General features: G+C 47.5%; 2 protein-coding genes across 3 annotated transcripts; both read right to left on the bottom strand.

The window, feature by feature from the left end:
* Nucleotides 1-22,818: 22,818 nt before the first annotated feature.
* LOC125541609 lies at nt 22,819-24,032 on the bottom strand. Its single transcript, XM_048704972.1, has 2 exons — nt 23,364-24,032; nt 22,819-23,219 (listed from the first exon to the last, which is right to left on the bottom strand). The coding sequence occupies exons 1-2, from the start codon at nt 23,751-23,753 to the stop codon at nt 23,070-23,072; spliced, it is 540 nt and encodes a 179-aa protein (XP_048560929.1). The 5' UTR covers nt 23,754-24,032; the 3' UTR covers nt 22,819-23,069.
* A 6,083-nt stretch (nt 24,033-30,115) lies between these two features.
* Nucleotides 30,116-34,305, bottom strand: LOC125537618 (glutamate receptor 3.5-like). Of its 2 annotated transcripts, XM_048700944.1 has the most exons (5): nt 34,176-34,297; nt 33,702-34,014; nt 31,450-33,114; nt 30,961-31,364; nt 30,116-30,883 (listed from the first exon to the last, which is right to left on the bottom strand). In XM_048700944.1, the coding sequence occupies exons 2-5, from the start codon at nt 33,952-33,954 to the stop codon at nt 30,416-30,418; spliced, it is 2,790 nt and encodes a 929-aa protein (XP_048556901.1). In that variant the 5' UTR covers nt 33,955-34,014; nt 34,176-34,297; the 3' UTR covers nt 30,116-30,415. The 2 variants fall into 2 exon arrangements, with proteins under 2 accessions (XP_048556901.1, XP_048556900.1); XM_048700943.1 differs by having other exon boundaries at nt 33,702-34,305.
* Nucleotides 34,306-63,052: the final 28,747 nt, after the last annotated feature.

The raw sequence follows: 63,052 nt of genomic DNA, 5'->3' as shown, positions 1-63,052 counted from the left end.
AATAATCCACAAATTTCATCCACATATATTATATGCTCATCAGGATGTTTTGTTCCATCTCCTAAAAAGGGATTAGCTAGCAGTTTTTCTTTCATACCCGAAGGAATTTCAAAGCAAACATTTTCATTTTCAGTAGGTTCAGTAGGTTGAGGAGCAACTCTTTGCTCTACTGGTCGGGGTGAATATACCCCAAACAAGCCCCTTAGAGGATTACTTTCCATAGTAACAAGTGACAGTAAATTTCAGCACACTATATAAATTTTTCCTTACCAAATTCCACATACCAAAGGCGCTTCACTCCCCGGCAACAGCGCCAGAAAAGAGTCTTGATGACCCACAAGTATAGGGGATCTATCGTAGTCCTTTCGCTAAGTAAGAGTGTCGAACCCAACGAGGAGCAGAAGGAAATGATAAACGGTTTCCAGCAAGGTATTCTCTACAAGTACTGAAACAAGTGGTAACATATAGTTTTGTGATAGGATAATTTGTAACGAGCAACAAGTAACAAAAGTAAATAAGGTGCAGCAAGGTGGACCAATCCTTTTTGTAGCAAAGAACAAGCCTGGACAATTTCTTATATAGAGAAAAGCGCTCCCGAGGACACATGGGAATATCATCAAGCTAGTTTTCATCACGTTCATATGATTCACGTTCGATACTTGGATAATCTGATATGTGTGTGGACCAGTGCTTGGGTACTGTCCTTACTTGGACAAGCATCCCACTTATGATTAACCTCTATTGCAAGCATCCGCAACTACAACAAAAGTATTAAGGTAAACCTAACCATAGCATGAAACATATGGATCCAAATCAGCCCCTTACGAAGCAACGCATAAACTAGGGTTTAAGCTTCTGTCACTCTAGCAACCCATCATTCACTTATTACTCCCCAATGCCTTCCTCTAGGCCCAAATAATGGTGAAGTGTCATGTAGTCGACGTTCACATAACACCACTAGAGGAGAGACAACATACATCTCATCAAAATATCGAACGAATACCAAATTTACATGACTACTAATAGCAAGACTTCTCCCATGTCCTCAGGAACAAACGTAACTACTCAAAAAGCATATGCATGTTCATAATCAGAGGGGTATTAATATGCATATAGGATCTGAACATATGATTCTTCCACCAATTAAACCAACTAGCATCAACTACAAGGAGTAATTAACACTACTAGCAACCTACTAGCACCAATCCCGGACTTGGAGATAAGAATTGGATACAAGAGATGAAATAGGGTTTTGAGAGGAGATGGTGCTGATGAAGATGTTGATGGAGATTGCCCTCTCCCGATAAGAGGAGCGTTGGTGATGACGATGGCGATGATTTCCCCCTCCGGGAGGGAAGTTTCCCCGGCAGAACAGCTCTACCGAAGCCCTAGATTGGATCCGCCAAGGTTCCGCCTCGTGGCGGCGGAGTTTCCTCTGAGAAGATGGCTTCTTATTTTTTCCATCGAAAGACGTCATATAGCAGAAGATGTCCACCGGAGGGCCACCAAGGGGCCCACGAGGTAGGGGGCGCGCCCAGGGGGGTAGGGCGCGGCCCCCACCCTCGTGGGCAAGGTGTGGCCCCCTGGTGAATCTCTTCCGCTGAGTATTTTTTATATATTCTAAAAACGTCTTCCGTGAAGTTTCAGGACTTTTAGAGCTGTGAAGAATAGGTCTCTAATATTTGCTCCTTTTCCAGCCCAGAATCCCAGCTGTCGGTATTCTCCCTCTTCATGTAAACCTTGTAAAATAAGAGAGAATAGGCATAAGTATTGTGACATAATGTGTAATAACAGCCCATAATGCAATAAATATTGGTATAAAAGCATGATGCAAAATGGACGTATCAACCCCGTAGGTTCGGTAAATCATAGACATGAACAAAACCCTGCCGGCAAGCCTCGCTTAATCAAAACAGACGGATCTCGGGTAGGGGGTCCCAAACTGTGTGTCTGAGGTTGATGGTAACAGGAGACAGGGAACACAATGTTTACCCAGGTTCGGGCCCTCTCGATGGAGGTAAAACCCTACGTCCTGCTAGATTAATATTGATGAGTATGGGGGTTACAAGAGTTAATCTACCACGAGATCGTAATGGCTAAAGCCCTATAAGTCTAGCCTATCTGATTATGATTGTCCCTATGAAATAAACCCTCCAGTTTATATAGACACCAGAGGGGACTAGGGTTATACAAAGTCGGTTACATAGAAAGGAAATAGCACATCCGGCCGCCTAGCTTGCCATCCACGCAAAGGAGAGTCCTATACGTACATGGGAGAAAGTCTTCTATCTTGTATCTTCACGACCCAATAGTCTGGCCCATGTCCAACAGGCCGGACGCCCGAGGACCCCTTAGTCCAGGACTCCCTCGGTAGCCCCTGAACCTGCCTTCAATGACGATACTCTGACACAGTCTTCGAACAATGAACGTGTCCGGATCTGCAAACAAGTACCACACACCATCGCTGAGAGTATAATATTTCACGAGTCCTATCTGCTGACAACTTTTTGTAACGTGACATCACGTCACCACCCGGTCATTATTTCGAACCATTTTTTGGCCCGCCGCTTCAAGACGAGGTCTCATTGGCACGTCTTGTCAAAGCAGAGATCGTGTCCCCTTATTGCGGGATTCTCATCAATACGGGAGTGGGTAATCCAACCGCGCCGTTCGCACGGCCCTTGGAAACAGGCGAGTTTCAAGGCGAGTGGGGAGGCGCTTGATATTCACTGCCTTTATAAGGAGATAAGGATCCCCTTCTTTCACCCACGCCGTCTCCTTCTCTTTACCCTCCCATTCTCAAGCCCCAGCGCCCGAGTCCTCATATTTTCCGCCTCAAGGAAGCACTCGACCATGTCCAGATCTAGAGCGCAAGGCAAATGGATGGCCTCCTCCGTCAAGGAGAAGGACATCACCAAGCTTCAGGAGCCCGGGTATCTGGCGAAGGAAATCGCCCATCGGCTTCCAGCCAAGGGCAAATCGTCCCCACCCCGAAGCCCAGTGAGAGGGTGGTGTTTATCCCCCATTTCATCCATGGGTTAGGGTTTCCTCTCCTACCTTTTCGTCCGCGGACTCATGTTTTATTACGGGCTAGATTTCCATGATCTAGCTCCAAACTGTTCCCTCAACATCACGGCATTCATTGTCGTGTGTGAGGCTTTCCTCCGCATTCCACCCCACTTCGGACTATGGCTCAAGATCTTCAACGTGAAGCCGAAGGTGGTGGATGGCCAACACGCAGAGTGCGGAGGCGCCATGGTGAGCAAACTGCGCAATGTCACATGGCCCAAGGGTACTTTTGTGGAGACCGTCAAAGAGTGGCAGAAACTGTGGTTCTATATCACAGAGCCCCGCGATACCACCTGGGCCGCAGCTCTCGAATTCAAGTCCGGAGCTCCAATGCGGCTCACCTCCTGGATAGAGAAGGGCCCGAATTGGTCCTCGTCGGACGAGCTGATCGCGCTACAAACGTGCATCCAAAGCATGGTGGACAAAAATATCAAGCTCGTTAACATGATCCAGGTGATGTTAGTTCATCGAATCCTTCCATGCCAGAGTCGTACTGGCCCTTTGTGGGAATTCGATCCGGAGAAGCACCAGACCTTAGAGAGGCTCTTCGGAACCATGCATGAAGATATCTAGAAGTTGCTCTTCAAGGGCAACGAGACACCACCGGAGACGGACGAGGACCGCAGGCACGATCTGGCCCATCCTGCCAGTGCGGTAAGTCTTTCGTGTTTCAAGGTGTATCCTCTACTTGCTTATTTGAGGAAGATACTTAAACTCCAGTAGTTATTTTTTCAGGTATGGACAGAGAAAGCAAAGCGCATTAAGTGTCCGGCTCCGCTGCCCGAGGAACCAACCATCCCTCTTCTAACGAAGATGCTGGTTCCGGTGCCTTACCAGGCGCCGGAGAAGAAGGCCAAGGGGGCTCGGAGTGGCCTCCGTCGCAAAGGAGCTTCGAACAGGATGTCCGAAGACAACAAGACTCCCTCCTCCGCCGCCGAAGACGACGATGAGGACGAGGAGGAAAGCAGCTTTCCCCCTAAGGGGGGAAAGAAGAAGAGGGCGGCCTCCACAAATCTGGAGGCAGAGGCGTCCAAGAGGGGGAAGAGCTCCCTCGCGGATAACTCCGTGTGGGACATTGACAACAGCCCAGAGCCGCGCCACCGAAACAAGCCCCTGGCCACATCATGAGTACTCAAAAGACTCTGACATATTCATATATTCGGCCTCTTTAGTTCGTAGTTTTAATGCGTTAAATCATGCGCTTGTAGTCCGGCCCACGACAGCTCCCTGCGATCCTCATCAGGAGGTTCGCTGGATTCAAAGGCGATGGCCAGCGAGTCACCACCGTCCGCTCAATCTCCCACAGCCAAGGGCGACGATGAGGTGCTGTCCCAAAGGACCTTCTCGGGCCAGGGAGAGGTTTAGGAAGCTGTCCGAGTGGCGCCAGAGGGTGACCCTTCGGCTACCGGACACCTGGGAGAGAGAACCCCCATGGAGACTCGTGATGGGGGCCGTGCCCAGTTCGGACCCCAGCCGAACATGGTTCCGGACACCTATACGGCTCCGGAATCTGGCAAGCAGCCTCCTTCGAAAGAAGGAGGTGCGTCTATTCCACCGGTGACCTCTGTCCAGCCAGAGGCACCGGATAATCCACTGGAAGTGCTGTGAGGCGCTTCCATTGTGGAGGAACACCGTATCCTTATGGGGACGGTGGTTGAGAGGGTTCAGTCCATCAAGAGCGGACTGACCGAAGCCTGCACCAGCCTGCTGACAGGCTTTGAGGTAAGCGATGCGAAAGAGAAGGTCATAGTATAGACAGTGTAGCCCCTGAGACACTGTCCGGTGTTCGGAAAGAAAAATCGGACAGGGGATCTAGTAATTTTCGCAGGAAACTAACTAAATATGTCTTATGAACACAGGCGTCGCTGCTGGCCGCCACCTCTCATGCCGCTGAGGTCTCCAGATTAAAGCAGAGTCTGGAGTGGGCCGAAGAAGAGCTCGGCCTTGTGAAAAGGCAGTTGGAGGACAAGCAAGGTATGTGGAGACATGCTGTATATTCGGAAATAATAAATGATGTATATTGATTGTAGTGTTGTGATGTTTGTAGGAGCGGCAACTGAGGTTGAAACCCTCAAGAAAGCGTTGGCCGAGGCCGAGGAGAGGGCGGCAAAGGAACAAGCCGTCCGGAAGAAGCATGAGGCCAGGGTTGGGGAGGTCCAACATGAGCTCCAGGACGCTTTGAAGAAATATGAGTCCTTGGAGCGTCAGCATGCGAACCAAGAGTCCGAACTTGAGAAGGCCCGCCAGAGCACGCAAGAGGACCGGATCGAAGCCCAAGGCGCCCTCCAGGAAATCCAGGAGGCCAAAAAGATCGCGGCGAGTAAGGCTTTTATTATGCAAAGCAAGTATGTGAAGACGAGGTATCTCTTACTGACCCAGATTTGGAGTTCTCCTAGGGCGTTTGCAGATCTGCCGCACAGCGTTTCTTACGCTGCTAAATTCTTCCGGGCTGAAGAGGGGAGCTCGACGGAGAAGCTGTTCTGGTTGCAATACCTTGCACCAGAACGTTTGGTGCCCTTTAGCGACGAGCTAAAACAGTTGGTCGAGCTACATAGGATGGCCGGACTAGCCATGAAGGATTTAATAATCCAGCAGTGGCCTGCAGAAGCTATACCCGGCAGCTACTTTGGCATTGTGAAGCGGCTGGTCAATGCGTGCCCTCGGCTTGATGCCATCAAGTGGTCGGTCTACATAGAAGTTGCGTTGATGGCCTTTGCCCGCGTCAAGATACAATGGGCGAAGATGGGTGCCATCAAGCTCGCAACCGAAGGACCGCCCACGGGCAAGGAGCACCACACGCCCGAGCGGTATTTTGAAGATGTTCTGAAGGGATCCCGCATTGTGGCGGAGCAATGTGCTAAGGACATTATTTTGAATGAATACATTCATGTAATCCCGTCCTGTATGACGAAAACAAGGCTTGATATGTAATATAATGCTTTGCTGTTTTGTTTATTTAAAATTTTACCTCCTGTGCGGTCGTTTCATCAAATCTGAGAGTTGGCCAGTCATCGGCTTCAGCCCCTACGTAGGTAGTACGGGGGTGTTCGGGATGAATCTAAACACTCTTTATCCAAGAGTTTGGTCCTTAATGGAGGTGTTTAGCGCAACGAACCAGGCAATCAGACTATGTGGCTTTATTGCCCTCACTTAGCCATAGGAGTTTGACAATGAAAATATAGGTGCAGCCCCTAGTATCCAGACTAGGGTGTTTGTAAACACTTGATCAGATAAGAACGATTTGTCGCATAATGTGGGTAAAATCGCTAAAGATTTGAAACGCCGCATCATGACAGCCAGTTTTCGGCTTTCTCTACTGAGGTGCTCATCCGAATAAACCAGGACACAATCGCAATAGTTCTCCCTTTACTACCCTAGCAGATATAGTGGAACGTAAGGTAGTAAACACAGGAGCCGGGCAACCCAACTATGGACCAAAGACATGATTCGGAGCCAATGCATATAATGCTAAATTCGGGGTGCCGAACTGTACTGTAAAAGTGTTCAGACTTGTTGCCATAGTGTGGGGCGCAATAAAGCCCCTGGCGGATTATGGCGTACCAAGGTGTACAGATGCAAATTAAAATAGCGAAAATAAAAATAAACAAGAAGCTAGTGCCACATATGTTGGGCCACAAACTGTTTCCATTATAATTTTAATTAATACGTCAGAGCGTACTTGAACAAAAAGTGCGAGAAGCAACAGTGGCTATTTAACATGCCAAGACCAAGGAGGAGCTGCGTACGGGTCCTGAAAATAGGTAGAGTGATCGCCAAGAAGGACATCTAGAGATTCCCCCGCACGTCTGTGCTACTTGCCACCTTGGTGTGTCCGTCCTTCGAAAGGACCGATTATGAGGCCGGCGAGAGGGGCCTGCGGAAAGGAAACCTGAAGAGGAAAAAAGAAAAAGTGAAAGTATGTGTGTCTAGGGGAGGTCGAGCCTTATTATGGATCACAATCTAGTTATGCCTCCGTCTATGCCCATGGTATTTTGAGTGCATAATTATGTACGCGCGGCGCGGACGCCGCCACTTGGTGTGGTCTGGGACGGAGGCCGAATTGCTAGTTGAGCTCTTTACGAGCTGGTCTGTCCTGGCGCATGGTAGTCCGGACTCGTTTGACAGTGTCCGGGAGTATGGTTGCCAAATTAAGGTTCTGCTTGTGGAGGCCGCTTTGTACTTCTGCCGCCAGGGCAGCAGTGTGCTCCTCGGTATGGAGGGAGCGCTTCGTATTTCCATTGACTGTTATGACACCGCATGGTCCGGGCATCTTGAGCTTGAGATAAGCATAGTGCGGCACCGCATTGAATCGGGCAAACGCAGTTCGTTCGAGCAGTGCGTGATAGCCACTGCGGAAGGGGACGATATCGAAGATTAACTCCTCGCTTCAGAAGTTATCCAGAGATCTGAAGACGACCTCCAATGTGATTGAGCCCGAGCAGCAAGCCTCTACACCTGGTATAACTCCTTTAAAGGTAGTGTTGGTGGGCTTGATCCTTGATGGATCGATGCCCATTTTGCACACTATATCCTGGTAAAATAGGTAGAGGCTTCTACCTCCATCCATGAGGACTCGTGTGAGGTGAAATCCATCAATTATTGGGCCGAGGACCAGTGCGGCTGACCCGCCATGACGGATACTAGTCGGATGATCCCTACGATCGAAAGTGATCGGGCATGACGACCATGGGTTGAATTTTGGGGCGAATGGCTGTATCGCATAGACGTCCCTGAGCGCGCGTTTGCGCTCCCTCTTGGGGATATGGGTGGCGTATATCATGTTCACCATTTTGATTTGAGGGGGAAACTTCTTCTGTCCCCCTGTGTTTGGTGGACGGGGCTCCTCGTCATCGTTCTCGCTTTGCGACCCCTTCTCCTTGTCTTCGGCATTTAACTTGCCGACCTATTTGAAGATCCAACAACTCCTGTGGGTATGATTGGCTGGTTTATCAGGGGTGCCATGGATCTGACATGGGCGATCGAGTATGCGGTCCTGGCTGGAAGGGCCCTGATTATTTCTTTTATATGGCTTCTTCCACTGACCGGATTTGGAGCCGCTAAATCCGGCGTTGACGGTCGTGTCATCAATATTATCACCATTGCTTCAATGCTTATGTCTGTTGCGTCGGGGCTTGCCGTTGCTATTTCTGTCTTCCGAAGTGCCAGGTTCTCTTGTATTGTTATCACTACGGGCTAGCCAGCTATATTCGCCTATGCAAAAGCGGGTCATGAGTGCCATGAGGGCTGCCATGGACTTCGGCTTTTCTTGGACGAGGTGTCGAGCCAGCCATTCGTCCCGGATGCTATGTTTAAATGCTGCTGGGGCTTCGGCGTCCGGACAGTCGACGATCTGGTTCTTTTTGGTTAAGAATCTAGCCCAGAATTTCCTGGCTGACTCTCCGGGCTGTTGGATTATGTGACTTAAGTCGTCGGCATCCGGAGGTCGAACATATGTACCTTGGAAGTTGTCAAGGAAGGCTTCTTCCAAGTCCTCCCAGCTGGCAATGGAGTTTTCAAGTAGGCTGTTCAGCCAGTGTTGAGCTGGCCCCTTGAATTTTAGGGGGAGGTATTTAATGGCATGAAGATCATCGCCGCGTGCCATGTGAGTATGGAGGATAAAGTCTTCAATCCATACCGCAGGATCTGTGGTTCCATCATATGATTCGATATTCACGGGTTTGAACCCTTCTGGGAATTCATATTCCATTACTTCATCAGTGAAGCAGAGGGGGTGTGCGGCGCCTCTATATCGGGCCAGGTCGCGACGTATTTCGGATGGAGTCCATCTACGATTTTCAGCTAAGACGTAACTATACTTGCCATGTTCGGCTCGATGGCCATCATCACGCGTTGGGGCACGCCCCCGTGATCTATAGATCGATCTGGACGGACCTGCTTTATTATTCAGGCCCTGCCGGAGATCATATGTGTATCTCTGAGCAGTTTTGTCTCTGTCTTTACGGCGAGGTGGTACGGGCTGGTGTTCGGCTTGTGATGTCTCTTTGTCCCGACCATGTGGTGGTTGGTCAGCCGCATTGTGCACTGATGGCACGGCCTCCAACGCCTCATTATCGAATTGAGGTAGTAATTTGCGCTTCGGGTAACTTTTGAGTGCTCGCTTGAGGCCGTACTCCTCAGCTTCCAGGACGTTAGTCCATCTGTCATTGAGCAGATCTTGATCAGCTTGAAGCTGTTGCTGCTTCTTTTTCAGGCTTCTTGCAGTGGCTATTAGCCGGCGCTTGAAGCGCTCCTGCTCGAGAGGTTCCTCGGTCACAATAAAATCCTCGTTGCCGAGGCTCACCTAATCCTCGGAGAGTGGAAGATAATTGTTGTCCTTCGAGTCCTCGTGCGCGGCCTGTTCATCAGGGCTGACTCGCCCATCTTCCCGTTCATCTTGTTCGGAAGTTGCCTCAACGGGGTCTTCATTGTCTTTGCGCCGTCCGGAGTGTTATCTTCTCCTGTGCCGGTGTTGATGTCTTTGCTGCGGCATGATTTAGAGCGGCGCCGCTGACGCCGGCGTTTTGGTTGTATCTCAGGAGGTTTATCCTCAACTGGATCTTCCTTGTCATCGCCACTATTCTCTTTTGGTGCATCTACCATGTATACATCGTATGAGGAGGTGGTCGTCCATCTCTGGTGAATGGTGGGTTTTTGGCCTGCTCCTCTCCAGCATCGTCGTCCCTACCGTCGATGTCTTCGGAGCCATAATCGAGCATGTCGATTAAGTCTTCGATAGTGGCTATTAAGTGGGTGGGGTGGGAAGGGGAATTCTCCGTCGTTAGCCCCCAGTTCAAACCGGATATAATTCGGCTAAGGGTCCCCCCGCTAAGGAGAGTGTTTTTAATGAGTTTAGCACGTCACCTAAAGGCGAGTGTCGAAAGATGCCCGTGGAGCTGAATTCGACGATCGATGTTTGATCAAGCTCGTCGTGCACGGACGCACATGGTTCAGAACTTGTAGCCAGAAACGGGTCCGAGGTTCCGGTGACACGGATCCCACTCGAGGTTGGGTCGGTGTGCGGATCTGACGCCGCTGAGTCTGCGATTTCTGTGGTGGGGTTGAGCTCCTGTCCTCGGATGGCGCAATCTGCTCCAGATCCAGGGCCGGAGCAGTTACAGGCGCTATCCCTTGGGCATGGTCCGATGACCAATTTAAGTCATGTTCATCGTGGTGGTAGGGAGCGGCTGCCATGGTCTCGAACCCGTCGAAGATCAAGTCTCCGCAGATATCCGCGACGTAGTTCAAGCTTCCAAATCTGACCTGACGGCCAGGGGTGTAGCTATCGATCTATTCTAGATGGCCACACGAGTTGGACCGTAGTGCGAAGCCGCGGAATACGAAGATCTGTCTGGGGAGGAAGGTTTCTCCCTGGACAACGTTGTTGTGGATGATTGACGGCGCCATCAAACCTCTTGACGACGACACCGCGGAACTCTCAATGAAAGCACCAATGTCAGTGTCAAAACCGGCGGATCTCGGGTAGGGGGTCCCGAACTATGCGTCTGAGGTTGATGGTAACAGGAGACAGGGAACACAATGTTTACCCAGGTTCGGGCCCTCTCGATGGAGGTAAAACCCTATGTCCTGCTAGATTAATATTGATGAGTATGGGGGTTACAAGAGTTGATCTACCACGAGATCGTAATGGCTAAAACCCTAGAAGTCTAGCCTATTTGATTATGATTGTCCCTATGAAATAAAACCTCCGGTTTATATAGACACCAAAGGGGACTAGGGTTGTACAAAGTCGGTTACATAGAAAGGAAATAGTACATCCAGTCGCCTAGCTGGCCATCCACGCAAAGGAAAGTCCTATCCGGACATGGGAGAAAGTCTTCTATCTAGTATCTTCACGGCCCAATAGTCCGGCCCATGTCCAACAGGCCGGACGCCCAAGGATCCCTTAGTCCAGGACTCCCTCAGAGGGGAGGACTCCCCTCCCCTTGTGTCGGCCAAGTGGGGAAGGAGGAGCGCCCCGCCCCCTACTAGGATTCGACCTCCCCTAAAGGGAAAGGGGGTGTCTTTATGGCCTGTTTATATTTTAATTTATATAAAGGCCTTCTAATAATTACTAGACCCTTTTATATATAATTTAACATCACCGAAAATATTTTTTACCTATACATTAATTATCGAGAATACCCGGTATTGCCCGATAATCTCCGAAACCCTTTCGTTGTCCCCGAGACGCTTCCCTTCCTCTAAAAAATATTTCAAATTTTAATGTAACAATTCCACAAATAAATCCTCGATACTCTCGTCCTACTAACACTCAACAAATCTTGAATATTTTAAGCTTGTGACCCCATAGGTTCGGTAAATCATAGACATGAATAAAACCCCTTTATTCAATGACCAATAGTGGAACCGTGAATGTCCATATCCATCCTGTGATTACCTGAATGACATGCGAGTGAACCATTGGTTATCATGCAATGTTCCCTATGCTTCACGGTACTTTACAACACCTAGGGTGCATCGATATCCTCCTGAGTCATGCACATGCTCACTATACCGTCGATCCCGTTGCCGGTATTGTTCTTCTTTCTTGTTGAGATGTTCCGGCATCCCCGTGAAGTAGTCACATGTGTCTGGCCAGACGATGATGGATGTCGTCTGATACGTCTCCAACGTATCTATAATTTTTGATTGCTCCATGCTATTATATTATGTATTTTGGATGTCAATGAGCTTTATTTTATACTTTTATATAATTTTTGGGACTAACCTACTAACCGGAGGCCCAGCCGAAATTGCTGTTTTTTCCCTATTTTAGGGTTTCGAAGAAAAGGAATATCAAACGGAGTCCAAACGGAATGAAACCTTTGGGAACGTGATTTTCTCAAAAAACGTGATCCAGGAGACTTGGAGTGGCCGTCAAGAAACAACGGAGGAAGCCACGAGGCCGGGGGGCGTGCCTACCCCCCTGGGCGCGCCCTCCACCATCGTGCCCCCCCCCCCCGTTGCTCCACCGACGTACTTCTTCCTCCTATATATATATCCATGTACCCCTAAAACATCCAGGAGCACCACGAAAACCTAATTCCACCACCGGAACCTTCTGTACCCGAGAGATCCCATCTCGGGGCCTTTTCCGGAGCTCCGCCGGAGGGGGCATTGATCACGGAGGGCCTCTACATCAACTCCATGGCCTCTCCGGTGATGTGTGAGTAGTTTAATTCAGACCTTCAGGTCCATAGTTATTAGCTAGATGGCTTCTTCTCTCTCTTTAGATCTCAATACAAAGTTCTCCTCGATCTTCTTGGAGATCTATTCGATGTAATCTTCTTGTGCAGTGTGTTTGTCGAGATCCGATGAATTGTGGGTTTACGATCAAGTTTATCTATGAACAATATTTGATTCTCCTCTGAATTCTTTTATGTATGATTGGTTTATCTTTGCAAGTTTCTTTGAATTATCAGTTTGGTTTGGCCTACTAGATTGATATTTCTTGCAATGGGAGAAGTGCTTAGCTTTGGGTTCAATCTTGTGGTGTCCTTTCCCAGTGACAGCAGGGGCAGCAAGGCACGTATTGTATTGTTGCCATCGAGGATAAAAAGATGGAGTTTATATCATATGCATGAGTTTATCCCTCTACATCATGTCATCTTCCTTAAATCATTACTCTGTTCTTATGAACTTAATACTCTATATGCATGCTGGATAGCGGTCACTGTGTGGAGTAATAGTAGTAGATGCAGAATCGTTTCGGTCTACTTGTCGCGGACGTGATGCCTATATACATGATCATACATAGATATTCTCATAACTATGCTCAATTCTATCAATTGCTCGACAGTAATTCGTTTACCCACCGTAATACTTATGCTCTTGAGAGAAGCCACTAGTGAAACCTATGGCCCCCGGGTCTATCTTCCATCATATTAATCTTCCAACACTTAGTTATTTCCTTTGCCGTTTATTTTACTTTGCATCTTTATTTCTCTTTATCATAAAAATACAAAAAATATTATCTTATCATATCTATCATATCTCACTCTTGTAAGTGACCGTGAAGGGCTTGACAACCCCTTTATCGCGTTGGTTGTGAGGTTCTTATTTGTTTTTGTAGGTGCGTGGGACTTGAGCGTGATCTCCTACTGGATTGATACCTTGGTTCTCAAAAACTGAGGGAAATACTTACGCTACTTTGCTGCATCACCCTTTCCTCTTCAAGGGAAAACCAACGCAGTGCTCAAGAGGTAGCAAGAAAGATTTCTGGCGCCGTTGCCGGGGAGATTCGCGCCAAGTCAAGTCAAGATTTGACTCCCAACAATGAGTCATTTCAGGTGTCGTTGCCAAGTCAAGACATACCAAGTACCCATCACAAACTCTTATCCCTCGCATTACATTATTTGCCATTTGCCTCTCGTTTTCCTCTCCCCCACTTCACCCTTGCCGTTTTATTTGCCCTCTCTTTTCCGTTTGTCACTTTCTTGATTGGCTTGTCGTTATGGCTAGTCCTCTATCTTCTCCGTTGTCTCCCAAGAATGAAGTTCTTAATTTTAAACAAAGGGAGGGAGAAAATCTAAAAGATGCTTGGTATAGAATTTGCAATGCTCAAAATAGATCTATCATGAAGCAATCTACTTCCGTTCTTCTACGCAATTTCTATGTAGGCACTACTCCTTGGTATAGATATATTCTTGATACCATTACCGGAGGGAATTTCTCGGGTAGCCATACTTTTGATACTTATAACGCTATGATAGATTTGTTCGGTTCACCACCTCTTTTGGTTAATGGAACTATCTTAACTTTGGAACATGTGATGCAAAGGCTTGAAATTATTGAGAATAAAGTTGCTACTGTAGAGTTGATTGAGAATTTGTATAAAAAGATCCACAACCAAATTACCCAATGTGGATCTAAGGTGGGAGTTACTCTGAAATTTTTTAAGGAAAAAGAACCCATAGTTAATGAAAGAATAGATCAAGATTCTACTAGAATCGATAAACTTGAGGGAATTATCACCAACTTGGGATCCGCTTTTTCTTCCATTAAAAATACTCCAAATCCTCCTACTAAAATTTCCAAGCTTGTTTATGTTCCTAAAAATAAGGGTGAATCCTCTAGTAAGGAAACTATGGATTTAAAATCAATAAGTGTTCATACCAATCTTTTTGCTATCATTAAGGAACCGTTTGCTACAAATGATTTTCTTGATTTTGTGCCTAGGAGTTTGATAATTAATAAAAAGAAAGAAACTCCTAAGAGTTATAGGTGTCTCATTGAAGAATTACCTACCAAAGATGGCAATACCTAGATCTATCCTTGCTTTTATGCCTAGCTAGGGGCGTTAAACGATAGCGCTTGTTGGGAGGCAACCCAATTTTATTTTTATTCCTTGCCTTTTGATACTGTTTAGAAATAATTAATTTATCTAGCCTATTTTTTGGTTGTGTTTTTTGTGTTTAATTAGTGTTTGTGCCAAGTAGAACCGTTGGGAAGACTTGGGGAAAGTCTTTTTGATCTTGCTGTAAAAAACAGAAACTTTAGCGCTCACGAGAATCGCTGCCATTTTTATTTGGAAGGTTCTATGTATCTAATTCTTTCTGAATATGATTAATAGATAAATTCCTCACATACAGCAATTTATTTTAGATTTTTTGGGGTTCCAGAAGTTTGCTTTAGCTATAGATTACTACAGACTGTTATGTTTTTGACAGATTCTGTTTTTCGTGTGTTGTTTGCATATTTTGATGAATCTATGGCTAGTAAAAGAGTTTATAAACCATAGAGAAGTTGAAATACAGTATTTTTAACACCAATATAAATAAAGAATGAGTTCATTACAGTACCTTGAAGTGGTGTTTTCTTTTCTTTCGCTAACGGAGCTCACGAGATTTTCTATTTTGAGTTTTGTGTTGTGAAGTTTTCAAGTTTTGGGTAAAAATTTGATGGATTATTGAACAAAGAGTGGCAAGAGCCTAAGCTTGGGGATGCCCATGGCACCCCAAGGTAAAATTCAAGGACACCAAAAATCCTAAGCTTGGGGATGCCCCGGAAGGCATCCCCTCTTTCGTCTTCGTCTATCGGTAACTTTACTTGGAGCTATATTTTTATTCACCACATGATATGTGTTTTGCTTGGAGCGTCTTGTATGATTTGAGTCCTTGCTTTTTAGTTTACCACAATAATCCTTGCTGTACACACCTTTTGAGAGAGACTCACATGATTTGAAATTTATTAGAATACTCTATGTGCTTCACTTATATCTTTTGAGCTATATAGTTTTTGCTCTAGTGCTTCACTTATATCTTTTAGAGCACGGTGGTGGATTTGTTTTATAGAAACTATTGTTCTCACATGATTCACTTATATTATTTTGAGAGTCCTTTAGAACAACATGGCAATAATAAAAACTTTCATACAAGTGCATTGAATACTATGAGAAATTTGATACTTGATAATTGTTTTGAGATATGGAGATGGTGATATTAGAGTCATGCTAGTTGAGTAGTTGTGAATTTGAGAAATACTTGTATTGAAGTTTGTGATTCCCGTAGCATGCACGTATGGTGAACCGTTATGTGATGAAGTCGGAGCATGATTTATTTATTTATTGTCTTTCTTATGAGTGACGGTCGGGGACAAGCGATGGCCTTTTCCTACCAATCTATCCCCCTAGGAGCATGCGCGTAATACTTTGTTTCGATAACTAATAGATTTTTTCAATAAGTATGTGAGTTCTTTATGACTAATATTGAGTTCATGGATTATACGCACTCTCACCCTTCCACCATTGCTAGCCTCTCTAGTATCGCGCAACTTTATTGCTCCATGTTAGTAGGGATGCCTGATACGTCTCCAACGTATCTATAATTTTTTATTGCTCCATGTTATTATATTATCTATTTCGGATGTCAATGGGCTTTACTTTACACTTTTATATCATTTTTGGGACTAACCTACTAACCGGAGGCCCGGCTCAAATTGCTGTTTTTTTTCCTATTTTAGGGTTTCGAAGAAAAGGAATATTAAATGGAGTCCAAACGGAATGAAACCTTCGGGAATGTGATTTTCTCAACAAACATGATCCAGGAGACTTGGAGTGGGCGTCAAGAAACAACGAAGGAAGCCACGAGGCAGGGGGCGCGCCTACCCCCCTGGGCGCGCCCTCCACCCTCGTGGGCCCCCCGTTGCTCCACCGACATACTTCTTCCTCCTATATATATCCACGTACCCCCCCCTCCAAACATCCAGGAGCAACACGAAAACCTAATTCCACCACCGCAACCTTCTGTACCTGAGAGATCCCATCTCGGGGCCTTTTCCGGAGCTCCGCTGGAGGGGGCATTGATCATGGAGGGCCTCTACATCAACTCCATGGCCTCTCCGGTGATGTGTGAGTAGTTTAATTCAGACCTTCTGGTCCATAGTTATTAGCTAGATGGCTTCTTCTCTCTCTTTGGATCTCAATACAAAGTTCTCCTCGATCTTCTTGGATATCTATTCGATGTAATCTTCTTTTGCGGTGTGTTTGTCGATATCCGATGAATTGTGGGTTTATGATCAAGTTTATCTATGAACAATATTTGATTCTCCTCTGAATTCTTTTATGTATGATTGGTTTATCTTTGCAAGTTTCTTCGGATTATCAGTTTGGTTTGGCCTACTAGATTGATCTTTCTTGCAATGGGAGAAGTGCTTAGCTTTGGGTTCAATCTTGCGGTGTCCTTTCCCAGTGACAGCAGGGGCAGCAAGGCACGTATTGTATTGTTGCCATCAAGGATAAAAAGATGGGGTTTATATCATATTTCATGAGTTTATCCCTCTACATCATGTCATCTTCCTTAAAGCATTACTCTGTTCTTATGAACTTGATACTCTAGATGCATGCTGGATAGCGGTCGGTGTGTGGACTAATAGTAGTAGATGCAGAATCGTTTCGGTCTACTTGTCGCGGACGTGATGCCTATATACATGATCATACCTAGATATTCTCATAACTATGCTTAATTCTATCAATTGCTCGACAGTAATTCGTTTACCCACCGTAATACTTATGCTCTTGAGAGAAGCCACTAGTGAAACCTATGGCCCCCGGGTCTATCTTCCATCATATTAATCTTCCAACACTTAGTTATTTCCTTTGTCGTTTATTTTACTTTGCATCTTTATTACTCTTTATCATAAAAATACCAAAAATATTATCTTATCATATCTATCATATCTCACTCTCGTAAGTGACCGTGAAGGGCTTGACAACCCCTTTATCGCGTTGGTTGCGAGGTTCTTATTTGTTTGTGTAGGTGCGTGGGACTTGAGCGTGATCTCCTACTGGATTGATACCTTCTCAAAAACTAAGAAAAATACTTACGCTACTTTGCTGCATCACTCTTTCCTCTTCAAGGGAAAACCAATGCAGTGCTCAAGAGGTAGCATCGTCACACCGAGACGGCCCTAAGAATATCTCGCCATCGTCGGAGGAGCAAACCCCACTCTTGAGCTATCTAGTCCTTTGTCAAACCTTCCGGCCTGTAAGTTGTCGTTAATATCACCGTGTTACTGATGACATTTGAGCAACCCCAAAATCCACCGTACGGTAGGAAGTGACTACGATACCCTCATGGTCTAAGAAACGAAAACACATACTAACACTATGTTACAACAACTGATTACAGATGATATTATCTTAAAGTATAACAAACAAGATTGGGTTGATTCAATATGATCGTTATTCTAATGTCATGCTCTCAATGTTATTTCAGGACTATCCTTACATTCAACGATATCCTAAGATCCGAAAAACATGATTATTAATAACACTTGAGCCAGTCTAGAGGCAAGACCGGGAACCTATTCTTTTACCATTTATCATTTCACACTTGCATATGACTTTTCCACTTAATCACATATTCTAGTATCACAGCAGTTATAGCATGAAATATAAACTTTCAATTATGAAAATGGAAATATAATAATACAATATTATTGCCTCTAGGGCATATTTCCAATAGCTTCATATTACAACCCACAAGACTACATATGTGAAGGCCTGGGACCTCGATATGAAGCACGCATGATCGACTAACCACTCTCAGGAGGGAGGTTTCAGCTCCCTCCTCGTCTCATGCCACGTCTTCCCGCCGCCTGCCATGATTTGGAGGCAGCCATTATGGCGACTTTGAATTTGCGTGTTATCACGACAGTGTCTATATCCATATAGAGCACACACTATATATATTTCGGCGATAGCTGATACGGCGAATGGGCTAGAGTTTCTCTACCATATGTACTATAAGGGTTGGGCGTGCTTTGCTGCGCCGTTGATGTTGTTGGGTTTTCTTTTAGAAAAATACTCCCACTATTTCAAAATTTACGGGGATTAGTTTATTGAAAAGTCAAACCTCTTTAAGTTTGGCCAAATATGTAGAGAAATAAACCAATATCCATAATATCAAATCGGTATCATTAGATTTGTTATGAAATGAAGTTTCATATTTTATTTAGTTAGTACGGTGGATGTCGATATTTTCTGGCTTTGAGCTTCCTCAAAGCTAAAAAATTTGACTTTTCAAAAAACTAATACACCTTATACTTTAGAACTGAGTGAATATTTAATTTGGCGAGTGGGGGAGATGATGGAGCATATTTTCTTTTTATTTATAATGGTTTTGATGGGCCTTTCGCGGTGCGATTCTATGTTTTCTGTGCAAAATTTTCTACATATGTGCTATATTGGTTCTATAGTATCAAATGTTGGCGCTTCTTTTTATTACGTGATGAGAGAGTGTGTGAGATTGACATGTTTTTATAGGCCGGTTGCTGCTTATTAATTTAAAAAATTGTTGACCCGGTCAAAATATGAACCAATTCCAATATTGCATACCTCAACCAAATGGTTGAGTTTTAAAATTAGGAAGTATGATGAATTAAAATAATTAAATAGAAAGTCCTTAAGAAATTGTCGAAACAACATCGAATGATCCAATTCTGAATTAAAGACCTTAATATTAACTGTGAGCCTTAAAAATCACTTGATGTTAAGTGTGAGCCTTAAAAATCAGGAAGCATAGCATAGTGTAGCCTTGAATGTCACATGTAGTCAGTCCCTTGAGCCTCGGCGGAGTACCGTGTCTGTGTGAGCTGGTGTGGCATGGACGATGGTGGATGTACATATGATTGCAATTGCATGTTGGCGCAGCACGTGCGCAGGCATTCAATGCATGCATGCGCGCATCATAGGTTTATGTACACGTACACATATATAGGCACACATTCGTATTGCGTACGGTGTGCGTGCGCGGCACTTATTACTTCCTCCATTCTACTCCCTCCGTCTAGACGAAATGTAAGACGTTTTTTATATTATGATAATGTCAAAAAATATCTTATATTTTGGGACGGAGAGGATATAATATAATGCGTTCGTACTTTTTAATATTGAAGTTTAACAGTAAATTTAACCAACAAGACCGATTGCAGCGGGAGCAAAAAATTATATCACTAAATTCATATCGAAAATATGAATTCACTGATATAATTTTTACTCTCGTTGTAGTCGGTCTTATTGGTTAAATTTACGAACAAATTGAATCTCAAAAAACATGGACACACTGTATTGTAAACGGATTTCTTTTCGGAATCAACGCACGACTGAGAGGAGGGTTTGGTTTGGTGGTCCACGACTCCACTTGCCATCGCATCCATGCGTGCATGCATATATATGTACTACTTACTCTCTTCGTTCCTATTTTTTTTATTTTTTAGATATTTTATAAATGAACTATAATATGATTTATTTATTTTGCTTTGTATATAATCATTTGTTGAAATCTCTGAAAAAGAGATATATTTGAGAACGGAGGGAATCAGTATATATGTCTGTCTACGATGAGATGAGCTCCGCTCGCCGGAACACGTATGCACGTACGTACTACGTACGTGTATCTTATATGGATCGTCCATGCAGCTAATGTCTATGCCGACTCCAGACAGATCCAGTACTGTACTAAGAGCATCTTCAATAAGCGTCTAAAAAAAGCTCCGTGTATTAAAATTTTGTTTTTTTGGCGCCGCACAGCTCCAGCAGATGTTGTAGCGTTACAAGTTTTTGGGCGCGCGCTGAAAAACGCTATCGCGTGTAGCATATTTTTGGCTTCGGATTGCGCGCGCTGAAAAACCCTATCGCGCGCAGCATATTTTGGGCTTCGGATTGCACGCGCTTCACAATTTGCACTGTGTGCTTTTTATGCGTGTGTTTTTGGGCATCTGCAAAGCGATATTGGTCCCGACACACTAAAAATGCTAAAGTGACGCGTTATAACTTTTATTGGGCGTCAAATTTTTATGCGGCCGTTGGAGATGCTTTAACCTAGCTATGAGCTACTTATACATTGCATGCTTTGCTTAGCCAGGAGCTACTTCTGTATAGCTATGGCCTATGGCTATGCCCTCATGCATCGTGTATGGATCACGATCAATCTTGCAGCTATCTAGTGCTAGTAATTAGCTTAGCTGCCCTACTTGTCCTTTTGTATGGGCAGCCGCTCAGTACCATGCATCATATGCATAATGTGTGCACCAATAACACAAAACGTACGTACTTCAGTCCCTTATAATGATAATCCTAATCTCTTCAAACCTAGGAATTTTTATATTACCGAGAATTTAGAAACGTACTTCACAGAAATGTATGTACTCCTGAACGACTAGGATGACAATGATCCCACATTCAACCTGCGGGGGTACTTCAAGTCCCGTAGGAGGAAAGGAGGCGGAGACATTATCACTCGCTTCTTCAAACCGACGAGTCTATAAATCAGATCTCCTCAAAATGTTTCTAACAGTAACTGATGAGCCTATAAAACTTCCTTTTACCTCGCAAAAATTAAATTAACCGATGTAAGGTGATCAAGATCGCTTCTGAACGTAACATCATTGATGGAGTCCTGAATTTTCTGCAAAATATATAAAAGTACCCCTGGCCATATTGACGTGTCCAAGTTAGTAGGTGTTGGCATTCCCCACGGTCCACGCGTCTTGGAATCGTTTAGTACGGGTGTCGGGTTGATGCCACGTCCAAACAGCTTTTAGATGTTTCAACACAATACATACGTACGAATCCATATAAAATGTACGGACGCACATCCTACAATGTGAGCATCTCTGAAAGATCGAGCCAACACATCATTTTAAGATTGATAAAGCCGCCATAGACGTCTTTGTATTTAACAAGAACATCTTCTCACACTGAACGTATATCGCCGAAAGGCCTGAAGTCGGTGCAATAGCTTAACTAGTTGCAGTACATTAGAAGACAAACCATGACTCGGGTTGGTTTTGGTCCGGATGTTGCTGTTGAGCTAGCTCTCGCTGATTGTATAAACACTACGATTTGAGTAACACAATTTATCACCTGCAAAAAAGGAAAAGAAACAAATTCAAAAAAATACGGGCATCAGTGTCATGCCTAGGACTTGAATTCTGGTGGGCTGGGGACACCACTGTCCTCCTAACCATCCAACCACTGATTGGTTCATAGCTTTTGCTTGATGAACAAGTTACCAGAAAACATGATTTTATAAGGTTGAATGTGGCATCATTTTCGTACTAGTTGTTCAGGGGGACACCTTAAGGCAACTCCAATGCGAACCATCACATTGTCCGTAAATGTTTGGACCGAACAGTTCAAAGCTTTAAGTCTTCTAATGGGAGTCATCAAATGCCCGGAGACCGATACAGACGTATGAGATCCCCTAAATCAGCATAAATTTTAGAAGAATTGAGAGAATATGAACGTTCGACTGGCCCACCCTTAATTGGACCACATTGATACATCTGGCCCATCGTCGGTCATAGCCTATCATCTAAATTTAATGGCTATAGTTGAATGACCAACACCATGCCCACTGTCCGCAAAACGATCGGACTTGTTCATGAACATTTGGTGCCGCCCGTTTAGTGATCCCCGGTTGAATTGCATAATATGTCTAATGAGCTCGCATTGCCCTGTGGTTGGGTCTGCATAGGCCGATGCTAGAAATTGAATTGAATCTATCATTTTACCAAGTTTAATTTGCTAGCTGTGCAATCAGTTAGCAAGAGATTGTCAGGTAAATCCATCAAACTCTCATCTAGGGTTTCCCTGCCTCTTGTTTAGAGATTCCCTGCCTCTCACCAGTGCCGTCAGCGGTCCGCCTCATCTCCTATTGTCATTGGACCATGGAGGCGCGATGATACCTGCCCTTGCCGGTGAAAGGATTCCGTTTTTAGGTGTTTTTCTAAGTTTTGTTAAGGTTTGTGCCATACTCAAGAAGACGAGTCGGCGGGGGCCTCTTGAAGATGAAATAATGTTCTCCCCGTCTAGTGCCAGTCACGATGATGTTTGAAGCATCGTGAAGACGTGTGGAGGTTTGTCTCCGACAGATCTCGTGCGATCTGGTCGGCGTTTGTCTTTGGTGGATCGTCTAGATCCGGTCTTCTTTCGTCTACATTAGTATGTCTGTAGGTTGGATCATTTCGATCTATCATTTTATTCATCAGTTGTGGTAGCTATTCTGGTGCCTTGGTCCTATGAGATCTTAGCACAATGATTTTTCGACTGTCTACTATAACAATGTTTGCCCGGCTCCAAAGAGGGAGGGGCGATGACGGCGACGCTCCTTCTGCTCGCTCCAGTGCTTGAAGTCATCGCTAGGTGGTCTACGTACCTGGATGTAAATTTTACTTAGTGGTTTCTATACTACCATGACAGTTGATAAATAAATTGAAAGTTTCTTAAAAAAAAGTTTTCATCGACGCTACTCTCTTCGTCTCGTAATATAAGAGCAAACTTTGTCAAACTGGTAGTACAAGCTACAGCAGCAACTATATATAACTATTAGTTATTGGACATGACAACAGGGGTTTTGGGCCCAACGCACGCATGAGATTAGTGTCGCAGAACATGCGGATAAACAATTAAACACGCACTAAGGTAGAAGAAGTACACAATTCAGTGGTGAGCAGTTTGGTCTTTGGTCTGCCCTCGTCCACCAACAGTTTAACAAGGACTAAGCCAACACCTCTTTAATTTCTGCATCCGGCCCCTCCCGAGAAGAATCCCATTGGCGTCTCCTGCAGTACTCAACCCACTGCGGCGCTGCTGGTGCCGCTGACGATGATCTCTGCTCACACTCGCAGCCAGCAATTTGCCAGCCATCCTGCATGCCCATGAAAGCATACTGATGAATATTTGAGAGAGACCATCAACATTGATTTGTTCATGGGAGAGGACACCCTGATCAGTGATCGATTGGATTAACCTAACTTGTGAGTGCAGTGCAGAAATAAATGGAGTAAGCTACCTGCAGGTGAAGTTGACGAGTTGCATAGCTAGCGTTTGCAGGGGAGCAGGCTGTGTCTTGGAGAGGGTCTTCATCAGCTGGTTCCAAACGAGGCATCTTCTTCCTGGTGTTCTCCTCGGTGCCTGCTGCCTTCTTCGCCTTGGCCTTGGTCTTGCTGGCGGTGGACAAGGTGGATGTGGAGGCGCGGGCGCCGTGGGGCTTCTTCGCTGGCACCTCTTGGGAGTTGTGCAACTGCAGGCAGGTGTCGTCGCCGTCGATGAAGTAGGCCGTCCAGCCGCTGTCGTCGGAAGCCACGGCGGTCGCAGACCCGGATGCGCAGCAGTCGACGTCGCCGTCCAAGACTGAAGCTGAAGCACCCGGGGTCCTAGACGAGCTGATGGATTCCTCCATTTGACGAACGTACGTATGTGTGTGTGGACTATGAACTTGAAGCTAAGTTAGCCAGCCAGGTAGCTGCGCGTAAGGTGGCTAGCTAGAAGAAGAAGAAGAAGAAGAAGAAGAAGAAGAAGAAGATTGCAGTGTTGCAGAATGGGTTGGAGTAAGAAATATGGCATGGAGGTCCGCCGGGCCGGGGGAGCGCGGTTGGTGATGGTGTTACATAATGGCGGAGAGAGGAGAGGGTAGGCGCACCGGGACGTGGAGCGGCGGAGGGGTTACAGTGAAGTGTCGTTGACATCAACGCCGGATGGATGATGCGCACATGGGCACTTATTTGCAGGCCGTGCACTCAACTGGACTCAAGACACGCGTACGAGGGGGGGTTCCATCCATGGATGGACGGGATGGGATGGGAGGAAAGATAAGTTAGGCCCTGTTTGGTTCTAAATAAAGGACTCAATTTATAAGTCACCCCAACTTATAAGTCATAAGTTGCTTCACCCCAACTTAAAACTTATAAATCACCCTTTTTGTATGGGTCACATCACCTTTATATAAAAAAACAAGATAGAAAGGTGTGCTCAGGTGACTTATAAGTCAGGTGATAATCAAACAGGCGTGACTTATAAGTCACTGATTTTAAGTCTTGACTTATAAATCAGGTGACTTATTAAAACTAAACAGGCCCTTAAGCAAAAGAGCGGTAACTTTTTTTCCGTGAAACATGTAGCCATGCAGCAGAAAGCCTGTTGGAGTTGGACCCGAATCAAAACCCATGGAGTCATGGAGATATACGGGGTACTAGACAAATGGAAGGAACAAAAATCTGGCACACGTGCATGCTATACTAACTCGTCATCTTCATCTACTAAGCGCCATAGCCAGTAAAGTTTACTAGTTGGAAAACACATAGTTGACAGAAAAAGCTAGGAGTACCAACTAAAAAAAGGCAATGCTTTGCGTCGGTTGACCGACGTAAGGACTCGATCGGTGGCCTTCAGCACCACATGATAGGCCAAAGGTAGCCATCCAATCTCGCCCCGTGCTTCACGCTCGCCATGTACAACACTGTGCTTCGCGGCAGCCTCCATCCCCATCCCCGCCGCCATCGAGCTCAAAGCACCGCATCGCTGAGCTTGTAGCTCCGCCCTCCCCCAACATCCTGATTGCACCACCCGACATCGCTGTCGTAGCATCCTGTCGCGAGTCGTAGCACGCCACGGTGGCTGGTTACAGCTCCTCGTAGCACGCCAGTGGCCGATTGTACCTTCTCGACGCCCTTGTTGTGCCATCAGTCGACGTGGGTCGTAGCACCCCTGGTGGCTGGTTGCAGCTCTGGTGGTGTCAGTCGTAGCACGCTGGTGGCTGGTTGCAGCATTCGGATGTCGTCATCGTAGCATCGTCGGCTAGGGCGCCCATCACCGTCGGGGGGTTGCAACATCCTCGTTGTACGCTTTCAACATCCTCCCTGGGCAGTGCAGTTTCGCCGATGGCCCATTCCAACATGCGACCACCATTGTCATAGCTTCATCGGAGGCCGATTCCACCACGCAGCCACCAAGGTCCTAGTTTCGTAGGTGGTTGATTCCAGCACATCGCGACGCTGGTTACAATACACTGCCATCACTGTTGCAGCTTCGCCGGTGGCGATTCCAACACGTCGTGACGCTGGTTACAACACGCGGCCACCATTGTGGCAGCTTCGTCGGTGACGATGCCAGCACGCAGCCTCCAAGGTCTGAACTTCATTCGTGGCCGATTCCAGCACGCGGCCACCACAGTCATAGCTTTTTGGTGACTGATTCCAGCATGCCATGATGCTGCTTCTAGCACTCCACGGCGCTGCTTCCAGCACACGACCACCACAGTCGTAGTATGCAAAACCCGTTGCCCCGAGATCGCAACGCTCATCAGCCATGTTCATCGAGCTCATATTGTCATGACCGTCACACACCTCAGAGTCACGGCAGCTCATATCCTCTCTTGCAGCGCGGCGGTCGCCGGCAGGCCTCACACGTGGGATCGTCGAGGTTCCCAGCAGCGGCTGCCTTGGCGCGGTGGTATGCAGTGGGCGGTAGCGCGTGAGAGAAAGGGAAAGTTCGCTATGATTCGCGTGTGGATGACGTTCTCCAGCGAAGGGATAAGCGGGGAGAGAATTCCTTATTTGGCCCTTTCTTAAAATTTGCTTCCCTTTTAGACCCAAAAAACTTATTTCTTTCCTTTTTGACACATCAACTTTATTTTGTTCCCTACGTGACACTTTCGTTAGTTTTGGCTAGTAATGGCGTTAAGTCTGGCCTAAAAAGATTATTTTACCCCTAGTGTTGATTGTGACCAGGTTATTAATAAATGAAAAAAAGTTATATGACTACTCAAAAAAATATTGCGGGGGACTAATAATAATATGATGAATGGAACAAGGATGACCCATTCAGCCTCTACTGTAGTGTATAAATTTGTTCAGATTAATCTTATGGATGATTTCCCGTAATTTTTTTATGGTTGATAAATTAGACTGAGCTAAGTTTGCACCTCAATTTGCTGCACACGTTTTATGCCACGTGTGTTTGACGAGAATAGCATTGTGACGTGTGTTACAGAATAACTGATTGCAATTTGCGAGAAGCAGGAGTACAAGTACTTCTGTCTCCATCAAGTCGTTCCAAAACAATGTCTCCATCACTACCCATACACACACACGAATCAATAGGATAGTTACGAGAGTAAAATCGAATCGATCCGATCGATTAAGAGTTAGCTTCTACCGGTCGCGTATGCACTCGTGACGCACCGGCTAGACGTGCGTGCACAGTGCACTGTTCCAGGCAAAATCAACGGAGGTGCTAGCTAGCGTGCTTCTTGTGCTAGCTTTGCAAGTACGTGCGTGAGCAACTGGATGATTTGGTCTAGCGTTTTAAAAGCCAACTGCAGGTCGCAGGCGTGGTGAGGAGCAGAGGAGGAGAAAGAGGCTAGTGTCAGGACTCTGAAACCGGATGCATGTCATGGCGGGCTCCCGCGGATCAAGCTGCAACGCCAAAGGTAAAATTGTCTTTGTACATGCTATTTAACGCTGGATGGAAAAATGAATGAAAGTGTCCCGTAAGAAATAAAATGAAGTTTAAGTGTTAAAAAAAAAGAAAGAAGTTTTTTAGGCCAAAAAGGAAGTAAAATTTAAAAAAGGGCCAAATAAGGCGGGAGGGAGCCGCGTACATGAGACCCACTGGGCATGTGTCCAACACATAGGCCTGCGAAACGCACGATCGTAGTGCGCACACGACCGGCACAGGCCATAGCCGGTTGGTTGATTCACAACCCTCCCCCTCCCTCCCCAAAACGGAAATCATAATTGGTGAATGTCAGCTATCTGGGATTTAGCAGCGATCCTCCCATCTCCCGCCGGATTCGTTTGCATGAATCCCAGTGCATGATCCTAGCCACGTCTGATACCCAAACCTGTTCGCCATAAAGAAAACACGAGTGAACCATATTTCAAAGTACTAAATCCTGGCGCAGGCCTGGGTTCAAATCACAACCTCTCCCTTCCTTTTTTCACCAGATAGCATTTTCTCTAGGAAAAAAAATCAGCATGACAGTTTTATAAACTTTCAAACGATGTCACATGGCATTTTTAATTTATTATGCGAGATGCCATTTTTATTTATTTAAGAGATGCCATTTTTATATTAAGAGATAGCATTTATTATTAAGAGTTGGCATTTTTATATTGCTATAAGAAATGGCATTTTTATATTAAGATATGACATTGTTTTTATTATTATAAGAGATGTCATTTTGTTATTGCGAGATGAAGTTTTTTATTTAAGAGACGACATTTATTATTATTAAGAGATGACATTTTTTATTAAGAGATGGCATTTTTATTATTAGGAGATGGCAATTTTATTATTAAGAATTTTTTTAATTTTTTTAGATGGCATTTTTTGTTTACTAAGAGATGGGAACTTTTTTATCATGGCATTTTTTATTTAGTTAATTCAACTTTTTTAATCATACTCATTTGTATATTTTATAAATTAGAGAGATTGCATTTTTTATAGTAGCCTGATTTTTTTGCATAAGTTAGTTCATGGCAATTTTTGGGTCTTTTTTTTGTTGATGGCATTTTTCTCTGAAAAAAAAAGTTAAACTAGGCCTGTGGCCCAATGGGGTCCGTCCCGGGACCTCCTCCTGGCGTTCTCCTGGCTGAGGGACGCCAGATAATAGGGTTCAAATAGAAAAGGTAGGCTACCAACTTTTTTTGAGGAAAGCGCATCCTGGGTTGTTTTTTTGGGAAAGAAAGCACAGCCTGCCTGCCTCTGGGCTCTGGTTTCCTTTGAAGCGAGTAGAAAGAATCCGTCCGGGCAGTCCGTCCCTGGGTGCAGCCTGGGTGTGCTCACGAGTCCGCCCAACAGTATGCACACACAACACAATTGACGAATGATATTTATCTCTTTTTTTACGAATGATATTACCCTATAAAACTTTGACGAATCATAAAAAAAATGCATATGTCCCTAAAAAATAAGCATAGTTATTTTTCATTGTACTTATTCAACTTCAGTATGTGTGTCAATTGTAATTTTTCATTGTACTTATTCAACTTCTTTTTTTAGGGAATGTACTTATTCAACTTCATCATGTGTCTCAACAACAATCCTTAGGTGTGTCCCAAATCTATCGTCTCAACTCAATCGTGAGTTATTGAAACGATGGAGTTCGGCCTAGTTACTCTAAAAAAATTGGCCTATTTAGTTGTCTGGGCTGCATCTGATTCCTGGCCCGAATGAATCTCAAAGTAACAATGAGTCTGGCTCGCTAGAGTTGTTTTTAAATACACAGTGAATATTTTTAAATACCAGATGATCTTTTTAAAATTGTCAGTGAACTTTTTTTATGTATGATGAATCTTTTTGTAATACATAATGAGCATTTTTTGTAGACACAATAAACATCGTTGAAAATGAATGATAGACTATTTTTTTAATATTCCCAAAACATATTTTTAAATACACAATGAACATTTTCCTTTTTGAACACTATGAAGATTCTTGAAATATGCAATGATCATTTTTTAAACACAACAAACACAAACAAAGAACCATGTACTCCCTCCGGTCCTTTTTAGTTCGCATACAAGATTTGACTAAAGTCAAGCCTCGTAAAGTTTGACCAACTTTATAGAAAAAAGTATCAACATTCACAATCTAAAATCAATACCAATAGATGTGTCATGACTTAAAGTTTTATATTGTATAACTTTAGCATGGCAGATGTTCATATTTTTTCATATAAATACGGTCAAACTTTGTGAAGTTTGACTTCAGAGAATTCTAATATGCAGAATAAAAAGGACCGGAGGGAGTATATGTTAAGAAATAGAAATATATTTATAAGTGATGAACAGGAAAATAAAGTAGAAAAGAAAAATAAATAAGAAAATATTTTAAAAATGAGTTTATATTATGTAAAAGGAAACCACACAAAGGAAAAAGAAAAAAAAGGGCAAATGAAATTAGAGAAAAAGGTGAAAAAAACTCTAGACCCTAAATAGACCGAAAGAAAACAGTAGAAAACGAAAACAATGAGGGGGGTGTTTGTTTCCACAGACTTTTTTGTGTAGGGACTAGAAAAAATCCCTCTTAGAGACTTTTTTACCAAACAGGAGGGACTTTTTAGGGACTAAATTAGGCATTTGGGACTAAATGAAGAAGACTCTAAAGGAGAGTCTTTTTGGGACTTTTTGGGACTTTTCCAACAATGCTCCTCCATGCACCCATTGGCCCGCCACCCCATGGTATTGTTTGATTGTTATTTTTCTATATACTAGAGGCGACATGGTCATTTAATAACCTCTAGGAAGGGATTAGGAACTTTTTAGTCTCTGAAAACAAATAATGAGGGATTTTTTAGGGACTAGGGACTTTTTAGTTGGGACTAGAAAAATCCTAGGACTAGAGAACCAAACACCACCTAAATCGACGAATGAAAATCGCCCATTGTTGGGTCATACACAACACGACCATGGGTGAACATGAGTTAGGACTCGCAATAAGACATACTCCCTCTGTCCCACAATATAACAACGTTTTTAACACTACACTAGTGTCAAAAACGTTCTTATATTTTGGGACGGAAGAAGTATGTATCACTACACTCGTATCTCCTGGCACGACGGAGCGCGCCATCCCTTCTAGTTCTATAAAGATGACCAAGTTTCTTTGTAAAACAAATGCATGCACCATGAGATTCCAGATAATTTTTCACTAGATCAACTTAAATTTTTGTTTGGTTTCAGCACATTACGCTTGAATTCAAGCACTGTTGATCGCCTTTTTTTTACCATTCCTATTGAGTTGCATATTAGAAAGAAAAAAAAACCTTCAACTGTGGCCCTTTTTCTGTATAGAAAAAATGTCTCCCTTCTCCTCCACAAATTAAAGTATTGTAGTAGTAGGAGTTAATCTAATCTACCTATGCCATCTCCAACTTGGTAGTACTGTTGTATGTATATCATCATTTGATCATTGCCTAATTACACTATTACAGTGTCATCTCAGCAGCTGCACCAAGCTTAGCTTACTGTGGAGTGCAGCTTGTCAAATCGACGTCATCGTCAATCGATCTATGCTGTTAGAAATCCATCCATGCATCCGACCAGAGAAGAAAGAAGCTGGCTACACCGTGGATGCGGAGAAGGAGGATGCCCCGGCGGAGCTGGCGATGGACCTGTCCCGGCGGTCGTCGCTCGACTTCCTTTTGATGGCCCTCTTGGCCTCCTCCTCCTTCATGTCCACGAACGTTATCAGATCCCTGATGCTCCTCAGCCGCTCCGGCCGCCGCACCGGGCAGTCCTCCGGCGGCGTTCCACCTTCGTCATCGCCCTGGTTGTACTTGCCGTACTGGCACAGTATCCTGGTGAAGAAGATGACCAATGCAATGAAGCAGGCGACGCCGGAGATGAGGAAGAGTCCCCAGAAGCTGCTGAGGTTGAGCCTGTCGGCCGCCACGTCGCCGCCCTGCGACGAGTCGCACTGCCCCGGGTTGAGCCACTTGTCGTGGATCCGCTGCAGGTCGCCGTTCTCCGACAGCGTCAGGATCGCCGTCGACAGGTCCACCGCCAGAGGCGAGTCCCGCTGGAAAGCCTGATATGATGCATCCATTCAGCAACAAAACAGAGCCATTAATGGGAAGAAATGCAGAATTTTAGTTTGGATCTTACGAATCCCCATCCGCTCTTGGTGAATTCTTGTCCCACGGTCTTGAACTGGCAGTTGGTGGAGAGGAAGAGGTCGACGTAGGGCAGCTCGTCCACGATCGCAGCGACGCCGCCGTTGCGCGGGCCGAGCTGGAGGCTGGCGGCGTAGTCGTCGATGGCAAGTTCCTTGAGCCGGGACTCCGGCACGTTGAGCTCCTGCATCATGTAGCTCTTGGCGAAGGACCCAACCTGGTAGCCGATGGGGTCGGCGCTGGCGAGGAGGCCGTCCAGCCCCTGGATCCCCGTCGACAGCTGCTGCACCGTCAGGATGGACGTCAGGCTCGCCGTGTAGCTCGAGTTGATGATGAGCACCACGAACAGCCAGATGATGAGCACGAAACGACCCAGAGAGCTCACAGTGTTCTCCCCTGCAAATGATTGAACCACCATTGATTTATCCAAGCTTCATCTCTTGGGAAGGAACAAGCACAAGCCAGATAGTATATAGCTTACTGTGCGCGAAGAACATTGTTGAGAAGCTGAACCAGAAAATGGTGACGAGCTGCTCGCGTGGGGATCCGCGGAACTCCGGGTTGAAGCGGTGCTCGAGAATCCAGACGACGGCGCCGACGAAGAGGAAGAAGGCGCCGGTGACGGCCCACATGCCCAGCGTGAAGGGCTTGAGGAAGGCCCACGCGTTGGAGCTCTTCTCCTTGACCGGCGACACGATCACCAGCCCGGACTCCACGTACGGCTGCGTGAAGTCCACCACCCGCGTCCGGTTCGTCACGATGGACACGTCGCCCACCGCCGCGTCGAACACATTGTTGGCCACCTTGTTCACGAGGTCGCTGTAGCTGGGGTTCTTGACGCCGTCGCCGAAGAGGATGAAGGACACGGGGACAGGGTACGGGAGCAGTGCCACGGCGGCCTTGAACACGTCGATGCAGTACCCGCTGGCGCCGTCGGGGCCGCTGTCCTTGGACACGAACTGCTTCTGCGTCGTCCTGTACGGCACGCCGATCCTCAGCGGACGGCCGTTGTTCGGGAACACCCACCCGCGCGGCGGCGATGTCGTCTCCCCAGGCCAGATCACGCTGTACAGCCGCTGCTCCTGCTGCTGCTGGCTGCTGTTAGTTTTGATTCGGAGCGGAGTGGGCGCGGCGACGGACAGATGCGAGTGGTTTGACCAGTAGCCGACCCGCCGGACGCCCGTGCCACCGACGTTGAGGACCTCGTAGGCGGGGTCGGCCAGGCTCCTGCCGTCCGCGGAGAACCGCACGCCGCCGGTGACGCCGGTGAAGTTGGCGAGCATCACCTTCTGCAGCAGCTGCTCCCCCTGGTCGAACACTCTGAGCGTGTCCAGCCGGAGCGTGCTGCTCCCGTTCACCTCCTGCTGCAACCTCGGGTCGACCGAGAAGGTGACGTTCCCCCCGTCCTCCAGGAACTCGTCGATGGCGCGGGCCGCCATCCACACGGCGTCGTACGCGGCGAGCCCGAAGGCGTTCAGGGTGGCGGTCCGGTTCAGCTGGGCGGCGGCGAATCTGGAGGTGAGCGACGTCTTGGCGCCGGAGTCCGGGGTGTGCTGGCGGAGCGTGACCACGCCCTGCACGAGGCTCATCGCCCTGGGATTGGGCGGCCGCGTGGAGTCGAGGGCGGCGGCGAGCCAGTCGGTGGCGATCCAGACGTAGCCGGAGGCCATCATGCCGAGGGAGCGCGCGGCGGCGAAGACGGCGAGGCCGGAGTCCGGGTTGACGTGGACGACGCAGACGCGGGACTCCATCATGGTGACCCGCACGAGCAGGTCGGCGATGGCGGCTTGGTCGGCGTCCGGAGGGAAGGGCGCCTTGAAGGAGACCTTGGCGCGCTGGGCCTCGAGCGCGTCGCCGAGGGCGTCGACGCCGCCGCGGCCGTAGTCGTTGTCGACGTAGATGACGGTGACCTCCCTCCAGCCATAGTAGGTGACGATGTCGGCGACGGCGGCCATCTGGGAGGAGTCGTCGCCGCGGGCTGCGCGGACGAAGTAGGGGTACTGGGCGGAGGCGAGCGCCGGGTCGGTGGCGGCGAAGGAGAGCAGCGGGACGTGGAGCTCGTTGACTACGTGCGACACCACGTGGGCGATCCCCGACGATTGCGGCCCCACCACCGCCACCACCTTCTTCTCCATTAGCTGCAGCGCTGCAGCGCCAACACCAACACCAACACAGGTCAGTGTCAACTCAACTGCTATGCTCTTCTACCATGGTTGATTAATTACAGTACTACTGTACGTAGTCATTTATAACAAGATACTAAAGGCGAAATGGTCTTTAATCCAAAATCAATACACGTTGTCAAGAAAAATGTTCAATGGCGATGGCACGGAACAGGGTATTCTCCGACTAATCCGTTGTCAAGAAAAAACAGATTATGATTATTATTTCAAAAAGATCGTCATGCAAAGTTCATGTGGCAGTAGGCAGGCTCCACCTCCACCTCCACGAGAGTCAACTGAATGAGGAGAGAGAGAGAGAGAAGCAAACCAAATTTCGGAAAAAGAAAGTGGATGCATACAGGCCAACAACAACTCGCGGAGGGATATTAGGAATCTCTAACGACAAAACTAATTGAGGAATCAAAGTTCGTGGTGACGACTAGTATTTGCTAATCTGATCGCAGCAAATATTTTGGGGGTATTAGAACTGTAGGAGGAATTATTATTTTTTGTTTTGGCAAGAAGAAGAAGAAGAAGAAGAAGACGACGACGAGAGTAGCTACTACAGTACCTTGGATGGTGCCGACGAAGCCGCTGCACTTGGTGTCCTGCGCGACTAGGCTGAGGTGCGTCCCCCTGAGGACTCTGGCGTCGCGGTTGACGTCGGCGACGGCGAGGTCGATGGCGGCCCTGGCGGACCTCCCGATGACGGAGTCGAAGGTGAAGAGGGCGCCGATGGAGACGTTGGCCGGCCTGGCCGGGCGAGCGACCGCCACAAGGCTGCAGAGGCAGACGACGCGGAGCAGAGGCAGAGCCCAGCCCATCTCGCCTCGCCTCGCCTCTCGTCCTGAATCTTGATGAGGAACTATGCGTACGGCTATGGCCTGAGAGTGAGAGAGATATCAAGAGAAGGGAGCAAGGCAGCAACTCCACCCCATCGGCCAGCCATACGATGGAACGGATGGAGGGAAGAATTCCAGAGAAACCAGGGCGGAGCAGGGAGGATCGGGGGGGAGCAAGGTGACAAAAACGGCGTGATCCTGACCGGTGAAGAGCAGGAGAAAGATTCGACGGCGAGGAAAAATCAGTGGCGTGGGGAGGCGCAGGGGGGCGGACCGGCCTCGCTCGCCTCTGATTGATTCGTACGTACAATACTCCTGGCGCTGCTTACAAGTACTACTAGTGCTGGGAAAATGCGAGTTGGACGGGGACGACAGAGAGAGAGATACCGATGGAGACGTCGGCCGGCACTGGTGTCCTGTGCCTCTGTTGACTGCTCTGCTTCCGAATAATAATCTCGAGCAAAACGTGTTTGCTCGTGGGATCAAGCAAGCAGAGATGCGGTTGGGCGAATCTATTATCGACTACGTCCCCACTACTGCAAATGGCATTCGGTTCAGGGTTTCACGTCACCCATGCACTGCATTCATACAACTGTTACAGCACAGCACACCTACTACTTTGGGATAAGAAAGTTTTTGCTTGAGTTCAGAACAGTATCGACTTGTCGAGTGGTGCTCAGCGACGTATTCTCATCCACTGTGGCTGTGGCTGTGGCTTGGCATGGAAGCAAGCAGGCAGGCCATCTTCTTTCTCATCAGGGAACAAATGCTAGTGATTAGCGCTTTGGCTTTTCTGATCATTTTTCTTTCTTTCGCTTGGGAGAATAAAGCTGCCCACACCACTTTGTTGAGTGCACAAGCAAGATACTATGCTCATACAAGTACACATGGAGGGAAAGATGCACGTGCTGTCTGCTCTGCTGCCCCCAATGGCTCAAATCGTGCAGGCAGCTGGTTGTTTTTGCTACCCAATGGCTGCTGTTTCGACGCTCTCATGCAAAACCATTTACTACTGACAATACATATGCCGGACTTGTCATCTTGTTATTACATTATTAGGTAGGCTGTAGGTTTGGTAGAAAGACAATCATCAACTTGGTCAATTTGAAGTTAACCAATTAGTGATGATTAAGTAGTGCTAGCTCACAGATGGTACGCCCATCCTAATTACAAGAAATGACAAGTCAACTGGATCAATAGCTGCCTATCTGCAAGTGTGGATTGGATAGATGGGCTATGAAAGCTGGCAGTGGTTGGTTGGTACGACTGTTGCCTGAATACCTAGAGACAAGAATGCATGGGATATTTTTTTTCTTCAGTCGGATATGATATGCCTGTCAAAAATAAATCCAGACGCAGCATATCGCTGTGTCATCATTAATTTGTAGGGTATCGCTGTGTCATGATTAATTTGTAGGGCACCCAGTCTCAGTCTCTCCATCAACAAAGATTTGCTTACTCTAACAGAAGCCATGCAGTATGCCAGGTGGATTTTTTTTTTAAGCTACTCCCTTTGTATCTAAACAATTTTATGTTTCTTTATTAGCGATCTAAATGATCTTATATTTCTTTACGGTGGGAGCACAAATTAATGTAAGCATCCCTGACATGGTGGCCTCACTTGACGGTGACCCTCCCAGCTCACCACCAGCGCCACATCCAACACGTCTCCACAAGCCCAACACGACAGTGGTTGGGCCAGACTGGGTGTAGGCGAGGCTCGGCCCATCGGTTGCCCCTACTTACCCCATCCCCCAGAAGATGGTAAAGGATTGCCTAAAAAACAAGATGGTAAAGGAATCGAGTCACACGGCAACGGCTCAGCTGCTCCTCTCTCACCTACTTCGATTCCACATTTCTGCAGTCCCTGGTTCATACCTGTAACTGAGATATTCAATCCCAAATTTTGCGAGCAAGTGTAATAGATCGGGAGTACTCCATCTGGTACCTCACATATGGTATCAAAGGCTATACACCAACCTTTCCTAGATCGATCTAGCGTAATTCATGGAGACCCGTAGACTGCGGCAATGTCATCTCCAACTCGAGGCGATGGATCGTTCCATCAAGGACTATTTGGACAAGATCACATCCTCCATGAAGGAGTTCTGCGTCGAGCTGCATAGCAACGCCAACGCGATCCGGGCCAACTCCGCCAGGCTCGATGATCTAGTCGCTTGGCGACCGGATCTTGAGAAGTGGGTCGTAAAAATCAGCGAGGCGGTTGTCGTTCCGCAACAAGGGCATGCGTCTGCGGCAACGGCTCGCGGTGTGGCAGCGCTTGGTGACCCATCACCGATCTAAACTTCACAACAACCGGTGGCCTCCTTGATAACTCACAAGTATAGGGGTTCAATTGTGGCTTTTTGGATAAATAAGAGTGTCAAACACAATGAGGAGCTAAAGGTAGAATTCATATTCTCTTCAAGTTCTATCGACCACTGATACAACTCTACGCACACTAGCGTTTGCTTTACCTAGAACAAGTATAGAACTGATTTGCGAGAATAAAACTAGAAGTACTTTGCAAGGTAATAGAAGTTATTTTTTTAGTGAGAGCTTTTGTAGACAATGAGAAAGATTGTCCATAGGCAATTGAATATAACACGATAGATACTTATCATATGCAATGAGGGAGAGGCATATGCTAACATACTTTTCGTATTTGGATCATATGCACTTATGATTGGAACTCTAGCAAACATCAGTAACTACTAAAGTTCATTAAGGTAAACCCAACCATAGCATTAAATAACAAGCCCCTTTACTCCATACACCACAACCCACTTATTCGTGTTTAGACTTATGTCACTCCCGCAACTGACAATAAGCAAATCATGAACATATTGCAACACACTACAACGGGAATCCCACACGTGTGCGTGGCACGGAGGGCACCATAGGACAGTACCATATTAACATACAACTCATCAATCACACTGTACCACAATTAACCCGCAGGACAAAAGAAATCTACTCATACATCATAGGATGGCACCTATGAGGTTCCCACAAGGCAGGTAGGGCATGCCCTGGTGCCTTGTGGGGCCCTCGGGTACCATCTTGCGTTGATTCTTTCTACCAAAAATCACATATATTCCAAAAAACTCACCATAAATTTTTATCGTGTTTGGACTTCATTTGATATGGATTTTCTACGAAATACAAAAGCAAGCACACAAGAAAACAGGAACTGGCACTCGGCACTAGATCAATATGCTAGTTCCAGAAATAATATAAATTATTGCCAAAAGTATGTGAAAGTTATAGGATAATGGCATGAAACAATAAAAAAATTATAGATACGATGGAGACGTATCAACATCCCCAAACTTAATTCCTGCTCGGCCTCGAGTAGGTAAATGATGAAATAAAGATAATTTTTGATGCAGAATGCTACCTAGCACAAGCTTGATCAAAAATATAATCATGGCATGAATATTAGGATTCGAGTAATTCAAGGCAATGGTCTATCAATTTGATATTGAAACAATAATACAAAACATGCATGTAATTCGTCATTACCTTTCATAATAATGAAGCTAAAAAAGGAACCTCTATACACAGAGTTATGATAAGCATGACACGCTCAGTCTTCCTTGCATAGATATATCAAATCAAGAGTACCTCGGTGCCAAACCTGTCGGGGAACGTTGCATGGAAAACAGAAAAAAAAATCTACGCACACGCAAGATCTATCCATGGAGATGCATAGCTACGAGAGGGGGGAGCATCTACATATCCTTGTAGATCACTAAGCGGAAGCGTTTATCAACACGGTTGATGTAGTCGTACAACTTCACGATCTATACGGATCAACTAGCGAACGCACGACACCTCCGTGTTTAGCACACGCTCAACTCGATGACATTCTCACCTTCTCGATCCAGCAAGAGAGGAGAAGTTGTAGATGAGTTCCGGCATAACGACGGTGTGGTGACGGTGGTGGTGAAACTATTCCATAGGGCTTCGCCAAGCACAACGGTTCAGAGCGGAGGACGAACTAGAGGGAGAGGGGGCGCCGACACTCGGCTTGGGAATCATGGTGTGTGGCGCCCCCTCCCCTCCTCTCATATATATAGGTGGAGGGGGAGGTGAAGGAAATATGCCCTAGAGGCAATAATAAAGTTGTTATTTTATATTTCCTTATTTGTGATAAAGGTTTATTATTCATCCTAGAATTGTATTGATCGGAAACCTAAATACATGTGTGAATACATAAACAAATACCATGTCCCTAGTAAGCCTCTACTAGACTAGCTCGTTGATCAAAGATGGTTAAGGTTTCGTAACCATAGACATGTGTTATCATTTGATAATGGGATCACATCATTAGGAGAATGATGTGATGGACAAGACCCATCTGTCAGCTTAGCATATTGATCGTTCAGTTTATTGCTATAATTTCTTCATGTCAAATACATATTCCTTCGACTATGAGATTATGCAACTGCCGGATACCAGAGGAATACCTTGTGTGCTATCGAACGTCACAACGTAACTTGGTGATCATAAAGATGCTCTATAGGTATCTCCGAAGGTGTTTGTTAAGTTGGCATAGATCGAAATTAGGATTTGTCACTCTGAGCATCGAAGAGATATCTCTGGCCCCTCTCGGTAATACACATCATAAGCTTGCAAGCAAATGACTAAGGAGTTAGTCGCGAGGTGATGTCTTACGGAACGAGTAAAGAGACTTGCCGGTAACGAGATTGAACTAGGCATAGAGATACCGATGATTGAATCTCGGGCAAGTAACATACCAGTGGACAAAGGAAATTACGTATGTTGTCATAACGGTTTGACCAATAAAGATCTTCTAAGAATATGTAGGAGCCAATATGGGCATCCAGGTTCCGCTATTGGTTATTGACCGGAGATGTGTCTCGGTCATGTCTACATAGTTCTCGAACCCGTACGGTTCGCACACTTAACATTCGTTGACGATATAGTGTTGTATGAGTTATGTGATTTGGTGACCGAATGTTGTTCGGAGTCCCAGATGAGATCACGGACATGATGACGAGTCTCGAAATGGTCGAGAAGTAAAGGTTGATATATAGGACGATGTTATTCAGACACTGGAAGTGTTTCGAAGGGTACCGGGTACATATCAGGTCACCGGAAAGGAGATTCGGGCACCCCCGGCAAAGATATGGGCCTTATATAGGCCAAGAGAGGGAAAACACCAGCCCACAAGGGGTTGGTGCACCCCTATAGAGGCCGTCCCTATGAGGAGAAGAAGGAGAGAGGGGAGGGAAAGGAAAGTGTCGAGTAGGACTCCCCCTACCTTCCCTCTCCCTCCTCTTTCCTCCCCCCTTCTTCATACAAGGAAAAGGTGAGCGTAGGAGGGCAGGAGCCCTAGGGCCGGTGACCAGCCCCTTGAGGCAATAATAAAGTTAGGGGAAATATGCCCTAGGCTGCCTCCTCTCCCCTCCCACCTGAAGGAAATATGCCCTTGAGGCAACAATAAAGTTGTTATTTATATTTCCTTATATCATGATAAATGTTTATTATTCATGCTAGAATTGTATTAACCGGAAACTTAGTACATGTGTGAATACATAGACAAACAGAGTGTCCCTAGTATGCCTCTACTTGACTAGCTCGTTAATCAAAGATGGTTAAGTTTCCTAACCATAGACATGTGTTGTCATTTGATGAATGGGATCACATCATTAGAGAATGATGTGATGGACAAGACCCATCCATTAGCTTAGCATAACAATCGTTTAGTTTTATTGCTATTGCTTTCTTCATGACTTATACATGTTCCTCTGACTATGACATTATGCAACCCCCGAATACCGGAGGAACACCTTGTGTGTTATCAAACATCACAATGTAACTGGGTGATTGTAAAGATGCTCGACAGGTTTCTCCGATGGTGTTTGTTGAGTTGGCATAGATCGACATTAGGATTTGTCACTCCGTGTATCGGAGAGGTATCTCTGGGCCCTCTCAGTAATGCTCATCACTATAAGCCTTGCAAGCAATTTGACTAATGAGTTAGTTGCGGGATGATGCACTACGGAACGAGTAAAGAGACTTGCCGGTAACGAGATTGAACTAGGTATGAGGATATTGACGATAGTTCAGTGTGCCATGCTTTATGGCTTAGAACCGGGACTTCAACGACGTTTTGAAGTGGGATTGTTGAGTCGTGGGGCAGTGAAACATTGTGGGTGCGAGCCTAGCTGTGGCCTTGCAGATGCCCCCGGCAAGGGTCTTGCCCGGGCCTCGTGGCCGTCCTCGGCAAGGATCTTGCCGGGGGTCTTCATCTGTCCCCGGCAAGGATCTTGCCGGGGATCTTCGTCTTCTGGTCCTTATTTAGGCTTGCAGGCCTTTGGTGCTTCACAAATACTGCATGCCACCACGCGGGCGCCCCCGAGTCTTGGTCTCGACGTTGTCGATGGTGTCGAAACTCTCAGGCTCAAGGGCGGCGGCCTTGCTGGTATTGGGCAAGCCGCCCCGGCAAGGCTCTTGCCGGGGCTATGTAGACCGCCCTGACAAGGGCCTTGCCGGTGGAAGTCTACCTTGTCCTTTTGCTCTTCGCGCTTTTGGCTTGAGTACTGCCTTGGCAGTCTTGTATCTTTCCTTCCTCCGCCCCGCCAAGCATGGCTGCAGGTGTGGCCATGACTGCCCGTGCACAAGTAAAGGGGTACAGAAAGGCCCCTACTTTTGTACACCGACAGGAGCCCCCGGGCCTGGGCCACACATAAGCGCAAAGCGTTGTTGGGCTAGGCCCAGAACGGTGCGAGGGCACGCATGGCAGAGTTTCAACCACGGTAACTCACTCGCCAGTTGCACTTCCCCACGACCCTCATTTGAGTGCGTGACGTGGGGGTCATGCGTGGAACGGTCCCAGCACGCTTGCGTCACCTCGTGGTGAATAGTAAAGAGGCGGCCCACGTCTTCCCCATAAAAAAAGAGGAAACACAGGGGCGCTGCTTATTTACCCTCTGCGCCATTTCCAATCTTGGAACCGTCATCCCCTTCTTCTTCTCCAAGCGTGAACCGGAGCTTTCGCCTCTGCCCGCCGCCACCGCGCCCCATTGCTCTTGATCCCTCAGCCCCTCTCAGCCGCCGCCACCGGCACTGGGGTACCCCTGTTGAAGAAGCGGTCGAGGAGTCGGCCGAAGAGGAGACCGAGGCGGATGACCCCCGGCCCCAGGGAGGAAACGCATCCTGCGGCGGGTTGGCTCCAGCGAGCCGGTCCGGCCAGGCAGGGCCACGTAGCAGCAACAGGCCCAGGCGCAGCCCGTGCGCCAGACGAGGGCTGCGGCAGCAAAGAAAGCCACGGTCACCGCCTCTTCCTCATCCAAGCGGCGCAGGACCCCATCCCCTTCTTCCCCTCTTGCGGACGCTGCCCCGGAGGCCAACTTCGACCTTGGGTCCTTCAGCCCAAAGAGGAAGAGGAGGCCAGCGGAGGAGGATGAGTAAGCATTTTGCCCCTCATCATTTCCTGACCCTTTGCTCGTACCATCTTTTCCTGACTTGATCTTATCTTTGCAGCGACACGGAGACGCTGGCCCAGAAGGCGGCAAAGAGAGCCAAGGCTTCGAGGGGTGTCCAGCCCCCGGCGAGCACTCCGCGCACGCCGGTGTTGGTGGTGATTAGCCCAGACAATAGCCCTCGGTGCAACCCCCGCTTCAGCCCCCACCGTGAGTTCATTATTCTCTCCCCACCGGCGGGCGTTGGGACGTGAATCCTTGGTGCTGACCTTGCCGGGTTTGTAGGAGGAGAGCGGCAACAGGAGGAGCCGCTGAGGGCCGCCCCTAACACGCCGCCCCCGTCGACCACGCCACCCAGAGGGGCGTCCCCGGCAAGGGCACCTACCGCCGAGCCCACGCGCCTGGAGGACGAGGGGGCAAGAATGGGCATTGGTGGCTCCATCCCGGCAACGAACGTTGGCAGGGAAGGAACCACTTCTTCACAACTCGACATAGGTAAGCGGCCTGCCTCCCATCCGTTGCTATCTCTTCCATGCAATGTCCTCTCTTTTCTTTGTTCTGAACTTTGATTTTGGTCCCGCTTCATTCTCCTTTCTGGTTTCCATACACTCCTTCGATGGACCAGGTGGACATCGACGCCATCATTCGAGGAGGTCGCCAAGGATGCCAAAGCTGAGGCCACTAGGATCACGGCTGAGGAAGCCACCAAGTCTGCTGCCGAGGAGGCCGGCAAGGGTGCCATCAAGGAGCCTGCTGGGGAGGCCGAAAGGCCACTACCGAGGAGGCCACCAAGGAGCCTGCCGGGGAGGGGGTGGCCGACTGCCAACCTTCCTCCCCTGCAGCCCCCGCCTCGGGCAAGTACTTGAAGGTGGGTGATGACCTGTTCGTCAGCCTCCCGGGGACGGCAAGCACCAGAGCGCCAACCGAAGGGGAGATTTTTGACGACGAGGCCCTCACCGCGGCGGGCTCTAGGTCATTGACGAACCGAGCGCCAGCAGTGGTGGTTCCCAAGAGGAGCAGCTCCTCCGGACCATGAGCACCAACTTTCAGAAGCTTCAGGCACTCCACCGTGCCCGCTAGGATAAGGTGAACTCCAGGATGGTGGTTGTGGACAAGGCGGAAGCGGATTTTCAGGAGCGCGTCACTCAGACGCAAGTCTGGTTCGGCGAGGCCCGGGAGGAACTGAGGACCTCCCAGGGTGAGCTGGATGAGCGCAAGAGAGAGCTCATCCTGAAGCAGGCCGACATCGAGAAGGCCCAAGAGGCGGCGAAGGAACATGACGCCAAGGACGAAGCTGCCCATCATCCACAGCAAGATCTGCTGGACACCTAGGAGGAAGACCTCATCGCGCGTGAGCAGGTGCTTGCCACCACGCTCTGCGACAAGGACGAGGAAATCAAGAAGATTGTCACGCAGCGGACCCAGGAGCTGGAGCAGAAGCACAAAGACGCACTTGATGCTCTGGCCTTGGACCAAGCCGGCAAGGTGGAGAAGCTGGAGCTGGAGCGGGAGGAGATGAAGAAGGAGATCTCGGGGATGACGGAGGAAAGGGACACGGCCAACCGCACTCTGGCGGAATTGGAGGTCGCCATCTCCTACAAGACCAAGATGCTCTCCGAGGCCAACGGCTCCATTGATGATCTGAAGCTGAAACTGGGCACCTTGGAAGGGACGCTTTCGGAGGTCATGGCCCACGAGGAGACTGTCGGTGTCAAAACCGATGGATCTCGGGTAGGGGGTCCCGAACTGTGCGTCTAAGGAAGATGGTAACAGGAGGCGGGGGACACAATGTTTACCCAGGTTTGGGCCCTCTCGATGGAGGTAATACCCTACGTCCTGCTTGATTGATCTTGATGATATGAGTATTACAAGAGTTTATCTACCACGAGATCGTAGAGGCTAAACCTTAGAAGCTAGCCTATGATTATGATTGTTCTCGTCCTACGGACTAAACCCTCCGGTTTATATACACACCGGAGGGGGCTAGGGTTACACAGAGTCGATTACAAGGGAGGAGATCTACATATCCGAATCGCCAAGCTTGCCTTCCACGCCAAGGAGAGTCCCACCCGGACATGAGACGAAGTCTTCAATCTTGTATCTTCATAGTCTAACAGTCCGGCCAAAGGATATAGTCTGGTTGTCCGAGGACCCCCTAATCCAGGACTCCCTCAGTAGCCCCCGAACCATGTTTCAATGACGACAAGTCCGGTGCGCAGATTGTCTTCGGCATATCAAGGCGGGTTCTTCTCCAAATTCCGAATACCTGTCGAGTAGTGTTCGTCTTCCCATGAATGTTGCACTCCTTGGCTTCTGCGCCTAATAATGGCTATCCTCCACGTGTTGAGAGAATGCGAGAAGTCGGGGCATTTTTACACTTGCCACCCTAACCATGTGAGTAAATCGTCTATTTAAAGAGATAGGGATCCTCAGATCCAGATCACACCATCCTCCCACAGCGAGTATCCATCGGAGCGCGCCCAGAAAAAGTCCATCCCATCATGGCCGGCCATCGCAGCTCTTCCTCTCGCTCCCGTAGCCCTAAGCCAAGCGATTGGAAGAAGTGTTCCGTCCCCCACAGCCAATTAGTAGAGTTACAAACCCAGGGGTTTCTCCCTCCAGCATATATGGTCCCTGTTCGAGCCGGACTTGCCACTTACAATGGTGGGGAGCAGGCGGAGAGCTTTCCCAACCCATCCATGGGGGAGCGGGTATGTCTTGTCCACTACTTATTAAGGGGCTTGGATTTCCAATCCATCCGTTCCTCCACGAGCTCCTGGAGTTCTACGGCCTCCAGCTGCATAACTTTACTCCCGCCTCCATATTACACATCGCTAGCTACGTCGCCTTTTGCGAGCTGTTTTTGGGCTGCGAAGCTCATTTTGAGCTATGGAAGAGGCTATTCTGCCTCGTACCCCATACACAGGAGGGGTCAATATATCAAGTGGGCAGAGCTGAGATATGGCGCATCGCCAGGACCTTGTAGGCTTTAGACCGCCGCACAATGCAACATGCCTTGTTTGGGTCATCAGGGAGTTCTTGCCTAGTTAGGTAGGCCAAGAAGGGTTCTATCCACGGGGCGATGACGGCCATAATCACGTGGGCCGAAGATGTTATTTCGGTGGCAGAGCCTCCGATTACATCAGAGTGTTCGGGGTCTGGTGTTGTGGCCGGATCCGGACTGTATTTGCCGGTCTCCCCTTCCCACACCATGGATGGCTTAAACAACCTTTCCAAGAAGATATTAGGTTGGACAGGGTCGCGCTTAGCGCCGATGTGGGCGAGGATATCCACCGCTTGAGCCGCCATTTTTGGGTCCTTGATGTCAAAGTCCGCATTTATTTGAGATATTGCGAGGTTCGAATCCCCCCGCACCTCTAGGCGTTGAATGCCCATGGAGACTGCCATCCGAAGACCATGCAACAGGGCCTCATATTTTGCTGCATTGTTGGAGTCTGTGTATAATATTTGGAGTATGTATTGGACAGTATCTCCGGTGGGGGATGTCAGAACGATGCCTGCCCCCAGACCAGCCAGCATCTTAGAGCCATCAAAGTGCATGATCCAATTGGAGTACGCACCATACTCTTTAGGGAGTTCGGCTTCCGTCCATTCGGCGACGAAATAAGCCAGTACTTGCGACTTGATGGCTCGCCGTGGTTTATATGTTATGTCGAATGGGAGGAGCTCGAGAGCCCATTTAGCAATCCGGCCCGTGGCATCGCGTTTATTCATTATGTCGTTGAGTGGTACTTTAGAGGCCACCGTAATTGAACACTCTTGGAAGTAGTGTCGTAGTTTCCGGGATGCCATGAAGACAGCGTATGCTATCTTTTGATAATGTGGGTACCGTGATTTGCATGGAGTGAGGATGGTGGATACGTAGTATACCGGCTTTTGAAGCGGGAACTTATGTCCGTCCGTCTCTCGTTCGATGACGAGCACTGCGCTTACAACTTGGTGTGTTACCACTATATGTAACAACATATGTTCGCCGACATTTGGCACGGCAAAGATTGGGTTGGTGGCCAATATGGCTTTTATTTCTTCCAATCCGGCCGTGGCCGCATCCGTCCACTCGAAGTGTTTGGTGCGTCGAAGAAGGCGATAAAGAGGTAGTGCCTTTTCTCCTAATCCGGAGATAAAGTGGCTTAAGGCAGCCACACATCCAGTTAAGTTCTGGATTTGCTTGAGGTCTGTTGGGATAGCCAACTGTGGAAAAGCTTGGATTTTAGCCGGATTTGCTTCAATTCCTCTATTGGAGACGATGAAGCCCAAGAGCTTTTCGGCGGGCATGCCGAAAACGCATTTTTCCGGATTGAGCTTGATGTCATATGTTCGGAGAATGTCGAATGTGAGCCTCAAGTCGTCTATTAAGGATTCGACGTGTCTTGTTTTAATGACCACATCGTCTACGTATGCCTCCACTGTTTTGCCGATTTGTGTTTCTAGGCATGTCTGAATCATGCCTTGATAGGTTGCGCCAGCGTTTTTGAGCCCGAAAGGCATGGTATTAAAATAGAAGGGGCCTTATGGAGTGATGAATGCTGTTGCGGCTTGATCGGGCTCCGCCATCTTAATTTGATGGTATCCAGAGTATGCGTCGAGGAAGCACAATGAGTCGTGTCCTATGGTAGCATCGATAATTTGATCGATGCGGGGGAGGGGGAAGGGATCCTTGGGGCAAGCCTTGTTAAGGTCCTTGAAATCGACACATAGGCACCAGGATTTGTCCTTCTTTGGTACCATCACCAGGTTTGCTACCCAGTCCGGATGTTTTATTTCTCTAATGAATCTGGCCTCGAGTAACTTGGCTAGCTCTTCTCCCATGGCTTGTCGCTTAGGCTCAGAAAACGCCGAAGAGTCTGCTTGACCGGCTTGAACCCTTTTAGAATGTTAAGGCTGTGCTCGGCCAGCCTGCGTGGGATTCCCGGCATGTCTGTAGGATGCTAGGCGAAGATGTCCCAATTCTCGCGCAAGAACTCCCGCAGTGCGGCGTCTGTTGTGGGGTTCAGCTGTGCCCCGATGGATGCTGTTTTTGTAGGGCCCGTTGGGTGGACCTGGAATTTGACTATTTCGTCCGCTGGTTTAAAAGAGGTGGACTTGGGTCTTTTGTCGAGTATCACGTCGTCCCTGTCCACCGTGGAGCACAGCGCAGTTAGTTCTTCGGCCACAAGGGCTTCGGATAACGCGTCGAGGGCTAGTGCGGCGGTTTTATTTTTGGCGCGGAGTGCTATGTCCGGATCACTAGCCAGAGTGATGATTCCATTGGGCCCGGGCATTTTGAGCTTCATGTACCCGTAATGGGGTATAGCTTGGAAGATCGTGAATGCCTCCCGCCCTAAAAGGGCGTGGTATCCGCTGCTGAATGGGGCCACTTGGAATGTGATTTCTTTGGACCTATAAGTCTCCGCGTGCCGAATACCACATCTAGTGTGATTTTTCCCGCACATCGTGCCTCCCGACTAGGGATGATTCCTCTGAATGTCGTGCTGCTTTGCTCAATGCGGCTCTTGTCTATTTCCATTTTGCTAAGAGTTTCCTCGTAGATGAGGTTTAATCCGCTGCCACCGTCCATGAGCACTTTAGTAAGCCGGAAGCCGTCCACAATTGGACTAAGGACCAAAGCAGCTGGTGCTCGGGCTGTTCGGAATTGAGGTTCGTCACTGGCATTGAAGGTTATGGCCGTGTCGTTCCATGGATTTATTGCTGCAACGTGGAAGACTTCGGCAAGGCTGTGGAGTGTTCGCTTGCGCCTATTATTTGAGGCGAAGGTCTCGAAGACTGTCAATACTGTATTGTTATTTTCCACGGGATGGTGCTCTGTTGTATTGTTTATGAGGATATCCTCGCCGCTCTTGGCCACCGGCCGGAGTATCCAACATGCTCTAAGGCTGTGTGTTGGCATGGTATCTGCTATACTGTGAATTTTGCATGGCCCATTGAGCCATCCCTCCAATACAGTTCTACACCCTGTAGTGGGATTTTGTTTCTTTGTAATTGGATCGGGTGACTTACGGGAGTACACCCTTTTAGTTCGGACGGGGGGGGGGGGGGGGGTTGGGGGGGGGGGGGGGGGGGGGGTTTAGTGAGAGCCGGAGGGTGCCAAAATTTTGTTTGGGTTTTCCAGGTGCTTTCCATCGCATAGTACTTCCGTACTATGGCCGCTAAGTCAGCAAAGTGTGCTATGTCATGGCGACTTATGGCCTTGAGGATTCCCTTGTCCGTGCAATTTTTGCAAAAGAATGAAATTGCGTCTTCCTCGCAACAGTCCTTGACCTTGCTCATTACAAGGAGGAATCTGGCCCAATAGTGATGTACTGTCTCTTGGGGCTCTTGTCTAATGTGGGAAAGATCACTTGAGTCTGGGTGGGTGGGTAGATTTAGGTCCAAACCCTGACCCGATCTGAGACCCAGGGGCGGAGGAGTTTCCGAGCTTGGCGGTTCGGACTCCGGGATGTTGCCCAATAGTTCTGGCCCGCTGCATGATTCTAGGTTCGAAGCTTGGGCCATGTCCTCCCGTGGACGGGTATCCGGCTCGGAGAGCTCGGGAATCCGGACATAGTTTGTCCTCAAAAATAGAGGAAGAATTGCTACATTGCTCCTCCACCACCACTATCTGATGGGTGACCGGCGAAGAGTTAATCTCCCTTTGGTCGGGTTTAAGCCCGATCCGATCATAGTCCGTTGCGACTCCTAGGGCGGTGGTTTGATCCAAGAGCTCATTCAGGGAAGAGAGCTCTATTGGATCCATCTGCTCGGCGAATCCTGAGCCGACGTGGAGGCTGTTTTTGATGACCCGAGAAGTCATCGTCGGCGCGACGGCCGAACGGGCGGTCATGACGAAGCCGCCTAGTCGGAGAGTTTGTCCTACAACTAGGGCTCGCCCCGAGGTAATGTTGTCCTTGACAACAAGACGAGCCATCAAGCCTTATCATGGCGACACAGTGGAACTCTCAATGAAAGCACCAATGTCGATGTCAAAACCGGCGGATCTCGGGTAGGGGGTCCTGAACTGTGCGTCTAAGGCGGATGGTAACAGGAGGCGGGGGACACAATGTTTACCCAGGTTCGGGCCCTCTCGATGGAGGTAATACCCTACGTCCTGCTTGATTGATCTTGATGATATGAGTATTACAAGAGTTGATCTACCACGAGATCGTAGAGGGTAAACCCTAGAAGCTAGCCTATGATTATGATTGTTCTCGTCCTACGGACTAAACCCTCCGGTTTATATAGACACCGGAGGGGGCTAGGGTTACACAGAGTTGGTTATAAGGGAGGAGATCTACATATCCGAATCGCCAAGCTTGCCTTCCATGCCAAGGAGAGTCCCACCCGGACACGGGACGAAGTCTTCAATCTTGTATCTTCATAGTCCAACAGTCCGGCCAAATGAGATATAGTCCGGCTGTCCGAGGAACCCCTAATCCAGGACTCCCTCAGAGACCCTGACCAAGGCCCTCGAGAGTGAGAGGCAGCTGTGGAAGGATGACGCCGCTACCCACAAGGACTATGCGGGCAGTGTAAATCGCTGGATCGGCCGTCTCATCGACGTTGCAGAGAAGTTCACCACACAACTAGCCATCATAGGCATGCCAGACGTCAGGTTCTCCCAGGAGGGGAACACAAGCCCCAATGCCAGGATGACCTTGTTCTTTGAGCGCGTCCTCGACGCCCTGGAGTAGCTCCGCTCCAATCGAGCGACCTATCTGGCCAATGAGTCCCGGAGGCTTTGCCGGGGTGCCCTGACCAAGGTGCTCACCAAGGTGGCATTCTGGAACCCCATCGTTGACTTCGCCAATGCACTTGAGAGCTTGCCGGAGAGCGTATCGAGCCCATCATCAACTGCGTTGATGGAGTCAAGAGGGTGGAGGGCCAGCGCCGGGACTAGCCACCCCGTTTCTCATTGCCGCTGTGAGTTCATGACCAAGACAATTTTATCTTAGGTTAGAACCGCGGCAACCATTGATGTAATATAACTTTGCAGTATTTTGAAATAGCGCGTGCTATCTTCCTGTTTGATCTTTCTTTGTATGTACACACCCTACGCTTAGCTGGATAGGTTCGTCGGCACGTAAACCCGTGCTGTGGCGCTTTGAGGAACAGATCCTTAGCAGCCTGCCGGGGGGTGCTTGCTGCCGGGCAAGCCACCTTGCCATTCTCGGTGCAGCCGCTTGAACTGTTGAGCGGACTCGAAATAGAACAAGGGCGTTTCCAATAGCGGAAGGGTTCCCTTGCGTGCAGGTTTTCCATACAAGGAGCAGGATCTTTCGAGGAAGATAACCTTATAAAAAGGAAAATTGCGCAGGGTTTTCCATGACTTAGCTTTTCGTCGCCACGCAGATGGTTGTTGCGGCTACAAATGACACCACTCGCCTGGCTGATGGCGCCAGAGAGATGGAGATGACTTTGACCTCCTCCGCCGTCAGTGTCTGCCCTGTCGCCTGCCTGCACTTGCATGGACAGATCGGCTCCAGACGAGCCGACCGCTGGGGCCGCCCTCTTCTTTCGAGCCATGGTGATGAAGAAGTCGAAGCGCTAACTTTTAGACCTGACTTTCACAGCTTGCGCCCCCCTACCTGGCGCACCAAGGATGTTGGGGGAAAACGACACCTATGGGATCCCGAGGAATCCCTTTCTACGGTTGGTGGGTGTGGAGCTACGCAAAGAGCAAGTCTAAGAGATCAGCGCGAGGGGATTTTTACCCAGGTTCGGGCCGCAAACGATGCGTAAAACCCTAGTCCTGCTTTTGTGTATATTTGGTGTTCTTGAGTTCTTGAACTATTTTTGGTGCATGCCCAGTCCAAAGAAGTCCGAATCCTTCCACAATACGCCTCGGGCCTCCTTTTATATGTCAAAGGGGTCGCCACAGTGGCACACAGGAGGTGGAAAGTATCTACAGTGTACAAGTTTATCACCTTGCACCGTAGGACAAATGCATTTATGCGCTGCCGACGTGCCCTCTTGCTTTATCGGGGACGACGACGAAGCTTGTCCCGTCCGCCACCGCCTCGCCTTGCTTCGACGCGCGTCCAAGCTGACGAGGCATGCAGTGCCATCTGGCTGGCTGGCTGCTGTGCTGGTGCGATGACAGGGTCTTCACGAAGATCTGCATGCCACCACGCAGGTGCTTGACTAGTTTTCCTAGAAGCTGCATGTTTCCACGCAGGCGCTTGCCTAGTTGGCGGGCTGATTGTCACGTCGGCATGGCCGTGGGGCAGCGAAACGTTGGTGGGTGCAGGCCTAGCTGTGGCCCCGCAGATGCCCCCGACAAGGGTCTTGCCAGGGCCTCATGGCCGTCCCCGGCAAGGATCTTGCCGGGGGTCTTCATCTGTCCTTGGCAAGGATCTTGCCGGGGATCTTCGTCTTCTGGTCCTTATCTAGGCTTGCAGGCCTTTGGTGCTTCACAAATACTGCATGCCACCACGCGGGCGCCCCTGCGTCTTGGTCTCGACGTTCTCGATGTTGTCAAAACTCTCAGGCTCAAGGGAGGCGGCCTTGGTAGTATTGGGCAAGCCGCCCTGGCAAGGCTCTTGCCGGGGCTATGTAGGCCGCCCCGGCAAGGGCCTTGCCGGGGGAAGTCTACCTTGTCCTTTTGCTCTTCGCGCCTCTGGCTTGAGTACTGCCTTGGCAGTCTTGTATCTTTCTCCTCCACCCGCCAAGCATGGCCGCAAGTGTGGCTATGACTGCCCATGCACAAGTAAAGGGGTACAGAAAGGCCCCTACTTTTGTACACTGACAACGGGTCAGTCAAAGAAAGGATTCTTGCCTGTGTTACAAGGTGTGAAGTTGAGTCAGACTCAATGCCCGACCACTACAGAAGATAGAAAGAAAATGAAAGTCATTCCCTATACCTCAGCCACAGGTTCTATCATGTATGCAATGCTATGTACCACACCTGATGTGCGCCTTGCTATTAGTTTAGCAGGGAGGTACCAAAGTAATCCAGGAGTGGATCACTGGACATCGGTCAAGAACATCCTGAAATACCTGAAAAGCACTAAGGGTATGTTTCTCGTTTACGGAGGTGACAAAGAGCTCGTCGTAAATGGTTACGTCGATGCAAGCTTTGACACTGATACAGATGACTCTAAATCACAAACCGAATACGTATTTATATTGAATGGTGGAGCTGTCAGTTGGTGCAGTTCCAAGCAGAGCGTCGTGGCGGGATCTACGTCTGAAGCGGAGTACATAGTTGCTTCGGAAGCAGCAAATGAAGGAGTCTGGATGTAGGAGTTCATATCCGATCAAGGTGTAATACCTAGTGCATTGGGTCCAATGAAAATCTTTTGTGACAATACTGGAGCAATTGGCTTGGCGAAGGAATCCAGATATCACAAAAGAACCAAACACATCAAGAGACGCTTCAATTCCATCCGCGATTAAGTCAAGGAGGGACACATAGAGATTTGCAAAATACATACGGATCTGAATGTTGCAGACCCATTGACTAAGCCTCTCTCACGTTCAAAACATGATCAACACCAAGACTCCATGTGTGTTAGAATCATTACTATGTAATCTAGATTATTGACTCTAGTGCAAGTGGGATACTGAAGGAAATATTCCCTAGAAGCAATAATAAATTGTTATTTATATTTCCTTATATCATGATAAATGTTTATTATTCATGCTAGAATTGTATTAACCGGAAACTTAGTACATGTGTGAATACATAGACAAACAGAGTGTCCCTAGTATGCCTCTACTTGACTAGCTCGTTAATCAAAGATGGTTAAGTTTCCTAACCATAGACATGTGTTATCATTTGATGAACGAGATCACATCATTGGAGAATGATGTGATGGACAAGACCCATCTGTTAGCTTAGCACAATGATCGTTTAGTTTTATTGCTATTGCTTTCTTCATGACTTATACATGTTCCTCTGACTATGACATTATGCAACTCCCGAATACCAGAGGAACACCTTGTGTGCTATCAAACGTCACAACATAACTGGGTGATTATAAAGATGCTCTATAGGTGTCTCCTGTGGTGTTTGTTGAGTTGGCATAGACCGATATTAGGATTTGTCACTCCGTGTATCGGAGAGGTATCTCTGGGCCCTCTCGGTAATGCTCATCACTATAAGTCTTGCAAGCAATAATGTGACTAATGACTTAGTTGCAGGATGATGCATTACAGAACGAGTAAAGAGACTTGCCGGTAACGATATTGAACTAGGTATGAGGATACCGACAATCGAATCTCGGGCAAGTAACATACTGATGACAAAGGGAATAATGTATGTTGTTATGCGGTTTGACCGATAAAGATCTTCATAGAATATGTAGGAGCCAATATGAGCATCCAGGTTCCGCTATTGGTTATTGAACGAAGATGTGTCTCGGTCATGTCTACATAGTTCTCGAACCCGTAGGGTCCGCACGCTTAACGTTCGATGACGATTTGTATTTTGAGTTATGTGATTTGATGACCGGAGTTTGTTCGGAGTCCCGGATAAGATCACGGACATGACAAGGAGTCTCGAAATGGTCGAGACATAAAGAATGATATATTGGACGATGTTATTCGGACACCGGATGAGTTCTGAGAGGTATCGGGTAACAATCGGAGTGCCGGAGGGTTATCAGAACCCCCCGGGGGAACTAATGGGCCTTCATGGGCCTTAATGGAGAGAGAGGAGGGCCACAAGGGGCTGGCCTCCCCCCTGCTTGGCAGTCTGAATTGGACTAGGGGAATGGGGCGACGCCCCCCTTTCCTTCCCCTCTCCCTTCCTTCTTCCCCCTTCCACCAAGTGGAATCCTACTAGGACTTGGAGTCCTAGTAGGACTCCTCTCTCTAGCGCGCCCTACAGGGGTCGGCCGGCCTCCCCCTCTCCTCCTTTATATACAGAGGCAGGGGGCACCCTAGAACACACAAGATCAATTGTCTTAGCCGTGTGCGGTGCCCCCTTCCACAGTTTACCACCTCAGTCATATCATGGTAGTGCTTAGGCGAAGCCCTGTGTCGGTAACTTCCTCATCATCGTCGCCACGCGATCGTGCTGACGGAACTCTCCCTCATCCTCAACTGGATCAAGAGCTCGAGGGACGCCATCATGCTGAACGTGTGTTGAACACGGAGGTGCTGTATGATACGTCCATTTTGCATCATGCTTTTATATCGATATTTATTGCATTATGGGCTGTTATTACACATTATGTCACAATACTTATGCCTATTCTCTCTTATTTTACAAGGTTTACATAAAGAGGGAGAATGCCGGCAGCTGGGATTCTGGGCTGGAAAAGGAGCAAATATTAGAGACTTATTCTGCATAGCTCCAAAAGTCCTGAAACTTCACGGAAGACGTTTTCAGAATATATAAAAAATACTCAGCGGAAGAAATTCACCAGGGGGCCACACCCTGCCCACGAGGGTTGGGGCGCTCCCTACCCCCCTGGGCGCGTCCCCTACCTCGTGGGCCCCTGGTGGCCCATCGGTAGCCATCTTCTGCTATATGAAGTCTTTTGATGGGAAAAAAATCATAAGCCATCTTCTCGGACGAAACTCCGCCGGCATGAGGCGGAACCTTGGCGGAACCAATCTAGGGCTCTGGCGGAGCTGTTCTGCCGGGGAAACTTCCCCCCCGGAGGGGGAAATCATCGCCATCATCATCACCAACGCTCCTCTCATCGGGAGGTGGAGATCTCCATCAACATGTTCATCAGCACCATCTCCTCTCAAAACCCTAGTTCATCTCTTGTATCCAATTCTTGTCTCCAAGTCCAGGATTGGTGCTAGTAGGTTGCTAGTAGTGTTAATTACTCCTTGTAGTTGATGCTAGTTGGTTTAATTGGTGGAAGATCATATGTTCAGATCCTATATGCATATTAATACCCCTCTGATTATGAACATGTTTATGCTTTGTGAGTAGTTACTTTTGTTCCTGAGGACATGGGAGAAGTCTTGCTATTAGTAGTCATGTGAATTTGGTATTCGTTCGATATTTTGATGAGATGTATGTTGTCTCTCCTCTAGTGGTGTTATGTGGACGTCGACTACATGACACTTCACCATTATTTGGGCCTAGAGGAAGGCATTGGGAAGTAATAAGTAGATGATGGGTTGCTAGAGTGACAGAAGCTTAAACCCTAGTTTATGCGTTGCTTCGTAAGGGGCTGATTTGGATCCATATGTTTCATTCTATGGTTAGGTTTACCTTAATACTTTTGTTGTAGTTGCGGATGCTTGCAATAGAGGTTAATCATAAGTGGGATGCTTGTCCAAGTAAGGACAGTACCCAAGCACCGGTCCACCCACATACCAAATTATCAAAGTACCGAACGCGAATCATATGATCGTGATGAAAACTAGCTTGACGATATCCCCATGTGTCCTCGGGAGCGCTTTTCTTTATATAAGAGTTTGTCTAGGCTTGTCCTTTGCTCAAAAAGGATTGGGCCACCTTGCTGCACTTTATTTACTTTTGTTACTTGTTGCTCGTTACAAATTATCCTATCACAAAACTATCTGTTACCACTTATTTCAGTACTAGCAGAGAATACATTGCTGGAAACCGCTTATCATTTCCTTCTGCTCCTCGTTGGGTTTGACACTCTTACTTATCGAAAGGACTAAGATAGATCCCCTATACTTGTGGGTCATCACCGCACGTTTGGTGCTATGATCGGTTGGATCGTGAAGACGTTCGATTACATCAATCGCGTTACTAAACGCTGCCGCTTTCGGTCTACGAGGGTACATGGACACACTCTCCCCTCTCGTTGCTATTCATCACCTATATAGATCTTGTGTGATCGTAGGAATTTTTTTGAAATACTGCGTTCCCCAACACCACCTATATATATGTGGGGAGGGCACATCACACAAGGACACAACATTGTCTCAGCCGTGTGCAGCGCCCCCGTCCACCGTTTACTCCCTCGATCATATTTCCGTAGTGCTTAGGCGAAGCCCTACGTAGATCACATCACCATCACCGTCACCACGCCGTCGTGCTATCGAAACTCATCTACTACCTCACCGTCTTGCTGGATCAAGAAGGCGGAGGACATCCCCGAGCTGAACATGTGCAGAATGCGGAGGTGCCGTGCGTTCGGTACTTGATCGGTTGGAGCACGAAGAAGTTCGACTACATCAACCGCATTGTCAAACAATTCCACTTACGGTCTACGAGGGTATGTAGACATACTCTTCCCCTCGTTGCTATGCATCTCCATGGATAGATCATTGCGTGTGTGTAGATTTTTCTTATTCCATGCCATGATTCCCAACAGTGGCACCCAAGCCAGGTCTATGCGTAGATGATATGCACGAGTAGAATAGAAAGAGTTGTGGGCAGTGGTAGTCATACTGCTTACCACCAACGTCTTATTTTGATTCGGCAGTATTGTGGGTGAAGCGGTCCGGACCAACTAATAACCCATAAGTATAGGGGATCATTTGTAGCCTTTTCGATAAATAAGAGTGTCGAACCCAACGAGGAGCTAAAGGTAGAACAAATATTCCCTCAAGTTCTATCGACCACCGATACAACTCTACGCACGTGTGACGTTTGCTTTACCGGAAACAAGTATGGAACTAGAAGTACTTTGTAGGTGTGATAGGATAGATTTGCAAGATAATAAAGAGCACGTAAATAAAATCTAGGTGCTGTTTAGATAAAGACACAACTAAGTAAGTTTTAGTAGAGAGCTTTTTGTCAACAAGAAAGTTATTTGTCCCTAGGCAATCGATAACAAGTACTGGTAATCATTCTTGTAATTTTATATGAGGGAGAGGCATGAGCTAACATACTTTCTCTACTTGGATCATATGCACTTATGATTGGAACTCTAGCAAGCATCCACAACTACAAAAGATCATTAAGGTCGTGAAACCCAACCATAGCATTAAGTATTAGGTCCTCTTTACTCCCATAAGCCATAACCCACCTACTCGGGTTTAAGTTTCTGTCACTCTCGCAACCCACCGTAAGCAAACCATGAACATATTGCAACACCCTACAGTGATGGACCCTCACGTTTGCGCAAGAACGGAGGGCACCGTAGGACAGCACCATAAATAAAATATACAATCATACCAACCAAGATCACGATTAACCCACATGACAAAACAGATCTACTCAAACATCATAGGATAACCATAGATCATTGGGAAATAATATATGGAGTTGAGCACCATGTTTAAGTAGAGATTATAGCAGGGAAAGAGGTGTTACACCGCTGCATAGAGGGGAAGAAAGTTGGTGTTGACGGTAGCAAGATTGTTGATGTAGATCTCCGTCTCGATCGTTGCCGAGGTGGCACTCCGGCGCCACCGAAAGCGAGGGGGACAGAGCCCCTCTACTTATTCTTCTTCCTTGGCCTCCCCCCTAGATGGGGAGGAGAGTTCCCCCTCTAGTCCTTGGTCTCCATGGCTGCGGAGGGGCGGGAGCCCCTCCGAGATTGGATCTCCCTCTCTGTTCTCTTCTGTTTCATGTTCCCAGATCTGGCCGAAAACCGTTTCTTATATTCCCGGAGATCTGTAACTCCGATTGCGCTGAGATTTTAACACGATTTTTTTTCTGGATATAAGCTTCCATGTGCCTGAAGTACAGCTCCAACCGACATACGAGATGGGTACAACCCACCACCGTGCACCAGTGTGACGCCCCCGATTTAATCGTACACTAATCATACACGCAAACGTGTACGATCAAGATCAGGGACTCGCGGGAAGATATCACAACACAACTCTACAAATAAAATAAGTCATACAAGCATCATATTACAAGCCAAGGGCCTCGAGGGCTCGAATACAAGAACTTGATCATAGACGAGTCAGCGGAAACAACAATATCTGAGTACAGACATAAGTTAAACAAGTTTGCCTTAAGAAGGCTAGTACAAACGGGGATACAGATCAAAAGAGGCGCATGCCTCCTGCCTGGGATCCTCCTAAACTACTCCTGGTCGTCGTCAGCGGGCTGCACGTAGTAGTAGGCACCTCCCGAGTAGTAGTAGTCGTCGTCGATGGTGGCGTTTGTCTCCTAGGATCCAACGCCTGGTCGCAGCAATCGGATATAGGAAAGGGGAAAAGGGGAAGAAAAACAACCGTGAGTACTCATCCAAAGTACTCGCAAGCAAGGAGCTACACTACATATGCATGGGTATATGTGTAAAGGGGCCATATCGGTGGACTGAACTGCAGAATGCCAGAATAAGAGGGGGATAGCTAATCATGTCGAAGACTACGCTCCTGGTAGTCTCCGTCTTGCAGCATGTAGAAGAGAATAGACTGAAGTCCTCCAAGTAGCATCGCATAGCATAATCCTACCCGACGATCCCCTCCTCGTCACCCTGTTAGAGAGCGATCACCGAGTTATATCTGGCACTTGGAAGGGTGTGTTTTATTAAGTATCCAGTTCTAGTTGTCATAAGGTCAAGGTACAACTCCAAGTCGTCCTGTTACCTAAGATCACGGCTATTCGAATAGATTAACTTCCCTGTAGGGGTGCACCACATTTCCCAACACGCTCGATCCCATTTGGCTAGACACACTTTCCTGGGTCATGCCCGGCCTCGGAAGATCAACACGTCGCAGCCCTACCTAGGCACAACAGAGAGGTCAGCACGCCAGTCTAAATCCTATGGCGCAGGGGTATGGGCCCATCGCCCATTGCACACCTGCATGTTGCGAGGGCGGCCGGAAGCAGAACTAGCCCCCTTAATACAAGAGCAGGCTTTCGTTCCAATCCGGCGCGCGCCGCTCAGTCGTTGACGTCACAAAGGCTTCGGCTGATACCACGACGTCGAGTGCCCATAACTGTCCCCGCGTAGATGGTTAGTGCTTATAGGCCAGTGGCCAGACTCAGATCAAATACCAAGATCTCGTTAAACGTGTTATGTATCCGCGAACACCGACCAGGGCCAGGCCCACCTCTCTCCTAGGTGGTCTCAACCTGCCATGTCGCTCCACCACAAAGTAATAGTCGGGGGCCATCGGGAACCCAGGCCCACCTCTACAGGATGGAGCCACCTGCCCCTTCAGCCTCCAGCTCCGGACAGTACCACAGGTAATGTAACAGTGTAAAGTATATAGTATATGCCTGTGATCAGCTCCCGAAGTGATCACGGCTCAGTAGTATAGCATGGCAGATGGACAAGAGTGTAGGGCCACTGATGGAACACTAGAATCCTATACTAAGCAGTAGGATAGCAGGTAAATGTAACAACAGTTGTAGCAAGGACAGGCTATGCATTAGGATAGGATTAACGGAAAGCAATAACATGCTACACTACTCTAATGCAAGCAGTATAGAGAAGAGTAGGCGATATCTGGTGATCAAAGGGGGGGCTTGCATGGTTGCTCTGGCAAGAGAGAGGGGTCGTCAACACCGTAGTCGTACTGGGTAGCAGCGACGTCGGTCTCGTAGTCTATCAGAGAGAAGAGGGGGAAGAAACAATAAATATTAAGCAAACAGATGCATAGCGATGCCTGACATGACAAGTAGCGGTGCTAGGGGTGCCCTAACGCGGTAAGAGGTGGTACCGGTGAAGGAGGGAAACATCCGGGAAAATATCCCCGGTGTTTCACGTTTTTGGACAGATGAACTGGAGGGGGAAAGTTGTGTGTTTGCTATGCTAGGGATGCGTGGCGGACGAACGGGCTGCGTATCCGGGTTCATCTCGTCATTCTGAGCAACTTTCATGTACAAAGTTTTTTCATCCGAGCTAAGGATTGATTTATGTTAATTTTTAATGATTTAATCATTTCCTGAAATCATTATTAATTCAAAATTAAATAGTAAATGCTAAATGTACCCAGCCCTGTGTACACAGTAGTGTACATAGAGGCTGACATGTGGGCCAGGGGGACCCAGTTGACCAGTCAAAGTTTGACTGGTCAATAGGGGTGGGCCCCCCTGTCATTCTCTGATTTACCTAACTATAGTTTAAATAGTTAATTAGCAAGTTAACTAAAGTTAGGCTAATTAAGCAGCTTAATTAAGTTAATTAAGTTAATTAACTAATTAATTAATTTTATTTCTTTTTTTAATTATTATTTTTGTGTGTGGCCACGGCTGGGCGGCGGTTGCAGGCACGACGTGCTGGGCCGCGGGCGCGCACGGCTGCGAGGCGGTTGCAGGCACGACGTGGTGAGCGTGGTCGAGCAGCGGTTCCACGGCCAAGATAGAGAGAGGGGGAGGGCGTGGCCCTCACCGGCGTTGCAAGGGTACGGGGGGTGGCGAGGCTCGATGGAGCCGGTGATGGAGAGGCGGGGGGGGGGGGGGGGGGGGGGGGGGGGGGGGGTGAGCGACGGGGTAGGGGCGCCGTGCGTCGACGGCGTGCGACGAGGAGGGGAGGAGGACGAGCGGCAGAGTCGGGGAGACGGCGCCGACGACGATGGGTAGCGGGGCGTCTCCGGCGGGGGGTTCTGAGCGGCGACGTAGCTACGGGGGCGACGGCGTCGTTCGGCGGCGCCGAGCGGCATCCTCCTCTCGATCCAATCGGGAGAGAGGGGGGGAAGATATTTCGGGGGTGGGGGAAGTGGGGGTGTGTCGGTGAGTGGGGAGGGGGGAAAGGATAAGGGGGCGGGGTGGGCCGCAGCTGGGCCGGCATGTGGCCTGCTAGGCCGAAGCCCAGGGGGATGGGGGTCTTCGTCTTTTTTTTGTTTATTTTCTCTTTTCTTCTACTTATTCTTTTCTGTTCTATTTTAGTTTACACATTATTTTTAGTTTATTAAAATATGACATTAGCTCCTAAAACAATGTTTCAACATAACCCACTGCCATAAAAGTTTTACCCCGAAATAAAAATGGTCTAGTATTTTCCAAAGTTTAATAGACATTTTTTTAATTGCTTTAACTACTGTTTAATTCACTTTGGAACACTTAAACCTTTTATAAAAACTTGGTCTCTTCACCAACAAAACTTATGATTTATTTGCCATAGTTTACACATTTTAGTTTGACATTTGAAAAGTTTTATTTTTGACTTTATTTTAAGTTTTGAATTTGAACTGTTTTCAAATCAACGAGAGTCTAACAACAGTAAACGTGGTGACGTGGCATCATTAGTGGGAGATTACTGTAGCTTAACTACCGGGGCGTTACAAATCTCCTCCACTGCAAGAAATCTCATCCTGAGATTTAAGAGGGGAGTAAGGGGGAAGAATAGGTTACGAAATTCTAACGATTCTTCTCGGTCTTGGTTGCTCTTCTCGAAGAGGTTGATCCATTACATTGTTGTCTTCATTTCTCTGCTTCAAGTCATCATGATGAAGTCAGCATCCTTTCTTCGGGAACTCCATCATACTTACGAAAGGATAAGGGGGTATTACAGAAGAACGGACCGCTACAATGTTTGCTTATCTAGTAGATAACATCAGGGAAGGTGGCGAGAAGTAACTCTCGAATTGAAATTTAAGACAATATCGAGAGCAAAGTAAGAAGATGCAAAATAGAAGTTTCAAGCGCTTAGGCAATCGTTCATTGCCTGAAGCGAAGTGTGAAAGGGGTTCAGAGTAATGGGAATAAGTATTGCGTCTGACACCAAATTGATGATCTCATCGGAAGGTGGCTCGTGAATTACACACGAGGCCACGCGCGAGGAATAACTTTGGGAATAGGGGGTGTACAGGAGGGTCAGGTTTCGATCCTGTGGAACTGTGGGTTATGGGACCACCATGTATTTTTTTAATAGGAGCAGTGACATCTTGCACGGTCATGATAGCAAGGCATGTCAGAGAGTACCATGTCAGTTATGTCGGCAACAATGTTGGTACCAAGGGCAAGGGACAAAGAGAACCATTTTCCCTGCTTGTTGCTACGAGGCGGACCAATAGGCAAGGTTCTCGTCCATCGGTGGTTATCGGAATGTCATCAACAAAAATAACAGGGTCTTACTGACAGAATTGTACACTGAGGGGTTTACATAAGTAGGGAATTATCACTGCTCAGATAAGTCAGATTACAAGAAAGGTTAAACAAAACAATGGGAAAGAAAATGCGATTATCTGATTAAACAGAACAATGGAAAGGAAAATGTGTTTAAACACATATTTCAAGGGTATATCTTTCCCAAGGACAAGCAGAGCACGATATCCATGACAGGATATAATGTAGAAAACTCTTTAGGTAAGGGGAGAGAAATTTCAGGACATTCCCCATACAACGGTGTCTGGATAATTGAGCAGGAAACATTTAACATTAGGCTTTAAATGTTCTTGTTGAAAAATTGGAGTAACATATATATGCTTCGAGACAGCATTGCCATGGTCAACGGGTGAAGATCAGACTCTGGATACACAAAGGATCCATCAGGAATAACTTGAAGAATAGGTCTTACAATTCCCTCATGGAAGAAGGGATAACCTTGCTGAAAAGGAATCTATAACAACAAGTCCTCCGGCCAGGTGTGATAGGCATGACCCCACCTGACCGATATATAAGGACCAATATAATAACTCTTGGGAATATGTTCCAACCATCATATCTGACAGAGATTCAGATCTGATTGGTGTCAGGATGCCTCAGACTCAGGATGCCTGAGAAGAAAAGGTGCAACACAATTGACGAGACGATAATGTAAGATTCTCAAGAAATGTACTATGGAAGCGAGTTCCAAAACAAGAGTTCATCATTAAAACCAAGGGGATGATAAGAGGTGGCTGATGAACTCAGCGACAATTCATTGAGATTTTCAAAAGATGGATTTCCACACTTATGTGAAGAAGGAGTCAACATTTGTCAGATCAAATGATATAAGGATGTATGCCCGAGGAAAACATACACAATTAAGCATTGGTTGAAAAGTGCACCCCAAATATGGTCTTAGGTAGCATGATCAATGCTAGAAAGGTGATTCAACAACCAATAGTCTAAGAATGAAATATTGACCACTAACTTGAAAGCAATAGGGTGCTAGAGACACGAACAAGTTTGTGTTGAACGGAAGGCAATAAAGTGGTCGATGATAACACAAATCATCGAGGGCAAGGAGGGTACTTCTCATCATGAATTCAATTAATATCTTGGAAGGGGTCAAAATGTTGATGATGATCACGACAAATCTTGTTGAGAGGCTCCATGAGGATGCAATCGCTCGACGATGACATCAAGCCAAGGGAATGGTGAAGCAAAAGGTTATTATAACCATAGATAAGATGCCATCTTAGAATTCAGAGTTTTCTCTCAAGACAAACAATATGATGGTGAAAGTTCGATGTAAGCTTAGAGCACTGTCGGGATTGTGTCCCAAGGATGAAGGACATAGGTAGAATGGTCAAGCAGTCAGCCTTACGATGATGATGTAGTCAATCAGCTGGGAATGACACTATTGAGTACAAACTCGTAAGCATTGAAGATTACTAAGAGTTGTTGCATCGCAGTGCAGACTCAATTCAGTTATCGATGTCTTTGAGTGTTAAATAACTCAGAGCCCACGAAAAATTGGAATCAATGAGAATGTAGCACTTGATGAAGAACTCATAAGAAGTTATGCAGTTCCATGATAATCTTGAGATACCAGGGGGTAATACTCGACGACAATTCAAAGTAGAGGTTGGACTAGGGTATTACTCCGCAGAAGACAAGTGCTTAAACTTGCACGAGAAATGGTATTTAAAGGAGAACATGGTCGGAACCACGATTGCAAAAGGCCCGATCC

Source organism: Triticum urartu, chromosome 2 (genome assembly GCF_003073215.2).
Source record: "Triticum urartu cultivar G1812 chromosome 2, Tu2.1, whole genome shotgun sequence".
Lineage (NCBI taxonomy): Eukaryota > Viridiplantae > Streptophyta > Magnoliopsida > Poales > Poaceae > Triticum > Triticum urartu.
This window is presented reverse-complemented; position numbering and strand designations above follow the sequence as displayed.

Coding starts and splice junctions, on each gene's coding strand:
- LOC125541609 (XM_048704972.1), bottom strand. CDS start 23,753: ATGGAGGAATCCATCAGCTCGTCTAGGACCCCGGGTGCTTCAGCTTCA. Junction 23,220..23,363: donor CTCGTCAACTTCACCTGCAG/GTAGCTTACTCC, acceptor ATGGGCATGCAG/GATGGCTGGCAAATTGCTGG.
- LOC125537618 (XM_048700943.1), bottom strand. CDS start 33,954: ATGGGCTGGGCTCTGCCTCTGCTCCGCGTCGTCTGCCTCTGCAGCCTT. Junction 33,115..33,701: donor CTTCGTCGGCACCATCCAAG/GTACTGTAGTAG, acceptor TTGGCGCTGCAG/CGCTGCAGCTAATGGAGAAG. Junction 30,884..30,960: donor CCAAGAGCGGATGGGGATTC/GTAAGATCCAAA, acceptor GCATCATATCAG/GCTTTCCAGCGGGACTCGCC.